The following is a 70,103-nucleotide window of genomic DNA, read 5'->3' on the forward strand; positions in this document are numbered from 1 at the left end:
TAATTTTGGTTAGATTTTGCTAACTGGGTATCGATCGACCGACGTGACACAGCCCGTGCTTATGTGGATAACTTTTAATAATATTTTAATATTTTTTTGAATTTTTGAATTTTTGAATTTTCTTTTATTCTCTTTTTCCTTTTCTTTTTATTTTTTATTCCTTTTTCCTTCTCCTCCTCCCTCCTCCCCCTTCCTCCGGTTGATCATTGGATCTCGATGACCAGCCAAAGGCGATGACCGGCAAGGTCGAGGTTGACCTCACTTGCCATTGGCAAGGCTCGAGCCATCACCGGAGATTGCAAGGTCGCGCTTGTAAGAGCTTGAGCCCTCACTAATGGCTATGTGAGGCTCTACCTTGCCAAATTTGGCGAGGTCGGGCCTCACCCATGGCTAGTGAGGGCGAGCCTCACCAACCCATCCTAAGGCCGCCCTCGTGGCTTGGGTAGACTCAAGCTAGCCTTACCAAAGGTTGGGTGAGGCTTAACCTCACCGATCATCGAACTTCAATGATCGGCCAGAGGCGATGGTCGGCCAGGTTGAGGTCGACCTTGCTAGATTTGGTGAGGTCGAGCCTCACCTATGGCTGATGAGGGTGAGCCTCGCTAGCCCATCGTGAGGCCGCCCTCGTGGCGTGGGCAGACTTGAGCTAACCTCGCTTGAGGTTGGGCAAGGCTTGACCTCACTAGATTTGGCAAGGTCGGGCCTCACCTCGCCCATGGCCGGCAAGGCTTGACCCTCGCCAAATCTAGCAAAGGCGAGCCTCACCACCTTGAGCTAGCCTCGTCGGATCTAGCAAGGTTGGGCCTTACCATGGCCGGTGAGGGTGAGCCTCGCCACCCATTCCGAGTAGCCCTCGCGACCTCTAGTGAGGGCTTGAGCCTTGCCGGTGGCTGGCAAGGTCAACCTTGACATCACCGAGCATCACCTTTGGATGGTCTTCGAGGTCCGATGATCGGCTGGAGGAAGGGGAGAAGAAGAAAAAAGAAAAGAAAATGAAAATGAAAAAATAAAATAAAATAAACTAATATAAAATAAAAATTGAATTTTTTTAAATATTATTAAAAATTATTCACGTCAGTGTCCATCATGCCACGTCAACCGACCGTCATCTAATTAGCAAAATCAGTCCAAAATTAGTCGATAAGAGCTGAATTGACATTAAGTGAAAATGTTTAGAATTAAAGTAGTACCAAGTGAAAATGTTTAAGACTAAATTGATAGTAATAAAAGGTCCATACAAATGCAAAATGTTCAGTATTTTTTTGACACTTTTTCCATTCGAAAGGAAGTTTAAGCTAGTTTGATTTTAAAATAAACATGGTGAACAGAGAATTAGGGACCATTTGCTTGTAAAAGTGCATTGTTTTCTAGAAATGTTCAATCTCTCTCTCTAACAAAATATTATGCTTCCTTTGTAGATATCCAAATCCGACTGCATCCACTTACGAAAACAGGTTCTTTCGTCCTTTTGAGTCGGCCCTTCAGCCCCCAACTCGCCACAAACCAGAGCAGATTGCTGTGAACAAAGCTGAGATTCTGCTAAAGGAATATGACAGGCCCCAAGCTTTCATAATTCCTGGAAATCATGGTCAGTTGTGGTTTCATCTTGAGCCTTGCTTAAATTATTTGTATGGCTCTTGGAGATCAACTTGTATCATTTTTTGGAATTGATATTATTCATCATCATTATTATTATTTGTGTGTCCATTTCCTTATGTGTTATATTGTTAGAAGTTTCTAAACCAGTGGTGCCGTGAAAATGTAATATTTACCTCATAAAATTATCTTTATGCGGTTTTACAGATTGGTTTGATGGACTTCATACTTTCATGAGGTACATATGCCATAAGCATTGGTTAGGTGGGTGGTTAATGCCTCAAAAAAAGAGTTATTTTGCTTTGCAACTCCCAAAAAATTGGTGGATATTTGGCCTTGATCTGGCACTCCATCACGATATTGATGTGTACCAATTTAAATTCTTCTCGGAGCTGGTAAAAAATAAGGTAATTCCTTTATTTTTCTTTGCAGTTTTTATCGTTCATTGATAGAGGTGCCAAAAATAACAAAACCGAATGAGGGAACTTCTCGAGTTGAGGGATCCTGCACAGGACACGTAGCCATTGTCCGTATCGCTTTTTAGGATATTCCTCAGGGTCGTATAGCATCTGTCTGCTTTTTCAGTCATCTTTCAAGAGATTTTCTAGCAGTGAATTATTTGCTATGGCCTGCAATCTGATTTGCTGTTGGGCTATTAACATGTTGGATATGATTTTTCTGCTAGTAATTTGTTGGGAAAGGATCACACTCTTTTATTAATAGATCTTATGATTTATCATCTATATCACAGTTAATTTGGACATATGAGAGGGGGAGGGGGGTAGGGTTTGAATCCCCACATTCAAAGGAGATTAAGGTGGGAACGATTTGTTTCAAGTATTAGTTTAACTTTCATACCTTATAAAAAGATATGGTAAAATTTTAAAAGTGAGTTGAAAATTAAAATATAATTAAAAAAAAAAAAAAAAAAAATTGGACATAGTGAAGAATGATGTGCGATTATGATAACCCCAACTATATCTTCAAATGAATATCTCCTTGTTTATTAATATCTTGTGCTACTGCTAGCGACTTATATTTTCCATAACAGATTATGGTGTTTCCTTCATGTTTCCGATATCTCTAAGTATGCCTCTTAATCATGTTGTATTATTCATTTGAACTCTTTCTTAGGGACTAAAGCTAGTTAAAAACTCATATAATATCGTAACATGGTATTTACAGCCATCTCTTAATAAATTGAGTATCCAATTCCACATTCAATGCAGGTTGGGGCCAAGGACTCTGTGATCATACTTACGCATGAACCTAACTGGCTTCTTGATTGGTATGACAATAATGTTTCTGGAAAGAACTTCTCTCATTTGATACGTGATGATTTGAACAAGAGATGTAAACTTCGAATTGCTGGGGACTTGCATCATTATATGCGTCATAGCGTAAGTGCGGGTGCGCCAGCGGGTGAGCCAGCTGATGTGGAAAATCTGCTGGTAAATGGTTGTGGTGGGGCATTTTTACATCCAACCCATGTATTTGGCAACTTCAAGGAGTATAGTGGGTCTACTTACGATACCAAGGCCTCTTATCCGTCTTTTAAAAATTCTAAACAGGTATATGACTAGACAGTATCTAGCTCCTTTGATCAATTAGTTTTGAGCTGCAGTGCAAAATCTTACTTTTGTTTGGTTACTTTGCAGATTGCTTTGCGGAATATCTTTTTTTCGGAAGAAAAACTGGCAATTTGATATTATTGGTGGTGTTATCTACTTCTTACTAGCTTTTTCTATGTTCCCACAAGTGAGTATTCCTTTAGCTGAATGTGATTTATGCATTCAGATTCTAGGTAGACTCTGGTATCATGTCACTTCACAATCAGCAATTAGCAAATATCTTATTTATTAATTTATTGCCTCAGAAGCAGGAAGGTTTCATTTTGCTCAACTCTTCCTTGTAAATCCCTTTCAAGCATTCATGGTTCCCAGGAGACTGTTCCAGTTCTTTACTTGTGCTTTTAGGTGGTAGCTCAAACAAATAGCATGGAGCCTACTTATCCTGTTGCTTACTGATTATGATGTCGACATGTTTGAGCAGTTGGCTTATTCTTGGCTTTCTTCGCAGTGTAAGCTCGATCACATGTTACGAGATGACTCCGTTTCTGGTCATCTGTGGAGCTTTTTTGTCACTGTATGGGCTGCTTTCAAGTACTTGCTGGAACAGTCTCATGTATCGCTAGCAGCAGCTTTGCTATTTCTTATTGCATTAGTCGCATTTGTACCGTCAAAAGTGTCGTGGAAGACACGAGCGATGATTGGTGTACTTCATGTTTCTGCACACTTGACTGCTGCGCTAATGCTTATGGTACTGATGGAACTGGGTGTAGAGACCTGCATCAAGCATAAACTTTTGGCGACTTCAGGTTAGTCTTCATGGTTTCTGTTGTGTGTGTATTTCTTTGGCAATCTTGTCATATCCTCTGCTTTCAGATATTGGTGAAGTGAGCATCTCCAGTGGAAAACTGATGTCCGGCTGATGAATGTACTTTCATTAAATTTCCTCTTGTAGCACATCGCACATTGCCTTTTTCTTGAGCTTGTGTTTAATGCCCGTGTGTATTCACACAAGTGTCTGAGATGCTGACCTAGGTTTATATCTTAGGTCATCACACATTATACCAGAGGTACCGAGCTGTAGAGAGTGAGCACTTTCCGGATCCAAAAGGCCTTCAAGCTCGTATGGAACAATGGACATATGGTCTTTATCCTGCTTGCATCAAATATCTCATGTCTGCCTTCGATATCCTGGAGGTTTGCACCGTTTGTTTTCTTTCAGGGTGCTGGTTTTCAAATATGGGTATCTCGTATCGCATATTGTGTCTACAATGTGACTTTTTTGGGATTGAATTGCTAGGTCATGGCTGTATCACGGAGAAACATTTGCCAGGAGGGAATGGAATCATTGTCGCGTGGCAGTGCTGCAATATATTACGCTTCGGTGTTTGTCTATTTCTGGGTCTTTTCCACCCCCGTTGTCTCTCTAGTTTTCGGAAGCTATTTATACATTTGCGTTAACTGGTTTCATTTACACTATGACGAGGCCTTCTCCTCACTTCGAATTGCTAACTACAAGGGGTTTACTCGATTCCACATAAACAAGAAAGGTGATCTTGAAGTCTATACGCTAGCAGTTGATGAGGTAACTGGTCAGAACTATCTGCTGCTTTAGTTACTTAGACAGTAGGGTCCCTAGTAGTATGAAATACCATTAGCTTGTACTTTACTCTGTCATTGATATTTTAACCAATTTGATTTCTTTATGAACATTTCTATAGAAAGCCTACGGTTCATCAAAATAAATATTGAGATTGAAGCAGCACAATTTGCCAGGCATCTTGCATTATTGCTATTGTTCATTCATTTGTTTATATATCGTACTGTGGTTATGTCAAGTACACCATTGTCTCAAGTCAAAACACCGGCGGAAAACTCTTGACGATTTTCTGTTGCTTAATGGCTTCCCTATCCGTATCTTCTCTATTTTCAAATTCGAAGTACTTATAGTTAATTAGGGACAAGTCAAAGCTTTTATCTTGTTTCTAGTTATTAGACATTTCTAAAGATTGTGCTTCATTGGAAGCATCCGTGAGAAAGAAAAGGTTCTAAGAGTTTGAACTAGTGTATTGTGTTGTGAAGTGGTCTCATGTTGTACTGGGTTCTTAGATATGAAATACTTTGCTCCTATGTGGATGCAGTGTTGTGACTTGTTTATAAGAGTTTTGATTTAAGTGCATTGTCTTGGGAACTGGTCAACACCCAGGTGTTATGAGACATGCATCGCTTGCTCAGTTAGACTCAGTGATAAGGTCTGTTAAACATATGTTGCTCCCTATTAAATGCTACAAACAAAAAAATTAAAATTAAAATTAAGCAGTTATGATACCCTGTATGCCTTGAAAAAGTGGAAGCAATTTGCGCAATTGCTGTAAAAACTTAGACCGGCTGCATTTGTTGGTAATATAATCCCTTTTGAGCATCATCTGTGAGAAAATTTTGAGTTCTACAGTTGATTATCTCCCTGTTACTAATTGCAACTAGGGCTGTAGAAATGATCAGCATGGCAAGTGGTCGTGAGACAAACTTGCGTTAAGAAGGATTTTTGACTGGTAAAGAAGACGTCGAAACATAAATGTAAGAATGATAACAGAGATTTGGATCCAGTAAAGTCACCGATACTCTGTATGCCCTAGACATGTAATGGATAACTTCCATAGTTCAAAAGCCGATTCAAAAGTATATTTTTTAACATCAAACGCATCGTTTCTTTCCAGATTGTATAACGCTTTCCTGCTTAATTGTGTAACAGTTACCGACGGTAGTGACTTAACCTTTGCATTCCAAAGCTTGGGCTTGTTATAAGCTTTTCTTATTCTTTCACCTGGTAATGCAGGTTCCAGAGGAATGGAAGCGGGATCCTAATTGGTGGAAGGAACAGAAACGGCCAGAGAGGAGAAGCCACCTTAGGAACTTTCCTAGTCAGTGGAGCTCCGCAGATCCCTCAAAGGACCCAGTAAAAACTGTAAGAATTGTAGACCGTTTTGTCATACACCGGAACGGTGCAAGTCATCAAGAAACTCCAGTCACCGAACCTGCTCAACCAGAACCAGAACCAGAGAAGCAAGAGGAAGTAGTGGCTAGGCCATCTAACCCTGAGGAAGTACAAGAAGGAGAAGCTCTCGCATCTGCGAGCAAGGCTCAAGCTCTCGAAGATCCAGTCATTGAAGAACCTGTTGAGCCCGAGATTCAAAAGGAACCAGGCGCCGTTCCCTCAGTTGAACCAGAGGAAACCCTGCGGTCTGAGAAGGAAAAGGAAGAAGAAACCCGAAAGAAGAAGGGCAAAGGAAAGGTAATCGAAGAAGAAACAGAGAGGTCTAATGCTCTGCCTCCTGAGCGAGAAACAGAACCAATCAGACAAAGTGACGATGAGAGGCCTTGCGGTGAAGGAAAGAAAGATGACCATGATGAGCACATCGATGCCGAGTTTGAGCAAACCAGTGGTTTGTCCCAGGTGCCTGAGACGAAGGCAAAAGCTGAGGGGGAGCCTAGTGAGAAGAAGGAAGCTGAAAAGGGTGAATCTACCAACGGCCAGGTTATGAGTGCGATCCAGGAGCTGAAGGACGAAATTATCAAGGTAGAGAAAATGATTCGATCCTTGTCCTGCTTCAACCTCGATAACTTTTATCTTGATTCTTGTAAACCTTGAAGTCGACGCTTCCTTCTCAGCAGCATAAGGAAAAAGAAGATGAAAAAGATTTGAATATTTTTAAAGTTTGATGAGCGCTTGTTTCTTCCTGTTATGAACTGTTTTCGTGTTTCTTTGAACTGACCGGATGAAGTGAATCAATACTTTTGAGTTCATTGTTTTCCACTCTTAATTATTTTTATTGCTTTTGATTATGCCAAAAAGGGAGAGAAAAATATGCAACTGTGTTGGAAAAGAGAGAGAAACATATACCTAGTAGGAACAGATAGGGGGAGAAGATATAAATCGATACAGATAACGCGAGATGTTAATCAATCACCAGGCGTAGGATATTTGATTCGCATAAGGCGCGGGTTGTGTAGAATCTTAACCATCATTTTGCAAGAGGCTCTAAACAGAAAATTTATCTGCCAAAAGTAGTAACTCTTACCATTTTCTGTAGTGCCTCTACATACCTACATATTATTCTAATTTGATCTGAATTCAAATTAGGTTCTAATAGCCAGTATTGAGGTCTTGATCCGTAGAAACCACCCTGGAGAAAAGTCAGCAATATTTCCTTTTTTGTGCAAGCATCCAGATGAGTCAATAGCTTGCTGAAGGAGAAGACTCTTAGTCTGACTCTAAACATGCAGTTTGTAGTAGAGACGTGCAAAAGAACTAAGAATCGCCTAGACCGCCCAGAATCAGAGCAAACTTAATTGGACTGATAGTTCCCATGGAGGCTGGTCCGATTCTCAATTCCAATTTTGGTGGAGGCGGTAAGTATCAGTCCGATTCTGGTTCTAGACATGGAATCGCCTACCCACCCACCCGAATTGAACCGATAAATATATACTTAAAAAAAGAAATTGTATCTCAATTATTTAGTTATTTTGTAGTTTTTGACTAAATATAAATGTGTATATATGTGTGTGTGCACGCGCGCGTGTGTTTTTGTAGTTATTAGATATTATTTACTAATTTTATCTCTTGGGTGTAATAAGATTAACCCCTACTTTTTTTTTCTTTTTTTTTTCATTTTAATAATCAATTTACTTACTTTCACAACCAAAACAAAATAAGCAAATGTAGGCCTCGTTTGTTTATCGAAAATAAATTACAGTAAAATGTTTTCCAAATTTTTCGGCATTTGTTTCATGGAAAATGAATTGTTTGGGAAAAAATTTTCCATAAAGGGAAAAAAGTTTTCTAAACTAAGGAAAAACATTTTCCACTTTTGAAAAGTATAACATTTTCCTCACTTGATCTTTCTTATCTCACATCCATACAAGCCATCACTTCCCTCCTCTCTCTCTCTCTCTCTATCTCTCTCTCTCTCTCTCTCTCTCTCACATTTGAATTATTTTTCTTTCCTTTGTTTTTTCACTTCTTCTTTATTATCTAGTCGCCAACGATGGCAATGGCTAACACTGACGACTGACAATAGGCAAGCCTTGAGCTCACCAGTGAGCACAAGGCTCGCCCATCTCTAGCAAGCTTGGCTCACTACTTTTCAAATCGAAGAGTGCAAGCATCAAGCTTGGGGCTCGTCAATCTGGCAAGGCTCAAAGCTAGCAAGCTCAAAGCTCGCCGATCTGGTAAGACCCAAGGCTAGAGAGCTTGAGGTTCACCAAATTGGTGAGCACGAACCTCACCACAAGCTTGAGCTCACCGGCCTTGGGCCTCACCACTCACTAGATCGGCAAGCATAATTGGTGAGCGGCAACCCTAAGTTCACCAATGGGCAAGGCTTGTGCTTACTTGTGAGCATGAATGGCAAGCAATGAGCTTGAGCTCGCCAATGGGCGAGCACCTGTGGCTGGTTGATGGTTGTCACTATGGTTAGCGATTGCCAAGAGGAAAATAAATAAAAGAAAAGGAAAAGAAAAAAAGAAAAAATTTAATAATCAATTTTTTAAAAAAAAAAAAAAAAAAAAATGATTTAAAAAATATAATAAATGAAAAAGAGTGCATGGAGGAAAAGATTTTCCTTATTGAATAGAAGAATTTTCAAGTTTCTTTTCCTTATTGAATAGAAGAAAATATTTTCCACTTCATTTTCAAGTTTCACTCAAACACTAGAAAATAATTACATTTTCTTGAAAAATATTTTCTAGAAGTGTCATATTTTTTTGCAAAATGAATGGACCCTAATTTTCCACATGTTTCCAGTATCGAGAAACTTTAGGAGAATTACATCATGACCTTTAAAGAAATTAAGTTTTTAACTAATGACTATTGTCTATTTGTTCCACCCTATAGTTTTCAATTCTCAATTAAAATCAATGACTCGCAATTCAACTTGAATACACTATGGTATTAATTGATGAATGTAATTTTATATGAATTTGGGACCGATTCCATGGACCAACTTGGAAACTAGACTAGAATATATTGATAACTTAGTTCGGACTGACAGCTCGATTTTCAAATAGATCTCTGAAACTAATGGGTAGGTCTTGATTCCAATTTTTTGGAACTAGTCGTTAATTGGCTATTTTTGGTTCTAAAGTAGGAACTACCCATCCGGACCATGCTCACTCCTAATTTGTAGGTCTACTAAGGAGTGTATTTCAATGGCTAGCAAATAGCTAGGGAGATTATTTTAAGGGTTCAAGAAGAGTTGATGAAGGTGGCAGATAGTTAGAACTTCCATTCCCTTTGTCTTGGAATACTCTTGTGATCTGAACTGTGAAATATTGTTTGTATTTTGATTCGGATTCTCTACAAGGATTAAGGGTATTGTAATCGACAGGCAGAGAGTTTATAGAAATGGAGGTGCTTGTGATTTATAAAGTTATCTACTAAGTTCCGAATAGAAATGATATCTTTTCAAATATGTGACTTCTTGCAATTACCAGTAAATTTCAATCTGATTCGTGATTGTGAGAGAGTGGAGTGGGTCAAAGGGATTGGCTGAATCACTATATATCTATTTGTAAATATCTGTATCTTTTCAACTCTTTCATTATTTGTTAGATAGAAATATATTATATGCCCAATTGTTTTCATTGTACATGAAAAAGTCTTCTACAAAAATTTTAAAGAGACCAATTCACCTCCTTGATCTTTGTGATAACCTCTTTAGGTCGGAGAAGGGCAATTCAAGTAATGGGCTTTCCCATTCCTTTGCATGCAAGTGATTTCGAGATTTATGAGGTGTAAAATGGAAAATTGGTGGAGGAACTCTTTAGTAATATGTGCACGGTCAACCTAACAAAAACGCGGAAGTCTATGTGATATAAGTACAAGATAAAGGGCCATGTTTTTTTTTTAATTCTATTTTTTATTGGAGGAAGCCTCCAATTAGTCTTTTGATTAATAGGTTATAAACATTATAATCATCTACATTTTTTTTTTCAGTTAATTATATCTGTATATGGGTGACGTTCGTAATTGTGACTCACCAATTAAAAAGATCCTCTCTATTTAGAGATGAAGGAAAACGCATCCTTTAACGATTATACGTCTCTTCATCAGGAGGCTTAATCCACGTTCATAATTGATCACTATTCATTTAGAAGTCAATTTTAGCACCTACCATGCCCCTTTCCCTTCCACCATCGTGAATCACGATCTCTGATTTTTATTAATATTTGGCCTTTTGATTCCGTTCATATCAGATTTGACTCATCTGTCATAATCCAGGCCCGCAATTTCCTCTATAAAGAGAACATTGTATACCAAAAGTGATATAATGGACAAAAGCCTGTCATGGTGAATTGTCGCAATTTACTGTAATAAATTAGCAGGATGAAGATTGCTAGCTCTCTCACAAACACAAACGAGCACATAATCGAAATTCATTAGCATAGACGAAAACCTATATTTTTTGGGCCAGACCAAAACAGCTATGCTGGTTCAAGATAAGCAACTTCGGATTTACAGCAGTGCTTAATAGAATACAAACCTAAATGGAGGAAAGGCCTCTTCCGCATTTTTTTTAAAGTACCTATTAAAGAATAATAAAGCTAGAATGAAAGCAAAAGTAGCTCACCTCTTGGACAAGTTCAGGTGCCTGAGTATTGTAAAAAAGAGGAAAAAGTATCAATTTTTTTTTTTTTAACTAGGCATTGGTACCAATTCAGTCTCAAACATATCAATTTGATCAATTTAATTTTAAAACTTTTTTATATTAATACGAATTCAATCATTCTAGTTAATTTTGGCCGGAGGCACTTGACAATCCGTTCAACTTCAAATAAGAAGGAACCAAACACTTTCGAAGCCATTTCATGAGTCTTAAAGTAGTCACATGGAACACAGTTTTATGGAATTCAAACCAAGGAAGACAGACATGGCGCAAACATTGTACCTTTCGACGTACACGTATTCGCCAAGAACCACACCACGAAGTTTATTTTAGCTCTGCAAGGTGAGCACATATATAAATCCACAAACACACAAGACACACAGAGATATCATTTCGCCCTAAGAACACCGCGAATCGCTCACGCGTTGTTGATGATATGAGCATCCGTGTCCTTAGTGAGCTTGATTTCGAGATCCTTGCAGGCAGTAGGGTCGGCGACGCCTTCGTGCAGCTTCTCGTACTCTAGAGTCCACTTCGCTAAACTTCCACGGCCGTCGCTTTTCGCAATCATCTTGACGATTGCCTTGAAGGTCTTGAACTCTTCCAGGAGATCCCCTCCTATTATGTTGAAGATGAGTACCTTGTTCGCATCATCCACCTCAATCCTCTCCTTGACTGTCAAGGTCTTCCCCTCTGCATGTTGAGGTTCGTCGAGTTATAAGCACATACTGATACAGCAATGTCCCGCTTTTTTAAGAATATATTCAGCTGGAAAGATTTTTCACGAACAGCTTCTCATAGTACTAGCACATATAAGACTTGAAATTGGACATCTACTGTATGGACATATTTCTCAGTAAAGAGAAATTACCAAATGAAACTAATACATCCACTAAATGGAGCATAGAGGGTAAATGATCCAAAACTAGACTAATCGCGCACATGTTTTGCGGTTGAAATCTCAGGCAGTGAAATCAGAATCTAGCATAGTATGCGCTAATGATAATGGCGATGCCAACACAAGGAAAAAAAACATAACAAGTCACTCGGTCGATGGTGAGGTGATGCATTACTCACCTACGGTATAAGTCCAGAGCTTGACAGCATCCTCCGAGTGCCATTCGCCTTCATGGAGCTGCACGCTCTGTACCGCATCGGAGCTCGCATTTGGCAGGTGGTACATGTGGTTCCTCCAGATGTTGTAGAACTCATCAGCCGACGACTGAATCTCTACTTCAAACTCTAGCTTCCCCTCCAAGCCCATCCCCTCTCCTGATGAAACGAATAAGTTCACTCGTAGAGAAACCAAAGCCCTAGTAGAAGCAAAAGCTACAATTCAAGAACTGAAGACCGAAGCTGTCTCGTTTCAGTTGCAAGAACAGAAGGCTAGTTCGCTTGGCCTTTATATGGAGATCAAGATGCCACTTTGGCATTCAATTGTCACTTTTTTTTTTTTAAAGAACATTTAAGTGTTATTTTTGTAACTTTTAGTACTGAAGTGTCTCTCCATGCCAAATTTTAGCAATCTAGATGTCTGGCACTCAAAAAGATCATATATCTTCATCTTGTAAATACTCGAATTTAGAATTATATATTCTATTCATGACTCATCATCATATTTTCGATATAGTTTAAGAACTCAATCATTCTAATTGTTGAAATGATAATTAATTTAGAGCTGTTTCCCTAACTAGCATATATTTCTTTTATTAGATATAATAAGCTAACCAAACACGCAACAACACCAAAAATATGTTAATGTCCAAATATTCAATTCAATGTTGACGTGATGGTGAATTACATAGTTATTAATTAACGGAAAACCCACCCTAAAAGTATTCTGATGTTTAGTACAAAAAGGAAACACGATCTAAATTGATTAATGAAATGATACAAGATATGAGCGATCTAATTTAGTTTTAGAAAGTGTAAAAGCTCTATAATATGAATGCATTAGAACTTCTCGTGTAAGTCTTCCAACCTAATTAAACACAAACAAGTATTTGAAATCTAAAATTCTTGGTTGTGAATGATTTGACACACAATGCAAAGTCAAGACAGAAATCCCCAGAGTAAATTGAGCCTCCGTTATTTTACAAAAAATGAATGATTTTTTTGTTAATTTTTTTAAGTAATATAAGTGATCATATTTTAGAAAGTGTTTTTCAAATCATTAATTTTCTACAAGTCAAATACACTCTAATTTTGAAAGCAAAGATGGATAAGATTAGGTTTTTGGGGACCGGGGGAGGGGTGGGTGATCCTTAAAAATGAAACAAATTTCAATTGAGTTATCTATATTAACAGTTTATATTTTAATATTAAGCACCCATTAAAGAAGGTTACATGAAAATTTTCTGATGTATCGTCCACCGGATGAGTAAAGTACATGAAGTTGCGTAGACAATCTTCCAATGGGATGGTAATTATGTATGAAAAATCACGCACCTCTGATTAGTCAGCTTAACGACAAATTATAGATAACAAAGAGCAAGGATTGCTTATGTTGATTTAATAGGAGAGCTGAAGGGAGGAAAAGAAAAAGAAAGCATCAAATGTTGCATCCACAGGACCTTACAATCAACTGACAAAGTTTTCCTGTTTTTGGGCCAGCCCATGAAGAGCCCACGTTTCCTTCATCCTCAAAAGTTGGGTCATGGGCAAAAATGAAGATGGAAAGGATTTAAAGACTCTTAATTACAGAAAATGAGGAAGTCTTATGGACTCCAAAGTGAAAACCTCATGCTTTTAAGCATCACACTTGTAATATGAGACTGGAACTTATTAAGTCCTATTGGGCTAATTTTTTGTTTCGAAAAAGTTATGTTGTTAAGCTCCAACATCAAATTGACAATATGCGTGAAAGATATGTAAATATTGAGAAATAATGCATGCACGTTGTGTGCGTGACAAAAGAAAAAGGTGGAGTTGAGAAAAAGGGCAATCTTAGAATGTGAATGACCATTAATAACCAATAGTAATTGATAGCTAATTATTGTCGTGACCTACCCTCGGGGAAGGGAATAGATTCAGGGGTTTTGCCTAAAGGATGGACTCATAAGACCCGTGATTAGGCATGGATTCTCCCAAGCCCATATCTTGCACGACATTGAGGTATTCTTAAGAATTTCGCAATAAAAAGTCGCCACTAGCCTATTGGAGTTGATTAGAAATCAAGTGAGACATGTGAATATACCTCACTTCCTATGCAACAAAAAAATCCATAATCGAAGACTTGATTATAGTAATTAATCAATTAGTGCCATTTTGGTACCTAATCTTGTTCATTTTTTAAAAAATGATTTTTATCAGACAGTTTGGATTAACTTTAGTCCAATCTGCTAAAATGTAAGGTAATCATGCAAATGCACAATCATTAAAACAACAATTAGCAACCAAGGAAAGTGTTTAAATAAATTGCATGGGAAAGCAAAAATTTAACATCAAAGAAAAGATAAAATACTAATCCTAACTTAGACTAAATGGAAGCCAAAATCAACATACCAAAATTGCACAATCAAAGGTATTCATCTTTAAGAACAATTAGAACCTCTTGAGCAAGATTCTAAATTGAAAGACTTCCATTTTTTAAGAGAAAATAAATCAAGAGATTAATTTTAACCTTTTTGAAGATTTTTTTTTTTCAATTTTTAGAATTTTTGGATTTTTTTGAAAAAATTGAATTTTTGAATTTTCCAAAACATTTTGGTTTTTTTTTTTTTTCTTTTTGAAAAAAATTTTGGTGTCTTTCTAATTACTACTGAAATGTTTAGACTTTTTTGAATTTTGAGATATTTTGAGAAATTTTTAATTTTCCTTAATTTTCTAATTTTTTTATTTTTTAATTAGAAAAACTCGAATTTTCAATATATTCTGAAAGTTTTTTTTTTTTGAATTTTTTTATGTTCTTTGAAATTTGTTGAATTTGGGAAATTTCTTTTGAATTTTTATTATTTTTCGATTTTTTTTTAAAAAAAAAAAAAAAATTAGAATTTATTTTTTTATTTTTCTTGAAATTTTTAATATTATAATATTCAAGGGAGCGGGTTCGGACCGGATAAACCGGATCCGACTCGCTAACCTGGCCCAAACCCGGATCCAACCCAGTCGGATAAATTTTTCTAAAATTTTTAGTTTTTTTTTTCAAATTTTCTATTTTTCCTCTTTTTGTCTTTTCCCTATTTTGTCGTTTCTTTTTCTGCTGCACTCCTCCTTCGCGCCTTCTTCACCGAGGGTTTCAATTCACTGTCCTTTCTTTCCTTTCTGTCTTTTCATTTCCTTTCATCACCTCTTTCTATATTTCTTTTTCTTTTCTTTTGCTTTAACTTTTTCTCTTTTCTCTTGGGCTTCTTCTTCCTCGCGCATTCTCCACAGGCCCGAAGCCATTTTTGTTTGCTATTTCTCCATTTTTTTTCACTTTTTCTGCTTTACTTTTTTTTCTTCTCTACGCCTATTTTCTTCCTTCTTCCTCGACGACTCCCCTCTCTTCACCGAACACTCACCTGCAGCTCTCCTGCCCGAACCCAACGCCACCGCTACGACGATGGACTCATCTCCTGAACAGCAGCTTCTCTTCCACGCCCGAGCCTCCACCAAGCCCCACCGCCTAGACCAGCCGAGAAGCATTACCGGCGCCCCCGACCTCCACGTCCGACCACACCTGGTGCTCGGCGAGTCACGGCCGACAACCTCGGCCGTCGCCGGAACCCCCTTGCCCTCGCTGGCCTCCTCACGGTGGAAGCTAGACTTTGCCCCGAACGGCCAAACCGAGACCCAATCTAAGGTTTCGACACACCCCTACCGTCCGAAAACCACGCCTCAGCGACGCTTGCCTCCGTCGGCTCGATCAAAGAAAGGGGCGACGACGGCCACAGACGAAACGACACGACGAGAACGAATATTCCCCACACAAACTTTCAGATCCAGTTCAGGCATTATATCAAACAATTGGGGCGCGCTACTATAACGAGGGATTTTTGGGTCAACCGAAGCTCGACCCGCACTGGGACTCTCGACACGCGACGAACAAGACATCGGAAACAAAACGCGGGGCGACGCCGGCCGGAGCTCGCGGGAGCCGGACGGCCGGGAGCTCCGGCCCGGCGCGCCCAAAACAGGGCAAGAGCAGGGGCGAGCTTACCTGTTCAGCGAACGGGCGTCGCCAAGAAGGTCGTCGGACGGATCTTTGCGCGACCGAGGCGTTGGCCGAGGCTCTCTCTCTCTCTCTCTCTCTCTCTCAGTCGCTCGGATCTGTCACTCTATGCTTCCCCCCGGTCTCTAGCTCCCTCCTTCTCCCTCTTCCTTTTCTTCTCTCCTCTCTCTGTCCTTTCGTGCGGCAAGGACGCCCCAGCTGGCTCTGCTGGCCTGCTCCACGACCACCAGCTCCAGTCGAGCGTACCCCCTGCCTCCTCTGCCTCTGTCCTTGCTGCTGTCTTCTTCCTTTTTGAGCTGCTGTCTTTTCTTCCTTTTTCTGCAGGTCCCGCGCGGAGCTCGTCCGGAGGGAGAAGGCAAGTTGGGATGGGCCGGGCCGAAGGGGAAAAGGGCCGGGCCCACGCGGGGAAGGGAAGGAGAGGCGGGCCGAGCCAAGTCGGATCCGGCCCGACCCGGCCTCTCTCGCCCCCCCTTTTTTTTTTTAATTATGTATTTTAAAAAATAAATTAGGTGTCAACAATTATAGGAGAGTGGGAGAAGAGAAGCACCTTCATGATTAAACGCTGGCTACGTCAGACACAACAATCACCACATTGAGCCCATGTAATAGCTATAAATTCTTCAATTGTAATAGATATTACATTACAATAATTTCTAGTGCAAACAATACCACATGTAATAGAACATGTGATGTGAATCTTACGTGTAGTTCAGTCTAAATTGAATCATATTAAGCCATGGCCACTCCAAAATAGATCGATTACATATGTAGGGAACATTTCGTCATTCGCCGAAATCGAGTTACAAACTCAAAATCCTGTCACGATATAGCAAACCGCAACAAGTAAATTCGATGCTCTTCCTCTGTTTTCTCGCACTTTGTTTCTAAATTTCCACGTGCAAGCTTGCGAAAGTCAATATGCCCGCAAGTTGTGTTTTTGTTTGGAGTTGCATGAACTCGGATTCTCGCGTGTCAACTCGAATTCGGGCCTATTTGGGGTCGGGGTGGACCAAACATCAGTCATCAATCGACGGGAAGCATTTGACGAGAACAAGGAATCGAAAACAATGGCTTTGTCGAAAGGGGAAAAAAAAGGATGGGCTTGCAGAAGCGCAGAGAGAATATGCTGAGGAGATGTGCCTTGCGGACATTCTAGGTGTCAAAATTGGTCATTTATGGGTCAAGCATTATTCCCTAAAGCACCCATAATGGGTTTTAAAAATAAAAAGAGTGAGATATATCTAACCCATTTAAGACCTATTTATCAATTTATTTATTTTCACTCAAAGCCAAAATCTCACAATCTCTCTCTTCTCTTTTTAACTTTACATTTCTCAGATTCCTCGAGTCGGTTTGACATTATTGCTCAAGACGCACTCACACGTAATTCTCCCCCTAACCATTTCCTGCAGGGTCCCTAGCCTCGTCAAGATTCTCGACGCCGACTCCGGCCGTGACCGCCGTGCCCCCTTTCCCTTTCACCATCGTGAATCACGATATCTGATTTTTATTAATATTTTGCCTCTTTAATTCTAGTCCTATCAGATTTGATTCATCTGTCGTAATCCACGCTTGCAATTTCCTCTTTAAAGAGAGAACATTGGATATCAAAAGTGATATAATGGACAAAAGCCAATCATAGGGAATTGTTATTTAGATGACATATGCATCGAGCATATTCACTATAGATAACTAGTTCTATTTGACAAGGGTCCACCACAATATAGGACCGTGTAATTTACCGTAACAAATTAGCAAAATGAACATAACTGGCTCTCTTATACACACACAAATGGGCGCAAAATCGAAATTTATTAGCATAGAAGAAAATCTGTATTTTTTTAGGCAGAGCAAGATAAGCAACCTTGGATTTACAACAGCAATTAATAGAATTAACCTATATGGAGAAAAGAGGCCTCTTCCATTTTTTATTTTTTTTGAAGTATCTATTAAAGAAGAATAAAGCTAGAATGAAAGCGAAAGTAGCTCGCCTATTGGACACGTTCAGGCGCCTGAGTATTGTAAACAAGCGTAGCGAAAAGTTAATCCGAGATTAACAATCCGAGTTGACTTCTCATATTATTCAAAGTTATATAGAACATATACTACGAATTTCATACGTTTTCACTATATCGTCTAGGGCACAATTAGAATTATAGGATTAGTGTCATCGTCATATTCTTTAATTCAATATGTACTAAAATGTCGATCTCAAAGCCTTGAAATGACATCCACATATTATGGATTACAACATTAAACCCCGAGGGGAAGCTAAAGTGGGTTCACACTTAATAGCCGAAGTTTACAAGTTACGCAAGTAAAACTTAATGGTTCAACATATAAATTGCTAATTTACAAATTATAAAAAATCGACAGTCACATTAAAGCATTGGTAAGTTACCAACAAATTACCTAAAAAAAAAGTCATTATTTATTTTTCTGTCTACAGAGTTTTTGACACTTATAAATAATTATTGAAATTTATTGAAATCGGGAAAAAAAAAATCAGCATTTCTAGGCTGCAAGGATTTGAAAATCCGTTCAACTTCAAAAAGGGACAAAACACTTTTGAAGCCACTTCACGAGTCTTACAGAAGTCACATGGAACACAGTTTCCTCGAACCCAAACATAGGAACACAGACATAGCACAGACATTGTACCTTTCGACGTACATGAATTCACCAAAAGCCACACCAAGAAGTTTATTTTAGCTCTGCAAGGCAAGCACGTGTATAAATCCACAAACACACAAGACGCAGAGATATCATTTTGCCCTAAGAACACCACGAATCACTCACGCATTGTTGATGAGATGAGCATCTGCGTCCTTAGTGAGCTTGACTTCGAGATCTATGTAGGCATTAGGGTTGGCGACGCCTTCGTGCAGCTTCTCGTACTCCAGAGTCCACTTCACTAAACTTCCACGGCCGTCGCTTTTCGCAATCGTCTTGACGATTGCCTTGAAGGTCTTGAACTCTTCCAGGAGATCCCCTCCTATTATGTTGAAGGTGAGTACCTTGTTTGCATCGTCCACCTCAACTCTCTCCTTGGCCGTCAATGCCTTCCCTTCTGCATAGTGAGGTTCGTCGAGTCACAACCATAAACCGATACAGCAATGTCCCACATTTTGTTAAATTTATTCAGCTGGAAAGATTTTCAGGAGAACACCTTCACAAAATTTTCTTTTCACAGACAGCTTCACATAGTTCTAACGCATATAAGACTTGAAATTGGACATCTACTGTAGAGACATGTTTCTCAGTAAAGGAAAATTACTACATGAAGCTAATACATCCACTAAATGGAGCAAATTGAGAGTAAATGATCCAAAACTAGATTCATTGCGCACATGTTTTGAGGTTGAAATCTCGGGCAGTGAAATCAGAATCTAGCATAGTATGCGCTAATGATAACGGTGATGCCGACCGAAGAAACCAAAGACATAACAAGTCACTCAGTCGATCGTGAGGCAATGCAGTACTCACCTAGGGTGTAGTTCCAGAGCTTGACGGCATCCTCCGAGTGCCATTCGCCTTCATGGAGCTGCACGCTCTGTATTGCATCGGAGCTCACATTCGGCAGGTGGTAAATCTGGTTCCTCCAGATGTGGTAGAACTCATCAGCCGACGACTGAATCTCTACTTCAAAGTCTAGCTTCCCCTCCAAGCCCATCCTCTCTCCTGGTGAAATGAATAAGCTCACTCACAAAGAAACCAAAACCCTAGTAGAAGCAAGCTGCAATTCAAGAACTGAAGACCGAGGCTGTCTCGTTTCAGTTGTAAGAGCGGAGGGCTAGTTCGCTTGGCCTTAATATGGAGATCAAGATGCCACCCTCCAGTATTTCAATATCACAACGTGCGTCCCCACATTTTTTTTATTAAAGGTTATCGTTTGCTAGACCGACATGTGGGAGGATTTTCTTATTGGGGAAGATGTCCTTTAAATTAGTTTTCTAAAAAAGAATGGCATTATCCATCCAGCTTCAATTATTGGGGAGGATTGTTATCAATCAATAAGTCGACCGTTTGGTTGATATGGGTTAGAAAATGGATTGTGTAGCTTATCTTGTGAACGCTCGAATTTAAAATTAGATATTCTATCCACATGATCCTCCATGACTCGTCATCATATCTTCGATATAGATTAAGAGCTCAGTCAATCACATTTTTTAAATAATTAGAGATAATACGCTAACCAAACACGCAACAACATCTAAAATATGCCGTTGTCCAAGTATTCAATTTCAAGGCTGACATGATGGATAATTACGTAGTTAATTAACGGATGTCTCGCGCTAAAAGTATTTTGACGTTAAGTACAAAAAGGAATCAGTGAGATCTAAATTGATTAATGGAATGATATACGATTAGAGCGATCTAATTTAGTTTTAGAAAGTGTAAAACTCTATAATATAAATGTATTAGAACCTCTCGTGTAAGTCTTCCAACCCAAATTAAAACACAAACAAATATTCGAAACCTAAATTTCTTGGGTGTGAATGATATGGCTCACAATACAAATTCGGGATAGAAAGTTCAAGAGTAAACTAACACTCCATTTATTTTGCAAAAATGAACGATTTTAAAAATATTCTCTAAAGATAACGACTTACATCACTACAAATAATTGGTCAATGAATAATATTTTCATCATAAATAATAATTTATTTCCAAACATTTTTGTAAACGATGAAAACATTTTTTATTTATTCATTTTTGTACACATTACAAGTGATCATATTTATGAAAATATCTTTCAAATCATTAATTTTTCGCAAATAAAACACACTCTAATTTTGAAAGCAAACATTAATGAGGCTTTGGGGGGGGGGATCCTTTCTTTCATCTTCACATTACTTATTTTGTGAATAGTACACAAATTTCAATTGAGCTATCAATATTAACAGATATTAACAGTTTAAATTTAGTTTTAAGTACTCAGTAAATAATGTCATATGAAAGTTTTCCTATGCATCGTCCACCATATCAGTAAAGTACATGAAGTTGTATGGACAATCTTCCAATGGGATGGCAAATTATGTATGAAAAATCATGCACCTCTGATTGGTCAGCTTAACGACAAATCATAGACAACAAAGAGTAATTATAGGATTGCTTGTGTTGATTTAATAGGAGAACTGAAGGGCGAAAAAGAACAAGAAAGCATAAAATTTTGCATCCGCGGGGCCTTATTATAATCAGCTGACAAAGCTTGCCTGTTTTTGGGCCAGCCCATGAAGAGCCCACGTTTCCTTCATCCTCCGTAAGCTGGGCCACGTGCAAGATTGAAGATGCAAAGAATTTAAAGACTTTGGACCTGAGCAAGTCCTTAAACTGCTCCACCCTGAATCGCCCAAGATCCTGCAGTTAGCCTAGCCCCCATTTATAGGGGTTTAACCGGGATTACGGGATAACGTCCCGTTGGGTATCCCCGCCAACTCCCTACAGGAAATGGACCACCTTCCGGATCCGTGAAGCGCTCTCCCAAGATAATGAATGAAAGGTCAGGCGGCCTTCACGTGAGTGGGCTGCCCCAAAAAGAACAAGAAAGTATAAAATTTTGCATCCGCGGGGCCTTATTATAATCAGCTGACAAAGCTTGCCTGTTTTTGGGCCAGCCCATGACGAGCCCACGTTTCCTTCATCCTCCGTAAGTTGGGCCACGTGCAAGATTGAAGATGCAAAGAATTTAAAGACTTAAACTGTAAAAAAGATGAGGAAGTTTTAAGGACTCCAGAGTGAAAACCTCATGCTTTTAAGCATTGCACTTGTATCTTGTGACTTGAACTTATTAAGTCCTGTTGGATTAATTTTTAATTTCGATAAACTTACATCGTTAAGCTCCAACGTGAAATTGACAATATATGTGAAAGATATGTAAGTACTAAAAATAATTCATGCATGTTGCATGTGTAATAGAGAAAAAAAGGCGAAGTCAAGAAAAATGACAATTTTAGAATATCAATGACCGTTAATAACCAATGATAATTGATAGGTGATTATATTATGGGAGAAGAGAAGCACATTTTCGATTACATATCTACCGCATCATACATGACAATTGTCCCACCGAGCCTATGTAATAGCCATTAATACTTCAATCGCAATAGAGATTAGATGACAGTAATCGCTAGTGTAAACAACATTGCAAGTAATAGAACAAGTGATGTGAATTTTACATGCAATTTAGTTGAAGTCGAATCATATTAAACCATGATCACTCCAAAAAGATCGAGATCTATAGTACTTTACATATGTAGGGAACATATTGCCGTTCGTCGAAATCAGTTCACAGACTCAAAATCGTGTCAAGACCCAGGAAATTGCAACAAGTAAATTCGGCACTTTGTTTCTAAATTTTCCACGTGCAAGCTTGCTAAAGTAATATGCACGCGAGTTGTGTGTTTCTTTGGAGTTGCATGTTCGGGGTCTCAGATGGACCAATCCCATCAATCGATGGGAACCACTTGACGAGAACAAGGAATCGAGAACAATGGCTCTGTCGAAAGGGGAAAGAAAAGGATGGGCTAGCGGAAGCGCGCCGAGAGAATATGCCGAGGAGATGTGCGCTCCGGACATCCTCAGATTCCTCGAGTCGGTTTGACCTTACTGCTCAAAGACGCACTCCCACGTAATCCCTCCCCCAACCATTTCTTGCAGACTCCGTCGCACATGCACGCTTTCCCTCTCTCTCTCTCTCTCTCTCTCTCTCCATTTCTTCCTCGTCAAGATTCTCGACGCCGGCTTCGGTCGCCGCCGCCGTTCGATTGGCCTGCCCAATCTCGCCCCCACCGTTTCGAGAATCTTGCGGCGGCCGGAGCTCTGAATTCGTGGCGGTTCGCGTCGGCCGCCGGCGGAAACCCTAGTGCTCTGCTCCGCGGCTGAGGGAAGCTTGCGATCGAAGTAAGCCCTTTCTCTCTCTTTCTCTCTCTATACCCCGCGTGCGTCGATCGTTTGCTCGCGTAGCTAGAATCGAGCGCGTGACGTGAAGTGGGTTGCGTGTTGCCGCGCTTGCTGATCGATTGGTGCTGGTGTTTCCGGTTGTTGTGCGGAAGGAGCTGGAATCGGCGGCGAGGGGCGAACTGAGGATCGCGAATATGGGGTCCGAGAGGCAGTCCATGGGTCTGCTGGGCACGCTGAGGATGAGGACTATCCTGACGCACACGTATCCCTACCCTCACGAGCATTCGAGGCACGCCGTGATCGCCGTGGTCGTCGGCTGCCTGTTCTTCATCTCGTCGGACAATATGCACACTCTCATCGAGAAGCTGGACAAAAACATCAAGTGGTGGTCCATGTATGCTTGCTTGCTGGGTTTCTTCTATTTCTTTTCTTCGCCGTTCATCGGGAAGACCATCAAGCCCAGTTATTCGAATTTTAGCCGATGGTGAGCACTCTGTTCCGTCCTGAGCCTAAAGGATTTTTTTTTTTTTTTCTTGGGGCTGTGGAATGGGGGTTGCTTTGTATTCTTCCGAGTGCGTTGGCGGTCGTTTTAACTGTCTCGGGGAATAACGCTTGCTTTCCATAGGTACATTGCGTGGATTTTAGTGGCGGCTCTGTATCATCTTCCCAGTTTTCAGTCAATGGGAGTGGATTTGAGGATGAATTTGTCTTTATTTTTGACTATTTACGTCTCCTCTATTATATTCCTCACTGTCTTCCATATACTATTCCTTGGTCTCTGGTACATTGGACTTGTATCTCGTGTGGCTGGAAGAAGGCCAGAGCTCTGGACCATAATACAGAATTGTGCGGTTAGTTCTGAGGATCTATTTCTTCTAAGATTATATAGCATTTGCCTATTCTTGTCTTTTTAATATAATGCATTTTTATGTTATGTATAGGTTCTAAGCATTGCCTGCTGTGTATTTTATAGTCACTGTGGCAACCGTGCTATTTTGAAGCAAAGGCCGTTTGAGCGAAAAAGTTCTGGCTGGTTCTCTCTTTGGAAGAAAGAAGAAAGGAACACATGGATCGCGAAATTCCTTCGGATTCATGAGTTTAAGGACCAGATTTGCTCATCTTGGTTTGCACCAGTTGGGTCTGCTAATGATTATCCACTCTTGTCGAAGTGGGTCATATATGGGGAGGTATAGAATGAAGGCTTCTTATATTGATCATATGTCATGTGCTGACTTATTTTTTATGACTTTTGACATCGATAATTCATCATACATCAACTTACTTGTTATTAATATCTCGTTTTAGTCTGTTGCAGGGCGCGGGCTCTTCTGACGAAATTTCTCCTTTATACTCGTTATGGGCAACCTTTGTAGGCCTTTACATTACCAATTATGTTATAGAGAGGTCAACAGGGTGAGTGGCATTTTGTTAGTTTTTTGAATAATTAATAGGACTTTGCCCCCTTGCTGTGGATACAGTGTTGTGATGGATAAATTGTTCATACCCTTGTTCTAGTGCAATAGTTTGCACTTTAGTTGTTTTGATTAGCCAATTAAAAGCCATACAGTAGGCTGAATGCGGCAGATGATTCTACTATGTAATAGAGTTCTTCTTTATGGTAATGCAGTTGAGAATTAGGCAGTGGAAAAGTAGAGTGGTCTTGTGCTAACAGATGCCCTTGTATCTTTTTAGCCCAACTTTTGCCTGTCACTATAATCTTCTTCACCATGTTGTGGTGATTTCAACTCAATCTGTTCGAATGTTATAACAAGCAGGTGGGCTCTCACTCACCCTTTATCAGTTGAAGAATTTGAAAAGTTGAAGAAAAAGCAAATGAAACCAAACTTCTTGGGGATGGTTCCCTGGTATTCTGGGTATGCTGTTTCCCTCTTCTTTTTCCTTTTCTTTCCCTTTTTCTTTTCTTTTTTTATTTTGGGGGGGGATCTTGCAGTATTTTTTACTTATACAGTTCTTGTTGTGTACTGCAGAACTTCAGCTGATCTTTTTAAGACAATGTTTGATCTCCTAGTGTCAGTAACAGTCTTTCTTGGCCGCTTTGATATGCGCATGATGCAGGTGAAGTTCCATTGTCTAAACTTTTTGTGATGAATTTATGTGTCTCTCTTGTAAATCTCCCTCTTAATTTCCATGTTACATCTCTCTCTATCTGTCTATCAATGTCTCCAAGAAGATAGTTGACCTGAGAAATAATTTTAGGGATTTTCCTTCACATTCTTTCCTCGTTGGATCCTAACAAAAGGAACATTATGAAACTTATGCATTAATAACACAGCATCAGATCATGCTACTGACAGCATCAAATTATGCTTAGGTGGTTGTATCATGTACTTATTTTTGTTGTCCAACTTAGGCACTTGTTTTTAAGCTCCCTCTGGAAAAAAAAAGAAGAAAAGATTTTTAAATTGTTTGAAGTTTAGATGAGTATTTTGTGCTGGCAATCGATCTATAGTTGCTATTTGCGAACTGTGATTGTCAATGTTTCTTTTCAATCATTTATTTGCAAATTCTGTCTTTTTATCAGATCTTGTTGTCAATATAGCACAAACAAAATCATTGTTTAAGTACAAAACCATGTGTATATAGTTAACACAGTGGCTGCATTGTTTCATCTTTCTAATTCATCAGGCAGCAATGAACAAGGTTGAAGATGGAGTTGAGCAGGATTTTTTCTATGATCACTTCAGTGAAAAAGATGATTTTTGGTTTGATTTCATGGCTGATACTGGTGATGGTGGGAATTCTTCTTACAGCATTGCACGGCTACTGGCTCAGCCTTCACTTAATGTGACAACCAGTGATTCTATGCTTTCCTTACCACGCGGGAACTTGCTTCTTATTGGGGGTGATCTTGCGTAAGTCAATCACATGTTTTTCTATTCTACAACATGACAATTTGCATCAGTTTAAGTAATTCTCTTGCTCTTGTTATATTCCATCTCTTGCATGAACCAGAGCAGGTAGAGTAGCACAATTTAATGATTGGCAGTTCTTGAATAGTATTAGACTGTCAGTCATAGAAATGGAATGTGTTATAAACCACTTTAAGTCTAATCTATTTAGTGGGTTAATGGTCATGGTAATTAGTTCTTGCCTATTGAATTTCAAATTTAAATTGGTTAGTTCGTTTTGTAAGTTTGACCCTGCGCTGAACTTTGCCTTGCTTCTACTCTCTCAATTGTTAAGCAGAATTTTCTCTTTCAGCTAGTGATGGACTGGACTGATGTTTCTTCAGTCTTAATTATATGAAACAGTACCAAACTTTTTTTGGTCGGTTAAACATTGCATTTGAGCCTATTCTGGTCTGTTTTATATGTTGTTCTGCTTGTTCTGCATCTACTTTTGTGGCGGAGCATTTCAATTGGCTTAACTTGCCTTTATTGTACCATTAGGCTTTTAGATATATGTTGTGTTCATTGAGTTTGAAACTCTCATTGGCCACTCCAGGTATGTGACTTGATTACCTTATGGTTGGTTTATTTTGACTAATGAAAAGTTGAAGCAAATTATTACTTTCCCGCCAAAATTTTAATTAGTTGTTAAATTTTAAGACATTATGAAAAATATACTATGTGTCAACATTTACTATGTTGTGAAAATTTCAAGTGGTTAAGATTAAAAAACAAGTCAAAGACTGTGCACACACATCATTTGAAAAAAAAAAACGCAAAAAGTAAAAATAAAGCCACTCTGGACACATGTTATTTCATCCCCATGAAGCAGCCAGCACATGCTCTATTTTTGGAGAGTAATTGCATCTTGAGTGAGGTAGTCAAGCTCACTTTGGTTACTGACATCGTCATAAAATGGGATTCTAAGATTAAATCATAACATTTTACGTACTTAAACAACTAGGTAGAAGTTCGAGTCTTATACTCCAAACTATCAATTTAAACGATAGGAGACATTAAATGGTTCCATGCTCTCAATGTCATACAAATATTCTGAAATCAATTATATTAAAAAAGTCGCTTAATATATAAGCATGGTTTACAGTTTTAGATAGTTTTAGTCTAATCTGCAGGCTAAAATGTATAGATTTATTAAACTTGAAGTTTTCGGATTTTCAGTAAGGTAACAAGTACTATGACGCTGGACCAATGGGATTAGCTCATTTATGAGTAACAATCATTGATGCCTATTTCTGCTGGAGTGTCACTTATCACTGTCAAAGTCTCTCCATGTTGATGTAGTGGATGGTTGGTGTAGTCATGTATGAAGTTGTTGAGCAAAGACATCGAGACAGAGAAAGAAGAAGACACTTTTTTGATTTTTTGTTCCCCCTGAAAATTATCATTTGCAGTAAACCAGTAGTGGATCTCTCTTCAATTTAAAAAGAAAAAAAAAAAAAAATCCCATCAAGCATTAGCAAAGTGTGTTGTCAACCACAATGATCTTGAGGGTTTTTGTCAATACTTAAAATGGACGGGTCTGCACTTTATGGGCTCCAAACCCAATTATGTTTTATATCATCTGCCAATATTGTAAGTTCAGGCTAGTCTACTTTTACTTGTTTTCTTTATTTCGGTTATGTTGAATATTACATTTTTTATTTGATCACATTTGTTGCTGAGTATGCAAGGAAGTGTCAGCTGGTTTGATTTTAAATTAAGCACGGCGAACAGAGAATTAGGCATCATTTGCTTGTATAAGTGCATCGATTTCTAGAAATGTTCATTCTTGCTTAAACAAAGTATTATGCTTCTTTTGCAGATATCCAAATCCATCTGCATTTACTTATGAAAAGAGGTTCTTTCGTCCTTTTGAGTGTGCTCTTCAGCCTCCACCTTGGTACAAACTAGAACAGATTGCTGTGAACAAGCCTGAAATTCCAACTGGGATTTCTGAGCTAAAGCAATATGATGGGCCCCAGGCTTTCCTAATTCCTGGAAATCACGGTCAGTTTTGGTTTCCATTGTGACCCTTGCTTAAGTTTTTTGTTTGGCTCTCTGACAACACCTTGTATCATTTTGAAACTTGAAACTAATATCATTGCATTGTGCTCTCCCATGTCCTTAGTTGTTTTTGTTATTAGAAGTTTCTAAAATCTGGTGCTTTGAAGATGTAATGGTTACCTCATTAAATTTTGTTTATGCGGTTTTACAGATTGGTTTGATGGACTTCATACTTTCATGAGGTACATATGTCATAAGAGTTGGCTAGGTGGGTGGTTGATGCCTCAGAAAAAGAGTTATTTTGCTTTGCAACTCCCCAAAAATTGGTGGGTATTTGGCCTTGATCTGGCACTCCATGGCGATATTGATGTGTACCAATTTAAATTCTTCTCAGAGCTGGTAAAGAAGAAGGTACTTCCTTAATTTTCTTTGCAATTTTTTGACAATCTTTGTTAGGAAAACAATCAGATAAGGGAAATGCTTGAGTTGAGGGATCCTGTATGGGACATGTAGCTGGTAGTTTGTATCACTCTTGAGGATATTCCTCTGGATTGTATAGCATCTTTCTGCCTTTTGAGTCGCCATTTTAGATATTTTCCAGCAGCTTATTTGCTATTGTCGTGCGGTCTGATATGTTGTTGAGTTGTTTACAGTTGGACATATATTTTTCTGTTAGTAACTTGCTGAGAGAGGATCATGGTCTTTTATTTCTATTTTCATCAGAAGTCTTTTGAAGAACTGCACATTTATCTATCCTTTGTTAAGTTATTAGCTTGTGATATACTCCTGTTGGGGCCAATAATTCCAGCCTCTGAATGACAACTTTAGTGCTATAATTCAAAATATTCCCCAAGAGAGCTTATCGATATTAATCTTTGCTAATGGCCTCGGTGTTGATGTTAGTCCTGCTTTAAATTTTTTTCAGATCTGATTTAGGTCCGAGTGAGAAGTCCTCTATCAATGCCCTCAGTGTCCTAGGATAAAGTCTGTTTGGCCCTGGCATTTTGCTCTTTTACTACCATGTATGTGGCTTAATTTGGAGTTTGAACATTTGCTCTTGTATGAATAGGAATCATTAACTAGTGATCTTATGATTTCTTATCTGTGTCACAGCTAATCTGTGCATAAGGAGAATGGTGTGCTTTGAAACATGATAATGCTAATTGTATCTTCAGCTGAATCTAATCTTATAGATTATCGGAATTTGTTTCATATCCTTTACTACTGCTAGCAACTTACATTTCCACAATTGATTATGGTGTTTTTCTTTTCATGTTTCTGGTACCTCTACATACACGTCTTAATCACTATAGCACAAAGTGGAACATTTTATAGGGACTAAAGCTAGTCAAAAACCTCTACATCATAACACGATATCTACAGCTGTCTCTTGTTACAGTGAGTTGAGTATCTAATTCCACATCTAATGCAGGTTGGGGATGAGGATTCAGTGATCATACTTACGCATGAACCTAACTGGCTTCTTGATTGGTATTGGAATGATGTTTCTGGGAAGAATTTCTCTCATTTGATATGTGATCATTTGAAGGGGAGATGTAAACTTCGAATTGCTGGGGACTTGCATCATTATATGCGTCACTCTTGTGTACCTTCAGATAAGCCAGTTTATGTGCAACATCTACTTGTGAATGGTTGTGGTGGGGCATTTTTACATCCAACCCATGTATTTGGGAACTTTAAGGAATATTGTGGAGCTACTTATGAGACCAAGGCTTCTTATCCATCTTTTGAAGATTCTAGCAGGGTATATGACAAGACGATTTCTAGCTTCTTTGATCAATTAGTTTTGAACTCTAGTGCAAAATCTTACTTTTATCTGGTTGCTTTGCAGATTGCTTTGGGGAATATCTTGAAATTTCGGAAGAAAAACTGGCAATTTGATATTATCGGTGGTATCATCTACTTTGTTCTGGTTTTTTCTATGTTACCCCAAGTGAGTATGCCTTTTAGCTGAACGTGATTTTTGCATTCAGATTCTTGGTAGACGGGTATCATGTCACGTAGCACTTCGCAGTTAGCATATCATTTATTTATTAATCCAATCCGTTAGAAGCAGGGTGTTTTCATTTTACTCAACTCTTCATTGTGAATTCCTTTTTAAGCAGTCAAGGTTCCAAGGAGATAATATAAGTTCCAAAGATAACTCAAACAAATAGCATGGAGCCTACTTATCCTGCTCCTTATTTATTATTATGTTAATATGTTTGAGTAGTTGGCTAATCCTTGGGCTTCCTTTGCAGTGTGAGCTCAATCACATGTTACAAGGTGATTCCGTTTCTGGCCATTTGAAGAGCTTTTTTGTCACCGTGTGGGTTGCTTTCAAGTACTTGCTGGAACATTCTTATGTATCTCTAGCAGGTGCTTTGCTACTGCTAATTGTATCTGTCACATTTGTACCATCGAAAGTTTCGCGGAAGAAACGAGTGATGATTGGTGTACTTCATGTTTCTGCACACTTGACTGCCGCACTAATTCTTATGCTACTTATGGAATTGGGCATAGAGACCTGCATCAGGCATAAACTTTTGGCGACTTCAGGTCTGTCTTTATACATTCTGATGTGTGTGTATTTTTTTTTTCACTCAAGATGTTGACTTTGCATGAATCAGTGGATGTTTTAATTGATCCTCTGCTTTGACATAATGGAGAAGTGAGCGCGTCTCCAGTGGAAAACTGATGTTCAATTGATGATATAATTTCGTTAATTGTCCTCTTGTAGCACATCTACGCTGCGTCTACTCTTAAACTAAGACACTGCAATTTTCTTGTGCTTGTGTGCCATGTCCTCGTGTTGGATAAGTAAGCATTCACATAAGTGTCTTGAGGTGCTGACCTAGATTTTTGTCTTAGGTTATCACACATTGTACCAGTGGTACCGAACTGTAGAGAGCGAGCACTTTCCAGATCCAACAGGCCTTCGATCTCGTATAGAACAATGGACATTGGGTCTATATCCTGCTTGCATCAAATATCTCATGTCTGCCTTTGATGTCCCAGAGGTTTATGTCCTTTAAATTTATTCATAGTGCTGTTTTTAGATATGGGTATCTCATATGACATTTTTTCTACAATGTGACTATCTTTGGATTGACTTGCTAGGTCATGGCCGTATCAAGGACAAACATTTGCCGGAGGGGAATGGAATCATTGTCACGTGGCGGTGCTGCGATATATTATGCTTCTGTGTTTCTCTATTTCTGGGTCTTTTCCACTCCCGTTGTCTCTCTAGTTTTTGGAAGCTACTTATACATTTGCATTAACTGGCTTCATTTACACTTTGACGAGGCCTTCTCCTCACTTCGAATTGCTAATTACAAGGGATTTACACGATTCCACATAAACAGTGGAGGTGATCTTGAAGTCTATACCCTAGTAGTTGATAAGGTAACCAGTCAGAACTATCTGATGCTTTACTTACATGGACAGTGTGCTCCCTAGTATTATGAAATACCATTTGCTTATTCTTTACTCCGTCATTGATATTTTAAGCAATATGATTTCCTTGTGAACATTTTTTCAGAAAGCCTATTCTTCATCAGAGTATATTTTAAAATTGAAGCAGCACTATTTGCAGGATGTCTTGAATATTCACTATTGTTTGTTTATTTGTTTATATATTGCACTATTGTTAAACTACATACACCATTGTCTAGAATCAAACACTGGCAGAAAATTTTGATGCGTTTCTGTGTTAATGGCTTCCCTACCAGTATCTCTGTTATTAATTTGAAGCATTTTAGTATATCAAGGACAAGGTGCTTCATGGAAGGGAAAAATCAGCATTATAGAAAAGATCTAAGAGTTTGACTTAGCGCATTGTGTTGTGGAGTGGTCTTATGTTGTACTGGGTTCTTAGATATGAAATATTTGCTTCTATGTGGATTCAGCATTGTGGCTTGTTAAATATATCTGGAAGAGTTTTGACTTAAGTGCATTGTCTTGGGAACTGGTCAATACGTAGGTGTCGTGAGATATACATCACTTGTTTAGTCAGATTCAGTGATAAGGTCCCTTAAATATATGTCGCTCCCTTTTGAATGCTAAAAAAAATTAAGAGCAGATATGATTACCTGTATGCCTCATAAAAGTGGGATATAATTTGGGTTTCTGCGGTGAAACCTTAGACTGGCAGCATGTGTTAGTAATAATGACTCCTGAGCATTATCTGTAAGAACATTTGTGTTCTACAATTCATTATTTCCCTGTTGCTACTAGGCTTTTGAAATTAGTGGGATGGTAGGTGGTTGTAAGACAAACTTGCATTAAGAACGATAAAAGACTACTGAAATGCAGAGTTGATTGTGGATTTTTGATTGGTAAAGAAAATATAATAATATAATAGTAGAATGATACCAGATATATGTATCCAAAGGTCATCGAAACTCTGTATGACCTTGACTTGTAATGGAGAATTTCCATATTTCAAAAGTCTATCTGAACACAGTTTTACCCAATTCAAAGTGTCTTTTCTTTGGTCCAAACATTAAATGCATCATTTCTTTCCAGATTTTATGATGCTTTCCTGCTTAACAGTGTAACTGTTACCAACAATGGTGATTCACCTTGTAATGCAGGTTCCAAAGGAATGGAAGCTGGATCCTGATTGGGATGAAGAACCAAAACAGCCAGAGCAGTTAAGCCACCTTAGGAGGTTTCCTAGTAAGTGGAGTTCCGCAGCTCCCTTACAAGACCCAGTAAAAACAGTAAGAATTGTTGACCACTTTGTAATAAATCGGATGGTGAAGACTCAATCAGAAGCCAGTAATGGGTTGGTGAATTGCTTATGATCATCACTCGGTTGGGTATAAAATTCCAATACCTTGTCATTCACGAGGCAAAAGCAAGGGATTTGGTCTTATGCAGGAAATGTGTGGGATCTGTATGTCTCATAGCATGTGGATTTTGCCAGTAGTGTTTGAGTTGTTTCAACTCTGGCATCTGCTCTCCACATTTTCAGTTGTCCTGGCATGAGAGAGGACATGATCGAGGCTGGCCTAGCATGAGATGAGATCAAGAGAGTGAATCTTGAATTGATTACATGATTCCTTGATCGAATTAAAATCAGTGATGGATGTTTGCCGCTTTGCTTCTGACACTGGATGAGATTATGAGGTACTCATTTAGGTGACACTTGAAACAGCAAAGGTGACTTCAACCTTTTAGGTACTCATTTAGTTCTTTACTAGAAGTAGATTCTGGTAAAATTGTACATAAGAATGTTTACACTTGTAATTCCTTTGGTAGAGATGGGCTAGTTGAAGGTTCACCCCTGCTGTTAGCTCACTACTGCAATCTGTAAAGAAAATATCAAACCATAATTCTGTAATTGGTCTTTATATGGGATGGTGCTGCGATGTAATATTTGATCAAGGAATGATATCAATGTACCATTGGATTCTGCTTAAATGACGAGTAGCTTCTTTTGCTGGTCTTGCTTTCAAGTAGTTCAATTTGTTTTCCTGCAGAAAAAGGCAGAGAAAGCTATTCAATGCTTTAAATTTAGCTGTTAAGATTGGAATAAGACATGATCACATTTAAATGATGCTTTGATTGCTGGAAGGATAAAGAGAGACATTGAAGAAGGAAAGAGTGAAAAAATTGAGGAGGACAACTAATATAGAGGTAAAATAGAGCTTAGAGTGAATCATACTGGCATAAATTATTGATTGGTGGGCTTTCAAATGGTCTTTTCTTTTTTGAATTGAAGCTCAGAAATACTTTGGTGAATTAGACTTCCATGTAAATATCCAGTACTCCAATTTTTGCAGCTGGAAATTGTATGTGAGAATCTGAAGGTAATTGATTAGAAGTTTCCATGATTGGCCGTTAGCTCCTCCTTGCAATTTGTAGCTCTGGAACTCTTCAAGGAATTTGATTACAAGATAAGGCATGCGGCAATGTTTTAACATGTAAGAGCTGGTGATTCTTACCAGCTTTAGTTCTACACAATAGTAAACCCACAGCATCGCATGCTGAATCACTGATACACGTCTCAGAAATCGGAAGCAGTAGCTTCTCTTTATCTCACCAGTCGGTAAAGTGCGTCCCTCAGGACATACTCTTTGAGCTCTTTTTATCCACCTTGTTTGGCTCAAGCGTTTGTCGAGATCTTTGGAGGCATCGATGACAAACTGGAGATAATTGTGCGGCTCACCATTGGTCTCCCTGAACTTCTCATAGATCAATGAAATCTTCACCGTTCCAGACTCCCCTCGGGGAAAACCTGGTAGACGATATTGTAGACCTTGTACTTTTCAAGGGCGTATCCACCTACAGCAGCCAGCGTCATCGTCTTCTTTTCCTGATCTATTTCCACCTTCTCCTTGAATACCTCCTGTACCCCATCTACAAATTGGTCCCACTTAAATGTGTTTCATTCATTATAAAACACAAGCACTTCAAATAGTCCAAGAGCTTTTTATTATATTGTGCGTTGATCGACGACAAAATAAACATATCTACAGGCATATATTTACAAGCCTGATGTACCTATCATCGGGTACAATTTGGACAGACCTCGGATTAATCAACGTTACTAGGTTCGTTCGTAAGTACCGATGGTGTAGTTCCAGAGTGACGGAACCCGGATTGACCCAGTCGCCCTATGAATTTTAGCTCATTGGACTTTGTCCAGTGAGGCATCAGGAAGATGGAGGAGTTCGGAGCCCAAACGTTTGTTGTACTTGTCCTCTGGCTAGTTGATCTCGAACTCTTCCTCTAGCTTCCCCTCAAGACCCATTTCCTTTCTCTACAAACGCGAGTGATAGGGCACAAGCTTCTTTAAGGGTATTATACAACTTAGTTTCAATTAGGATCACCGACCCAAAATGTTCATCAGTGGTACCAATGATCTTTGAGTTAACAAAGACCAGGAGCATCTCCATGATACAACTTGTGGATGAAGGACCAAAAGTTGAGGAACTTTGTAGTTGAGTTGAGAGCGAAGCCACAACCTTTGGAAGGATTGAAGGTGGAGTTGGGGTGACCTAAGTCAACTCAAAGTAATATGATGATCCATATGCTTTTTCAGGAAGTGGAAAACTTGCCGGACAACATGGAAATAGCTAAAGTGAAGGAGTTGCTTATGGAACAAGTTGGGATTAAAGAGTCATCTAGTCGACAAGTCAAGAAGGGAAAGATCAAGTTGCATTGGAGATAGAAAAATCACCGACTTTCGAGAAAAGTGACAATACGAAGGAAGGATGCCTTTGGGCAAGTGAAAAACTCTGAGTTGAGAGCACCATTGAGCTTGTTGCTTGATCGTGTGGGAGAGAATGTTACAGTCTCAAGATTTTCAAGCGTTTGATGTATTAAGAAATGATCCAAGGAAGCAGGATAAGCCTTGAATTAATAAAAGCCTAGGGTTTCTTGCAAATGTATGTTTGCATTCAATATTTCTTGTATTTAATGAGGTGGATGGTGGTCTTGTATTTCATAAAATAGATGGTAGTTGGAGCAGTAGTAATTAGAAGGCCTTATATGTATATATAGGGGTTCTCTCCTCATTAATATCGTTCAACATTTAAGTAATAGAAGTATATTCTTTCCTAGAGCTTTTCTCTATGGATCGAGCTAGTTAATAGGCAAGAGATTGACCCTCGACAAAGAGGAACAAATAAAAGAAAGCATAAGTTGCCGCACTGTGTCAATCCCAAGTATTGACCCATCACATCAGGACCCAATAGAAGCTGTAAAAATTATCGATCATAAACTGGACAGGGGAAACTCATCAGATGCCTGTAACGGGTCAGTAGATTGCTAATGGTCATCGTTTGAGTTTAAAATTCCAATACCTCATCATTCACAAGACAGTGACAAGGGATTCGGTCTTTGGAATGGTCTGAAATCTGTGTCTGCTCGCTAATCTATACCGAGTACATTTGGGCAACGTGATTTGAGGTGTTTCCACGCTGGCATGTAAATGTCTAGCACTCTTTTAAGTTTTGCAACTGGATTTGTATTTGAGTCACTAAAAGCTTTGATTAAAGTTTCCAGTAATTATTGTTAGCTCCTTGCAATGTGTAGCTCCGGAACTCTTCAAGAAATTTAATTACAAGATAAGGCGCACGTTTCTGTTTAAACAACATAAAAAGATGGTGCTTACAAGCTTTTATTCTGCACAATAGTAGACCCACCGCATCACACACTCACTGTTGCATACATCTCAAAAGTCAGAATCAGTGGCTTCTCTTTATTTCGCCACTCGGTACCACACAAGGGACTTACGACATCCTCTTTCAGCTCTTTCTATCAACCTCAACCTGGTTTTGGGGTCAAGTGTTTGTCGAGGTCTTTGACGAGATCGACGAGAAACCGGAGATAATTGTGTGGCTTGCCATCGGTCTCGTTGAACTTCTCATAGATCAACGAAATCTTCACTGTCCCCGACTCGCCCTTGGGGAAAACCTGATATACGATCTTATAGGCCTTATACTGCTCAGGATGTGTCCGCCCACAGCTACCATCGTCATCGTCTTGTTTTCCTCATCTATTTCCACCTTCTCCTTGAATACCTCCTGTACCCCGTCTGCAAATTGATTCCGCTTAGATGTGTTTCATTCATGGTAAAACACAAATGCTTCAATAATCTAAGACCTTTTTTATGATATTGTGCGTTAGGCACGATTTGGGCATTACCCTCTAAAGATTAATTGACAACATATTAGGTTCATAAGTACCGATGGTGTAGTTCCATAGTTTGACGGAACCGGGAGTGACCCAGTCGCCCTCGTGAATTTCATCTCCTTGGACTTTGTCCGGCGAGGCATCAGGAAGATGGTGTTGTTCGTAGCTCAAACGTTTGTAGAATCTGTGCGCTGGTGAGTTGATATCGAACTCTTCCTCCACCTTCCCCTCGAGACCCATTATCTTCCGCAGTATGTATTAGAACACGAGCCTCTTTCAGGATATTATACTACTTAGAGTTTCAAGAATAAAGATTGGGCGTCTTGGCTCTGATCTAGATCTCCTATTTATTGGTTTTTTGATGGGAGATCAATGATTTTTTCGATGTGTGTGCTTGTTTTGGGTATGCGTCAAGATCATGCACAAACTCTTAAACATGTAGAAGCTCGGGTGACCACCAATTGGTGACCTGAGCGCAGGTATTAACCCAACGTTTGTAAATGGAGCTTAATCAGATTTATATATGTATTATTAAACTATATAGTTATTTAAAAGAACTTTTTTTCTACAGGAGCATTTCTTTTCATTTTCACATTGATTATATAGCCCACTATAAGATAACTACATTTTCCATCATAACATACCCCGAAAATGAGACTTTGGTCGAGTATATATTGAGTCGGTTCTTGCTAGGTCTTGAATGTGGGTATGGTCCTAATGGACAGGGAATCAAACAAAATCCACCCTATATTGCCACACCAGGAAGCTCTAAATTTGTTTATGAATTGTCATATCCCGAAATGGGATACGTCATAATGCATGATATGATCTCCTTACGAAGGATTATGGTCTCTAAACACATGATACAAACGCATATATTTTGAATTTAATCCTTGAGAGAAAGAGTCATAATGCATTTAACTTTAATGGCCAAAATGTGGGTTTTTTTTCCTTATCTTCATGTTCCGCCTTTGTTTCTTTTTTCTGGAAAATTACTAAAACTGTCCTAAACTTATTGCAATTTTTCCAATTCAGTTATATTTTTTTTTTCTTTCCAATTCAATCCTAAACTTTTTATAATTGTGACAATTCAGTCTATACGGTCAAATTTGGTTAGCTGGTGTTGATGTGGATGTTGGCCAACGCCGACCATACAGCCAATATTGACGTGGGAATTTTTTAATAATATTTTATTTTTTCGAATCTATTATTATTATGTTTTTTTTTTTTCCCATTCTTCTTCTTCTAGCTAGTCGCCGAGCCGACCAGAGGTTACAACCAATGAGGTCAACCTTGCCGGCCACTAGCGAGAGCAAGCCTCGTTGTTGCGATGTTGGGCGAGCTCGCCCTCGCTTGGTGATGGCAAGGCCGAGCTTGCCCGCAACAACAGTTTTTCGCCTTGCCATGGCTTGCTCACCTTGGCTAGATCCGAGCAAGGGCAAGGCCTCGCCAAAAGCTAGTGAGGTCAACCTTGCCAGTTGTAACCTATGGCCGATCCGATGACCGACCAAAGGAAGAAGAAGAAAAAAAAAGAAGAGAAAATAATAATTTTTTAAAATATTATTAAAAAATTGCCACATTAGTATTGACTGGCATCCATGTTAGCGCTGTCTAGCCAAATTTGGTTAGATGGACTAAATTAACATAATTGCAAAGGTTTATGACTAAATTAGCCAAAAAAAATAAAAGGTTAAGACTTAATTGAAAAAATCACACTAGATTTAGGACTCTTCCCATTTTCTCTCTTGCTCACGAACAACTGCTCCTCTTCCTCCTCCTTGTCCCCGGTCAATGTTTATCGTTGTTACTCATACTTATGGGCAAGAAAAAACGAATTAATCTGCGACTCAAGCCAAACCTTTTTTGCAATTTGGTTTGGTTTCGTTGGGTATAAAAAGTTTTTATACCCAACGACACCGTAAAAACGTATTGTACTACCTTCTAATATTTTAATTGTATGTAAGAATTACATATTAAGTCACTTCCTTTCATATGTGCAGTAGTTTGGATTTTCTTTTTGGGAAGAATTACCAATTCAATTAGGAAATCTACTACGATCATGCTTCCATTACGGGCTTAAACTTGAATCATATTTTCAACAAGGGCAGTGAATAGCGAATTCTGATAGCAAAACCCTTTGGCTACGTTTGGTCGTCCGGATAATAATCATGATAGGATAGGATAAAGTAGGATATTAAATCATTTGGATAATAAATGCGGACATATTTAATCTTATCAAGTGTTTGGTGCACTTAAGGATAAGATGAAAAAATAAATATTATATTCATTTAAATTATAAAATTAAAAAATAGAAAATTCAATTAATTAAAGGCCATGGAAAAACCCTAGATCTAGGAATTGTGGCCACCTCCGCAGTGGCCACTATTGAAAACGGCAAGTGATATCTTCTCTTTTTGTTAAGTTCTTTCTTTCTTTAAAAAAAAAAAAAAAAAAAAAATCTTATCCAATCCAAGCTTATCCCACCCCTCCCCCGGATTTTTTATCCAGCGTTTTATCCGGATATATCCAGGTTTGTCTAATCCGGTGGACATTCCCAAACATCAGATAGGATAACAAATTATCCTATCCGGACTCAAATCCGAACTACCAAACGCAGCCTTTGGGAATTGCTACCTGTACGGAGTGGTTATAAGTAAATTAGAAAGATGAGAAATACTACGTCTACCCAGATTGATTTATGAAATTAGTCAATTAGAAGTGATGTGGCAGATTATTATATTGTGTTGCATATGCTCTTCTTGTTTGAATGCACGCTTGCAACCTGCTTTAATCACCTAATAAAATAATTTTGGAGATTATTCAAATAAACCTACCATCACTCTAGTAAGATCCCAACTGGGAGATAAATGTATGAGAGCCATGTAGTTGCTCAAAATTTCCGTTGGACGAACATCGTCTTCTATCCTTATCTTCATTCTATATTTATGGATCATGAACTTTGGTTATAGATTCCTAAGAGTGGGTTTCTGAATCCTACTACAAAAAGATAAGTACTGCAGTTGAATTTGAAGTTTCAAATATAATTTTTGAGTAAAACAAAAGTGATTAAACATATTTGGTTTGATTTTGAAAATCATTTCCGTTATGACATTTGCATAACACAAAATACATCCTACAATAAATGGTAGCATTAACATTTCACTTCGTAAGAATTCTTGTAAGGACTTATTTGTGAGATTCTTGGACATAACCATGCCTTTGGAAATATGAAAGTGCTTTTAGGTGATTCAATCGAGTTGATATCAATATTGTACCGCTTGTCTCATAATGAATCTTGCTTCTCTCTTAGACTTACTTCCTATCATCTGAACTACCCAAATAATGTGTTTAATTTACTCATTTGGTTTTGATCGGATTCCTGACTTCTTAGTGGAGAATCTAAGACCCTTAAATTTCTACAACATAAAGATAAGTACTTTTTGAGTTCATATTGCATGATCGACAAATCATGTGGACTGAACCTATCCAAAAGTAAGATGAGCCTGGTCAAATAGCAGCTTCACTGGAACTTCTATGGCAATTTAGAGAAACTCATGCTATCTTAACATTTATTAAGCGGTCGAAATGTTGATATAGCAACAATATATATATATTACTTATAACATAATTGTCACATATTTGGAAGCTCAGTTTGCAATATTTTACTTATAAAATAATCAGAGTATGTGGATGATCCCTTTTTAACTCAATCAGCCTGGCCGGCAAGGTGCTCGTCGATGTCCTTAGCGAGGCTGATCACGAACTCCATGTAGTCCTTCAGGTCATCATGGCTCTGATGGTGCTTCTCAAAGTCAAGGGTGATCTTCGCCACCACAGCCTCGCCCTTCAGGACAATGTGGAGGGTGACCTTGTAGCTCTTGTACTTCTCCAGCAGGTGCCCACCAACGGCAACAAATGTCGCCGACTTCTTCGCCTCATCAACCTCGATCTTCTCCTTGAATACCTCCTCCTTCCCATCTACACACATATTTACCCGACAAAAGGAAAAACAAAGTGAAAGGTGTTCCAAAATAATTAAGAGTGCTCTCTCTTGATGACTGCAAAGTATTACTTACTGATGGTGTAAGTCCAGAGCTTGACCGATCCTGGAGTTTCCCAATCACCTTCATGCACTTCGATGGCGTGAACCTTGTCGGAGGAAGCGTTCGGGGCATGGTGGAGTTCGCTGCTGATACGTTTGAAGTACTTGTCAGCTGGTGACTTAAGCTCCAACTCAGTCTCCAGTGTCCCCGCTAGAGTCATCTTCTCTGTTCGTTCACTCAATAACCCTAACTAGCTTTACCTCTTACTCAAGATCTTTCTTGAGTATTGTTAGAAATTAAATCAAATTCATCGGTGCCGATACTTTAATACCAAGACTATTGAATTGCCAATACTTGGACACCAAAATCCCAGAATTTATACCGAAAACTGTTTGGTACCCGCATTGAAAAATAGTCATAATTGTTGCGTTACTTTTAATGAGTCCATTGGTACTTCTAGGTGTAGTGATTGTTTATAGAAATATTATAAGATATGATGAGATGTAATGAGATGGTGAGCTATGATAAGATATGATAGGATTTGATGAGATATAATGAGATATGGTGAGATATGGTGATTGTTGTAAGTTTCTAAAGAAAAGAAATGGGGAAGCTAGAGGAAGATTTCGAAATCAACTCGCCAGCGGAAAAGTTCTACAAACGTTGGAGCTACGAAGTCCACCATCTTCCTGAAGCCTCCCCGGACAAAGTCCAAGGAGCTGAAATTCACGAGGGTGACTGGGTCACTCCCGGTTCCGTCAAACTTTGGAACTACACCGTCGGTACTTATGAACCTAATAAGTTGTCAATTAATCTCTAGAGGGTATATGCCCAAATTGTGCCCCGCGATAGGTACTTCGGGCTTTAAATATTACCTGAGGCACAATATCATAAAATGCTCTTAAATTATTGAAGCGTTTGTTTTTTACCACGAATGAAACACATCTAAGTGGAACCAATTTGCAGATGGGGTACAGGAGGTATTCAAGGAGAAGGTGGAAATAGATGAGGAAAACAAGACGATGACGATGGTGGCTGTGGGCAGATTCATCTTTGAGCAGTATTAAGGCCTACAAGATCGTGAATCAGGTTTTCCCCAAAGACGAAGCAGGGACAGTGAAGATTACGTTGATCTATGAGAAGTTCAAGGAGACCGATGGCGAGCCACACGATTATCTCCGGTTTCTCGTCGATCTTGCCAAAGATCTTGACAAACACTTGATCCCGAAACAAGGTTGAGGTTGATAGGAAGAGCTGAAGAGGATGCCGCAAGTCCCATGTGTTGTCCCGTGTGGCGAAATAAAGAGAAGCTGCTGCTTCTTACTTCTGAGATGTGTATATCAGTGATTAAGTGGGCGACGCTGTGGTTTTATTATTTTGCAGCATAAAAGCTTGTAAGAATCACCAGCTTTTCATGTTGTTTAAACAGAAACTTGCGCTTTATCTTGTAATTAAATTTCTTGAAGTGTTCCGGTTACCAGCCGCAAGCCTAGAAGCTGGCCTCTCCTTGCCTAGGTTCTCGGATTCAGCCTTTCGACAAGTGGTTCGACCCTAGAACCGAACATTCATGCTCTCATGAGAGTAGAATAGAACCGTTCTTTGAATTTTTTCTAGGTTTTCTTCTTAAAAAAATAAAGAAGAAAAAATTCATTTTATAGAATATTTGCCAATTGCTTCTGCAGTTCTGATTATCTGATACTCAAATGAAAATTTGATAGAAACAGAGGCGAGCAGTAGCGATATCTGAATGTTGACAGGGCATAACTTTTGATATGGATGAAGTTATGAACACTATAAATACTTATTAGAAAGCTTATTCAATGTGTCGCGGTGCCATCGGTTTCGGTTTTGAGTCTATTTTCCGACTCAAAATTCACTGCTTTGTCATGGATGAGCCACCTTTTAATAATTTTTTGTCAGTCGCTTTAGTTTGTTTGGAAAAGTTTCTATTGCTTTGTTTAGTTTAGACTCAGATTTAATAGTTATAGTTTATAATTCAATTCAATTTTCAATATAAAAATAAAGGGGTAGGGCCCTATTTGTTCAGTTCCTGATTTTGTGTTACTAACGGCTTGCATGTTTGTGTTTCCTTTTTTTTTTTTTGTTCATGAACAGATTTTATGTTTTTATGTTTTGGGAACAAAATTAGAACAGAAATAAGAAAAAAAAAAGTTGTTTTTTTTTTTTTTCCAGAAACACTTTTTGAAAAATTGAAAGAACAAAAAAACAAGAAGCACTTTTCTTCTTCTTTTCTTCATCTTTTTTCTTTGGCCGGCAACCTTGCTGGAGGGTCGCCGGCCCCCGACAAGGCTGAGTGTTGCCGGTGCGGGGTGAGGCTCGGCAAGCTCGGGCTCACCCAAATTCGGTGAGGCCGAGCCTCGCCGGTGGCCGGGCGAGCCCGGCTCGATGGATCCGGGTGAGCCCGAGCTCGCCTAGCCAAGGCGAGGCCGAGCCTCGCCATGGTTGGGCGAGGCCGCCGGCCCTCATCGGCCGGTCACCAGCCATGGTCGAGGCCGGCGGCCCGATCAAAAGAAGAAAAAGAAAAAAAAAAAAGAAAATAAAAATATTAAAAAATTAAAAGAAACATAAAAAGAATACAAATTTACTAAATGTGTTTCTATTCATTTTTCATTCTTGGAACAAGTTTACCAAACATATCTTTCTGGTAAAAAATTGTTCCCCGGAACAATTTTTGAATGAAAACACAAACAAATGCACCCTAATTTTCTAGAACTAATTCCAGTTCTATAGTTAGTTATAGGTTCCAGTCCTAAAATCAACCTAGTGGAATCATGCTTTCCTAAACAAAATGGATGCAAACTAACCAATACACGTAGATGAAGAAAATGTTGCTCTAATGGGGAATGAAGAAATGAAAATAAAGTGTGAGACTTCACCTAAGTGTCATATCTTGTGAAAGACTGCGGTCAATTACTGCGATAGTTATAGCTGTCATCGGCACATTTGGTTAACATTAGGGTGTGTTTGTCTGAGTGAAGGGAATTTCTGCAAATTAGTTTTCTAGACATTCACAAGTTTGGTTTGCTGAAAATGATTAGTTAATAGAAAATCATGCATGGTCCAAGGAAATATGCTTTATTAAAATTAAGAAAATGAATTTCCTAACCTAAAAAGGAAAACATATTCTTAAAAAATGATTTCTTGACAAAAATTTTCCTTTATCGTGAAATTTTCTTCAAAAGAAACACGGCCCTAACTTCATATAATGAATATTTACCCAAGTTTTGCAAATTCCATTACGGATCTTTATTGGGTAACTGTACATCATCTATATTGGCTGTGAACGAACATTTTTTCGTTATCATTGTCCCGTGAATGATACATGCCCAGAAACGTGTTTAGATGGTTAATTATACTCTTAATTATATTATGACGGAACATAAGGAACATTTACATTTTCCAGCGGTTAATATAAAATGAAAGTTGAAGGAAACCTTATACTTTAGGACTTTAGGGGGGCGACTGATCACTACTTTGGTGTGCATCCCCGGGATGCATGGGGTCTTCATCATCTTTAGATGCTCCATGGAAAGTTGTCCCGTGGGGACGTCGCTAGTGAACTGTCCTCAATAATTGCGTCAGTGATTCATAATGTTGGCACGATATTCATGGGTACGTTGGACAAAATATGTCCATAAAATCGGATATCACATCGACTTTGCTCACTTTGTCGTTTTCTCCCGCGATAGAGATCTCACACGTTTGGATAGCTATATCTACTTCTGTCCCCCACTTTGTTGATTTAGTCAAAAAGACCTTATATTTCTATATATATTGGATTTGGAGATAAAAGAAAAACTGAAGAAAAAAAAGAAAAGACTAGCGCCTTTATGTTGTGGAAAACGTTGATGCTGAGGATTGAGATTTCGGGCAATTACGAGGGCGATGCTGTGATGGCTGGAGCCCTCTTCTTGGGCCACTGTTGGGAGAGAATATCAGATTACCTCTCTTTATAGACGATATAGAGGACCCAACCGAGCTCGGGCGTGAGAGATTTGTGGAAGCATGTATTCGCGATTACCTTTGGCGGGTTTCTCTATTTCGAGATATTTGATGCCAGTTGTATATTAGACCAAGCCTGGCCACACGATGACTTGTCCATCATCGAAGAAGATCCGCTCTAAATCTTCGAAGCACATTGTTTTATGTCGTTCCTAGTGTGATCGGAGATGGTTTGATACTTCGACTAATATCAGATGATGAAAATTTAAGCCGATTTGCGTGGGAATGTCAAGCTATGTGCATTGTTTGGCTACTTTTAGTGGTTTAAACTTTAAGGAAAGACAGCTTGTCTAAGATGGTATTATAGCACTGGTCAATGATTCAAATCCCGCTACTCATCCTTTCTCATTTTTATCTTGCCTATGACGCGCGTGTAAGGACCGCCTTACACTCGAGATGAAGTGTTGAATGATATGATTATATGTATTGTTTAGATATTTTCTAACATTTTAAACTTATGGGGGAAAAAAAGCAGCTTGTCTGGCAGGGATTGTATGACTTTAATAATCCTAATCAAGTGGTTAAAAACATCACTAAGGTATATGAAGAGATAAAGAGCGCTCAGCGTGAAGAAATCAATCTCCACATGTCAATTTATTTTTCCTCATCACTAACAAAACATATTTTGGCACACGTGCTTATAAGTTGTAGTCTCTAACACAATTGAGCCAAGTACCATAGTTCTTGGAATGTGACCTATACGGGAAGTACAACATTTCGGTATGTTTGCAATGAAATCTGAACATGTATTAAATTGAGTTTGGTTAGATCCAGAGGAATCCACGTAGTACCATTCTATCACTCAGAAACCCTAGCTACCTTTAGCTCTCACTCAATATTTTTGGTTTCGTTGGATGTCTCGTTTATATCGTCAAATCAGATTGGGCAAGCGAGGAAAGCTTACGAACTCACACGGTGAATTTGAAGTGGATGTTTAAATTACGGCCTCCGTTCAGCATATTTTCTACAAGATTTCACTTTTCAAAGTTTTCTACTTTCACAATACTGACTACAATTTTCAAGAATAATTAGTACGCCGGACACTATAATGTGTTTTAAATTTTTAGTTTGTAATTAACAAGAAGCACAAGGACGCTCATTAACGCCTGCAAAACTACAAAGTGGTACAAAGTCCATGTAGTTACCTACATGCAAGTTTATAGATTCTCTGTCATGTTTGCACGCTTTATCAATTATTAAAATCGAAACACACGCTAATTTCATAGCACTTATAAAATTCATATATGGAACTTTTTTAGTAAAAATGGCGTGTAATAAATAGAATGATTGTGTTAGGTTTAGTACCCTAACGACGCGAAAAAAGGTGATCACTATCCTACAAATATCCTAATTGAAACGTCCAAAATGCATTGCATTATCTTTTCTCAAAACTTTGCGCATAACTTTTCAAGGGATTTGCTTGCCTAGAAGACAGGGCGACACTACTTCAGTATCATACAACATTCGGTTTAATAGGCAACACATGCCATTGGTGCCGTCATAGTACCTTCAATTTGCCTTTATATGATTTTTAAATCACCTGAACAATAAAGCTTCAGACCACCAAAAAGAAAAACAGAACAACAAAACCAAGGAAAATAGAGAAGGCGCCAAATTGGAGCCCAGGACAAGTAGCACTAGCACAACCAACCACCATACGCCACATCTTACCTCTTGGTTACATGTTGTGCCTTTTTATTTTTTTATTTTTGATGACGTAGACTCCTGCATCGGCCGCACTATGAGGGTCCAGCCAGGCACCAACGGAGAACTAACCCAGTCCCATAGACTAGCCTCCAAGTCAAGGATATTGTAAAGTGGAGGGTTGAGGGACTCGAGCTTGAGATTGATCACCCACAAGCCCATGCCCTTATCACTCCACCGACCTCTTGATTTTTCTTCTTTTTATATGTTCCTCTCTAACTCTCAACTTATTCTCAGACTTTTATTTTACCTCTTTGCAGAACATGGAAATTGAAATCCATGTCTAAAACTAAACGTCTCTACCCTCAACCCCCTAGAAGGTGGGGAGTTCGAGCCCCCCCACCTCCCCACTGGGGCAACTCTTAGTGGTTCACCAACTCCTTGATTACATCTTGGGCCATTGTTTATGTTTAAAAAAAAAAAATGACACCAGGACCGTTAATTCTAACCAATCAAATAATTGAATATTGTTTTATTATAATCCTATCTTCTTCTCTTTTCCATTAGAGGCACTAAAAAGATATGTGTTACATGGCACAACCGGCAATTAACATGGATACTTGTCACGGGTCGATCAATTTCAGTTGATCAAACACCATGCGGCCTTAGGATCGGTGATCCCAAGTCAGCCTTACGCACACACACACTTGAACACAAGAGTCGGATGAGCAAAGAGAGTGTATTTGCTTGTGAATGAACTTATTACAAAGTGGGAGAGGGATCCCTATTTATACAAGAGTGGGTCGTATCTCAACCATTGATCATCCCTCCAATCTAATGGTGTATTACAAATCCGTATCATCATTACAAGACTACTCGATGGCTGTACACAGTAGGCCCTTGGGAAGACCATGGGTCGCGCACGTTAGGCCTTGGGCGGACCATGGGTGAGTGTCAAAAGCAAGATCAAGTTTGCAGGTCCGTCTGACACGCGATCAGCCAAACGGTCACAGGCTGCTCGTGGGCTGGCTGAACATCGTTCACGGGTCACTCATGGATTTTGCATGGGCCTTTCGCTTATTCTACTCATGGGTTGATCGTGGGTCGACCGTGGGCTGTTCTCGGGTAGCCCTTTGTGCGTGACCCGACCGATCACGAACGGTCTTGGATCATGCTTCGTCCGTGGGCCGTGTCCGATCTAACGGTGTATTACAAATCCGTATCATCATTACAAGGCTACTCTTAGGCTACTCGATGGCTATACACGGTAGGCCCTTGGGAAGACCATGGGTCGCGCATGTCAGGCCTTGGGCAGACCATCGGTGAGTGTCAGAAGCAAGATCAGGGTTGCAGGTTCGTCTGACACCCGATTGGCCGAATGGTCACGGGCTGCTCGTGCGCTGTCCGAACATTGTTCACAGCTCGCTCATGGATTGCGCATGGGCTGTCACGCCCCGAATCTTGAGCGCGCCAACATCCCACCATGGTCATGCAAATGCGACATTCCCAAGTAGTGTCGCCGACCCCATCCATTTATCATTGCGCAAGCGAAACGTATTATAAAACCCATGACAATGAAATACGGGATAGAAAAGCAAGAAGTTAAACCACAACCAATCACTTATAAACCAATGGACTTACAAACAAAGGCCTATAGCCAAAAGTCTACAAAAGACCGGCTCTTAAAAATGAATTGTCCTACGACCTACAAGTCGGACACGTTCTCCAATCCTCGTGACTTCATCTCTGCAACTCCTCAAGGTCAACCAAAGCTATCTAGCCGCTTCGTCCACCAGGGACCTGAAATTTTAATCCCACAACTAGGATGAGATATTATCTCAGCAAGTTCAACTCTCCTAAACCCTTATTAGAAAGTAAATACGCCCTAAAGTGGCATAGCCACAACATCAAGAAGACTTACCTCGCATTAGTCTTCATCTGCAGGTTAGCACTGTTTATATAATTCAACCACGTGCAATTATGATAACCAAACAACCGTGGCACAATCACATTATCAGAACAATTCAACCACTTGGATCGTCTCAGCGATCAATCGACTCGGCCGATTACATGTCATTCTAGTAAATCAATCGTTGCTTCCAATCACAACCCTATAGGAAGGTTTAACAACCAGTGGCAATCACGGCCCCACTCGGCACGACCTTTAATTAGGTAGTAGATCTCGGCCCGATGGGCACGACCTCTAATAGGTGGTCAATTACGGCCCTATTGGGCATGACCTCTAATAGGTGGTTAAGCACGGCCCTATCAGGCATGACCTCTAATAGGTGGTCAATCACAGCCCCACTGGGCACAACCTTTAATAGGTGGTCAAATATGGTCGTTCTTCCATCAAATTTTGACACTTGGGATTTTATAAAAAGAATCCCTATTTATCGCAATCACACTCCATTTGCCATAATCAATCATCAAATTCAAATTATAAATATACAAAGCGATCGATCGGCATGAAATTCTAAGCAATCGGGGTCAAAAATAATAGTTTTTTTTAAATAATATTATTTTTAATAATATAATATATTATTAAAAATTCAAGAATTTCGAAACATTTAAGTAAATAAAAAATAAAACCCTATTATGTCCCATCAAGGTTTATTATTAAATAAATTCTCTTAGCCTTTAATTAAACATGCTTTAAATTAAACAAACATCTTAATCTAAATCACAATTAAATAAACTAAACTAACCACCTAAGCTTACTTAACTTAGACTAAGTACACTTAGGGCATCATTAACCGTCTAATCAAGATTTAGTGAGCTAAACTCACCGGATTAGCGAGCCGAGCGGACCAAAACGACAGGGATGCCGAGGGGAACAACTTTCTTCAAAGCGGGCCAAGTGTCCGGGGTCAGGAAGCTGGCCAAAACGGCCCAAAATTGGGCTGAGATACCCACTAAAACCAGCTCCTGTTTGAGGCCGACGGAGGATGCACGGCGGCGGTTCGGGCGCGAAACCGGCAGGGATGGACGACGGCAGCTTCGGTGGTGGTTGGCGACGACGAATGGCGGCGATGGAGGCTCCAAGGGACGGTGACAAGCAGCGGACGAAGGTTGGAAACTCGGGCTACAGATGACCGAATGGCGGGCTAGCCGGTGAGGCGAGCGCGAGCGATGCGTGCGGTCGAACGGCGGCATCGGTCGCGCTCGCCTCGCTGGCGAGCTGCGACGGCGAGGAGCTCCGGCTCGCAACGTGTGATGGCCATGGCTGCTCTAGCTTCTTCTCTGCATTTTTCTGGTCTTCGCACCATGGAGATGGAGGAGAGAGGCGACGAGAGAGAGGGAGGGAGGAGAGAGAAGGAAGGGGGGCCATTTCTTTTCTTTTTATCTTTCTTTAATCCAACAAAAATGGCCCACCATGACTTAAGATGACATCACATTCCACTTACCCAATCCTCCACAACCTCTTCCAATGGGTTTAATTTTATTTTCCACCAAGGCATAAAATCTTGTACAACAAATTCTTCAATTCCACTTTATTCTCTTCCAATTGAATCAAATTGAAGTCCATAAAATTAATCAAATGTCACCACATTTCAATTCACATCTTCACTTGTCCATAAAACCAACTTAAGTCCTAAAAGCGTGACCAAAGACGAGCCTACTAATTTCTCGAGCCAAACTAGCCATTCTCTGATTTAATTGCTGAAAAATTTTGATTACATGAAAATCTTCTAAAGATGAGTTAATATTCCTAAAATGATTTGTGACACACCCTAACTTCCAATTTCTGAATTCGATCTCAATTTCACGGTTAATTTCACTTTAGCACAATATTAGCGCGTCCTAATCTACCGGGTAGCTTTTAGAAATTTTCATGCATTTGACCTGTGGTCGATCAAGCCACAATGTACATCTTTGACACATTGGTGACTCTCGGTTGTCGGGGTAATCTCAAGGTTTCAAATACGGACATAAGATACCCAATCGACAGAAAAGTCGGTCCAGTGTCGATCGATAAAAATTGTGTGATCTGGTGGAATCACCCACACTTAATCACATGCCTCTGTCGAGTCGACCTATCTCCGATCTCTAATCGATTTTTAATTATGCCGTAATGACCCTTGCAGATTAGCTAGGTCAAAAGGTCGCTTCCTGGTCAAATTCTCGAGTCTGATGCATTAAAATCTCTTAACGGCTTCACCTGATAGATTAGTTTTCATATGAGTGGCCGACTCAAGGAAAAGAACTATATGCGTGCCAACGAGATGCCCGTCTCAATTTATTGAAAATAGAATTGGAAAATCGGGATGTCACATGGGCCTTTCGCTTGTTCTGCTCATGGGTTGATCGTGGGTCAACCGTGGGCTATTCTCGGGTAGTCCTTTGTGTGTGACACGGCCGATCATGAACGGTCTTGGATCATGCTCCATCTGTGAGCCGTGTCATTCTCCCCCACCTATTCTAGCAACGCCCTCGTCACGTCTGTGGCATGGAAGTCTTCGACGTGCTTCTTGAACTGCCACAAGCCCTTAGAGGGTTCCCAACTCGCTTCACTCTTGGGAAGGCCCTTCCCTCGGACGAGGTATTCCTTCCTTGTGCATGATATTTCTTCCATATGATCTAGTTGACCATGATGTACTCAACATCCCGATAATAGGAGGTTTTCGCCCCAAGGGGCACTCATTGTGAAGTGCCCCGATCCGAATCGTCCTCATCCGAGTGGAACGGCTTCAACATGCTCACGTGGAACACGGGGTGTAGCTTGACCTTGGACGGCAAGTCCAGCTTGTATGCCACCTTCCCAATCCGCTATATCACTTGGAAAGGACCTTCATAGCAATGGCATGTGGAGTTTCAAGTCGGGGACTTGTGCTAGCCAAATTGCACCTCATCCTTTGATACAAGCCTATGTAAGAAAAATATGGTTAAGCCGATGTTCCCATCTTTCTAGTAGGGTTCCTCCATTATAAACAAGCGGGAAAAGCTTCTATAGTGGACAGCACAAGGCTTTCCTTATGGCCCATAGATTAGAGTGGGGACAGTTTTAAAAACCAGGGAGAGTTACCATTCACTATTTTTCCACGATTGTCGGCAGACATAAAATAAAGTAAAAAGTGGGGACATTCGACAAACGAACGGGCATTGAGGTGTCAAACGTCATCAAACCGGTTAAAACTTCTTTAATAGTCTGAGCTAACCTTGAGGCCGTTGAGCCTCGCAAGGGCTGGGAAATGCAATCGTCGAGATGGGACTTCCAGTATCTTCTCTTTGGATGCGGGTTTTGGTATAAAAAAAGGCGAAACAATGGCAGGGTCGGCCATTGAGCGGACCGCGAAGCGAGAAGTCGAGCGCAGAGGGAGAAAAAGAGGCAGACTCCTTGACGGTTCTAGAGAAGATTCGGGAAGATTTGCATACCTCTTATTAAAAAGGCCTTCTGCTACCATGTCTTACACCGTGAAGATTTGCTTTTGCGTCGTTTTCCGGTGGCTATGACTAGCAGCAGCTCTTCGGCCCAATCAATGTCGGAGTAATTGTTTGGACTGTGACCGTGACAGAAAATTCAGGGTTTATGCTATTTTTCTGAGCAATTGTTTGGACTGTGACCGTGACAGAAAATTGGCTTGAACTATGAAACTCTACGTTCGATCAAATCAATAGTTAAATCGAATATTCGATGCACAAGTCCTGGCAACACAGCACGTATATATGTATCTTGAAATCACTTATTCATTATCTCAGAAGTGGAACTCTGCTTGCAACATTTTATTTAGAAGTTAATTAAAGAAGCTGGATGACCACTTGGCACTTTATAACTCAATCAGCCTGGCTGGCAAGGTGCTCATCGATGTCCTTAGCGACGCTGATCACGAACTGCAGATAGTCCTTCGGGTCGTCATGGCTCTCGTGGTGCTTCTCAAAGTCGAGGGTGATCTTCGCCACTGAGGCCTCGCCCCTTGGGACAATGTGGAGGGTGACCTTGTAGCTCTTGTATTTCTCCATCACGTGGCCATCCACGGCGACCAGTGTCACCGACTTCTTCGCCTCATCAACCTCTATCTTGTCCTTGAATACCTCCTTCTTCCCATCTGCTCACATTTTTACGCGACAAAAGGATAAACAATGTGAAAAGTGTTCCAATTTAATTAAAAGCGCTCTCTTGAAGACTGCAAAGTATTACTTACTGAGGGTGTAAGTCCAGAGCTTGACCGATCCAGGAGTTTCCCGGTCACCTTCATGCACTTCTATGGCGTGAACCTTGTCGGGGGAAGCGTTCGGGGCATGGTGGAGTTCGCTGCTGATACGTTTGAAGTACTTATCAGCTGGTGACTTGAGCTCCAGCTCGGTCTCCAGTGTCCCCGCTAGGGTCATCTTCTCTGTTCTTTCGCTCAAAAACCCTAACTAGCGTTAGCTCTCACTCCAGATCTTACTCCAGAGCTGGATAGGATTCAAAGCCTTGAAGGGTTTGGTTTCGTTGGATCTCCCATTTATATTGTCCAGTCAAATTGAGGAATGCAGGCAGTACTCGGTCCCTTGTGTCACGTGGCGAATTTTAAGGATATATTATTTTCTCGATATTATATTGTAAACGATCCTGTTAATGAGTGGTTTACGGCCTTCAAAAGGTTTTTATTTTCAAAAGGCTGATTGTACATTTTTCAAGATTGAGCAGATGTTTAAAAGTGTAATTTTTTTTATTGGATTATAATTAACAAATATAATAGAGACCCTAAATGAATTCATGTATGTAGCTAACTACATACAATTCTATGAATCTTTTGTTATACCGACATGCATCGATCAATCATTAGAATTGAAGCATGTGTCGTTTCAAAAGATCTACAAAAGTTTTATGTTGAATTTTTCCTCACACACATTGCATATATAATATAAATGAAAATTTGAATAGACTTGATTGTATTCAAGTGTCATGACTAGTTTTTTCACGTCATTCTATAAAAGATTATTTATATCTCTAATCATACCATTGATTGGCAGAACACAAATCATGGATATTATCCACACACAAAATTAAACAAAATTTAATAGTTGGTGACGTTTATGCTTGCAATCCACGATCCCCACTTTGATTCGCTTAGCTGGTCCCTCGTTGATACTGTGTTTGGGCAGAAAAGATTGAGACAGACGAATGTTATAGAGAGCACAAGGATTTCTGAGTGGTGGTGCTTCTCCATCATCAATAGCGACCAAATTCCGTGGACGTAAAACGCATAGAGGGTATTCCCTCTTTAGGAAGAAAAAGGTACAAAGTGTGTCTGAACTAGAGATTCGACGCTTGTGGGACTCGAACTATAGAACATCCGAACCGACTCGTTTCAAAGCATGTTTCAAAAGGTATTTCATTTAACTCCCTTTTATGTTTAGATTTTTGATTAAAACGCACGAACAACGCTTTAGGAGAATCATGTATAAAATATATCTTTATTTCCGCTGTGTTCTTTTCGTTAATTTTTCTTATACATGATTTATAAACCCCAACACAGAGTACATAAAGGAGCTCAGGGGTTTTGAGGGGTACGAGTACCAGCATGAAAAAATAAAGAACAGTCCTATTAGTCCGTTAAACGTATATCCTTTGAACAGGTGGGCCGGTCCTCAAGGGGGACTCTCGGGTCTTTGGTGAGGAACTCTCAAACCTCCAAGCATCCACAGGGTACCTAAATTTTTTTTCCCCTCCATATACGTCAGTGTTATCTCCAGCATCGTTCTCAACCCCTTTCTTAGTACGTGTCAAATGATTGGCATAAGTCAGTGTTGCTCTTTATGTAAATTTTAAAGTATTATAACATCAACGGCAGTCCCTTTTAAGATAACCTAATATCATGCAGTTGCAAGTTAAAATCATTTGGGGGATTTAATGTGGGCACGGTTGCTTCAACCGACTCGTTGTTGAACTATTCAAAAGAAGCGAAAAATTATGAGCCTCATGTGAAACTCATAAATGGGCTCCACGACATGGAAATAGAATGAGCATCATATTGTAAAAGAATGTGACGTTTAATATATAAATATTCTAACACTCTCACTCATTCATAGGTTAGATTTTGGTCTAAACTTAAGGTATGAAAAACGTAAGTGGGAACATAAATAGGGCCTACAATAAATTAAACTCAAAATCTCATACTCTGATATTATATGAAATTTTGTGAGATCTCTTGTTATGATATCATATGAGATTTCATGGAATTACTGACTATTATTTAAAAAATTTAAGTTATTAAATGAAGGCATTACTTAATGTTTAACTATTCTAACAATAACATTCTTTCTTAGGGAAAAGAAAAAATCACGCTAATTGGTTCGATTTCGATCAAACTTAATCAAAACAAAAGCTGAAACTTTAATATATATTTGATGGTTGGCCCAAAGAATATTTAAACCCTTTGTATATATAAGAATTCTTGTTTTTTTTTTGTCGAAATGTATATAAGAGTTCAAAATGGGTTCTTATATTATGGAACAAATAAGCTTTTCATTTAGAGGGTAAACTTAAATTTGACATGACACGACTGTTGACTAGAACACGATTTGCCAATGAGTATTACCTCAGGATAGATTTATCACAATGAATTGAGAGAGAGAGAGAGAGAGAGAGAGTAAATCGAACAAATAAACAAAGTATGTGGATTGAATTTCGGAAAAACAAAGATGAGTCATGAACTTAACAGAAAAACTCAAAAAACTGACTTATAAAAGTTCCAAGAATGGTAGTCAACCAAAAAAAAGAAGAAAAATCAGGAATGTCATCGAACAATCAGCGAAAGTTGACGAACCTCCTGTCATTGCCCAAGGAAAGAAAAAGGAACATCATTCATCTCCCGTGGAAGGATAGTTATAAGGCAAACTCGAAGTTCCTTCGGTCGAATTGCTATTTGGATTTCGCAAATTTATGTATAGCTCAACAAGAAGAGAACTATCGATCTCTCAAATCTTGTGCGGGACCAAATGAACAGTGGAATTAAACTAGACCGCCAGATGTTGCCAAAAAAAACGAAGGCTAATTTTCTCTTGTGATTTTTTTTTTTTTACCGAAATGGAATTACATTGTAATGCATGATGTGATCTCCTAAGGAAGGATTATGATCCTCTAAACTCAAGATTAGAAAGTATATTTTATTGAATTTAATTCGAGAGAGAGAATGCATTCAACTTTAATTTATCCTTCTTCTTCACGACCGACTTCCCCTCTTCCCCCCTGTGCATAGTCCGTCATCGCTCCTCGCACTTAGGGATAAGCAAAAAAACGGTTCAAATCGGAAACTGAACCGAATCAAATTTTCTTTTGATTTGGCTTGGTTTTTTTTTTTTTTTAAACGAACCATACCACAAAAACTGTATAGTACTACCTCCTACTATTTTACCATATTTACTATTACATGAGGAGTAACATTTCATTTTTAATGTGAAGCAGTTTAGATGTGAGCTTATGAATTGGTTTGAATAAGAAGTTTGGTTTCTATAAGAATTTAATACTCTCTCTTAACTCCTTTTAGTGAATTAAGATCATAGTATTACTGAAAAAAGATGAAGACAGAACTGTGAAAGATAGAACAAACGATTTGGTTTGATTCCAAAATTTGAACCAACCAATTCGCAAAAAATAGTCTGATTCAGTTTGGCTCCAAATTACTATTGGTTTGGTTTGGTTGGTTTTCTTTCAGTTTTGTTCAAACCGCATACTCTCTCAACAAACTAAAGTCTTCCGCCAGTAGGGTAAAGGAAAGATAGCGGAAGAAAGTGCATATATCTGGTACATACATATTTAATTTAATTTTTCTTCTCCACCACACGAACAGTCATTCCCGAGTTTTTTTATTCCTTTTTCAATTCAAGACATGCCACATCAAACTTCTTTTCCCGAAACTACTTTGAAAATGATAAAACTCATGTGACGTTAAAATATTCGATATTAAGTCAAAATAACATTATAAGAATTTTTAAATAAGAAGTCGCCATTAGCCTAGGGATTAGCTAAAAATTACGTACGCAACCAGAAATTGTGAGTTTGAAGAGTTGGTTACATTAGATTTCTCTAATGCATTTTCAGTATTGTTCTTCTCATAAAAAAAATATTTAGCAGATAGCTCAAATTCATTTTAATTTATCCACTAACATGAGGAGTTGATCATGCCGGTGTGTAGTCATTAAAATAATAATCTTTAACCAAAGCAACAAATAAATTGTGAGAATAGAAAGAAATTTAAATACCTTGACGCAAGCAAAGCATAGTAATCAATTCCCAAGTTTCTGCAAAGTATTTATCAAAAGAACACGCATACGTAACACGAACATTAATTCTAATTGTTTATGCAATTCTAATTAACTTTGGGGGGGATTTTCTCATTTTTGCAATGTCAATCTAAGTCTAAATGCAAAACATGACATGCATTCTAATTAGATGAATCTAAACATGCAATCTCTAAATGATATGCAACCAATGACATGGCACGGATGATATGGCATGTATGGATGACATAGCATATGACATGACAAGGTGACATGGTATAATGACATGGCTTAACGATGATCGAGCTAAAAATATATATATGACATAGTAAATAATAATATAATTAAATTTATATGACATCCACATGATATTTTGGTATTTATGTTTAAATTCGTAATTAGTTTTGCGCTAATTTAAGCGTGCAATTTGAACTAAGAAAAGAAATCTTATGTTCTAAGATGATGTTTATTTTTTGGTATTTTTAGAACATGCCGTCCGAATTAAAGATAGTCTTACCTAATCCACATGCGCAATCCACAGAAATTTCAAATTAAAAGACTGTGACAATCTAAAAATAAAATATCGTCTCACGAATTAAATTAACGATTATCACAATCTTTAAGTACAGTAATTATCTAATGTCAAGTCAAAGTAATGAAAAAGAAAAAGATGTGAAACCTTTACGGATCAAATTAGTAATTAAATTGGCCATTACAACAATGTCTAATTGGATAATGCCTAAAATCTCATATATCGCAATTAATTAATGAAATCAATCTGGAATAAGCAATTCAATATTCATTAAGTCGGATAAAGATTGTTACCTAATTTGAACAACGATATTAGGATCAAGATTAATGGAAGAGGAATCTTGTCAAGCAATTGTTTGTTTTTCATTTTCCAGGACTTTTTGAATGTAATCCTCTCGTTCACACAAAATTACATGAACATTTAGCTATTAGACCACGCCTATGCCCGATAGTTTGGCTGTTGTGAACTTTTTTTTAGCGAAATTCGTATCTATTATGTATAATTTTTCAAGAAGAATGCCATGGAAAAGATGTAGTTTCTCGAAAATTGTAAAAACCATGATATATCAATTTTTTCTATTGCATGGTGGTCGACGGTGACGCAGCTGAGACACACCGCTGGGGTGGTTCTTGGCTAGAAAGTACATCAAGGACTCTCGGGTGACCTGCAAAAAGAAAGCACCACACCTCTCTTTGTCCTCCGTGTTGAGCATCCTTCGTCTTTTCTTCTCTGTGAATGCTTTATATTGAATAGAATATGGTTTTTTTTTTTTTTTGGTAAAGGTACGAATTATAATGATTTTGCCAAAAGAATACAAGGAAGGATAACCGGCACCAGACAGGACAATCACTCAGGAAGACAGTCGTCAAAGAGAGTGTAAGGGTGCCATGGGATCCCAAGGAAAGAAAGAACTACCAAAAGAACAAGACAAGAAAGAAAAGACTAACAAACAAACACTAGAAAGAACCTCCATTAATCAAAGATAGATGGATGTAGATCCCAGCTCCGTAGTAGCCTTCTATTCTTGTGGTTGTCCGGAACACGTTTAAAGGTCAACGCCTTATCTTTAATAGCCTTTTGAAGGTGCATCTTCATCGCCGGGATAAAGAGGGCCGATTGCGAAATAACATATTATTGCGCTCTCCAAATAATATAACAAAGGGCGCCAAAGCTGAAGCGAGCCATAGATTCGAAGAAGCTATCATCTGCAAACATCCTGGTTGCCCATGCAAGATTATCCATCCAAGGCTTGTTTCGCCAATATAGGTTGAATTTGGCCACCCAAAAGGAAACGAGATTACTTGAAACTCGACAGGCAAAAAATAAGTGGTTCACAAAATCTGGTCTACATAAACAGAAGGGGCAATTAGCATTTGCAATTCTAGCGTAGGAGATAAGTAAGACCTGAGTAGGCAGCCGGTTGCGAGTAATGAGCCACAGAAGTGTCTGATACCGCGGAGGAAGAGAAGGACTCCAAATAAAGGAGTACCAAGGGACCGAGTTACCCTTTGGGCGAATCAACTCCCAAGCCGAGGCTGTAGAGAAACGTCCTGTCGGGTGGCCAAGCCATTGAATCCGATCATCTTCTTGATTTATCACCGGGAGGGGGTCATCCCAATTGGCCATGATATTTATAACGAACCAACCCATAGGGGTGGTGAAGCCATCCGCCACCGAGGCTAGGCGAGAGATACCAGTCCGATAAATTTGCTGGTTCGAAAAGATCTTGTACAACAGTCCCTTTTGATGCCAAAGATCAAACCAAAATGAAACCGACTGCCCATTACCAATGATCCATTTAAAATATTGTTGGAAGTGACCACGGAGGTCCAATAACTTTCTCCAAGCCCATGAACATTGAGTAGGACGCTGGACAACCCAAATAAATTTGTTGGTTCGAATAGAATATGGTTAATATCCTTCAAAATCATAAACTGGTACATTTATGATAAATTTACTCCAAATTAATTTTTTGACTACCAAAAACTTTAAATTGGTACACTTTTGACAAATTTATCCCAAATCGGTACACTTGTGACAAATTTATATCAGTTTGAGGTTTTTTTATTGTCAACTAAGGTAAATTTATCATAAGTGTAACAGTTTGGGGTTTTTCATGTTAAAAAAAAAAAGTTTATGATAAATTTGCTACACGTGTACCAATTTGGGGTTTTTCAGGGTATTAACCCAATAGAATAAAGCCCAGAGGCTCCTTATTTCTTTTTCTTTTCTTTTTTTTTTCTCTTCACCGACTCCGCTTTGATCTCCATGCACAGCTTGGACTTTTTCAGCTAGTGCATGTGCATGACATGTGACTTAGTTCTAAATTTTATCAATGCGGAGATCCTAAATGTAATGCACATGATTAATGATTAGGATGATATTAGTTTGCATGATTTATTGGACATGCAATAATTTGGGTCATAAGAGAGGGATTCCTAAGATTTTCTCACGAAATTACAATGATGTTTGAGTAAGAATTCTTGTAGTGGCTTATTTGTGAGATATTGGGTATAATGCCTTCAGAAACATAGAAGAATGTTTTTAAGCAATTCAATTAAGTAATTTTAGGGCATGCATGACAAAATTTATGTTTCTTTATTTATTTGTTTTTCTATTCTTAGGAACATGTTTGGAACATAATTCCGTTTAGTAGCGTAATTTCATTTTTCTATTTCTGTAATAGATTTCTATTCTGCAAATAGATTTTGAGCATAAATCAAAAACTAAAATATTTAACTTTTATATTTCCGGAACAAAAGTGATAAATGAAAAGTCTTCTAATCTTTCACTCTCGTCACTGTCTATTGCCCACTCGTCACTCGCCAGATGCCCACCACCCCCACTAAAAATAGAAATTTGATTCTGTTATCAAACGGAATTTTATTCCAGAAACAAAAATTTTGAATCTTTATCAAAGGCGTTTCTTTGCTTGTAAACCTGTCCAGCAAAGAGAAATTGAGACATCAATTTCTTGCTATTCTAGAAATTTTGTTATGCGTGCCCTTAATTTCTATATTGTATCGCTTGTTTCACAATGAATTCTTGCTCTTCTCGTCAACTTAGATCCCATCATCTAAACCATGTAGATTTTGTTTTAATGTACTTCTTACTTAGTTTTGATCGGTTCCCTAACATCTTTTAATGGAGAAACTAAGACCCGGAAGTTTTACAACATTAGGATTGGTACCTTTGAGCTGATATTACATAATCGACAAATCATGTGGACTGAACCCATTTGAAGGTTGGGAGAGGCTGGTCAAATAACAGCTTCATTTTGTTCTATGGTTATATAGAAGAACTCATGCTATCTTAACATTAGTTAAACTGTCGAAATGCTTATAGTTATTGTTTTCTGAATCTAATATATCATCGGCAAACCTTTAATCAAAGTAATCAATAATCACAAACAAAAGAGAAAGTAAATTCGAGATGGAGAGGGGCACGAAAATATATCAGAGAGTTCAGCACTAAGTTGTAGTGCCGATCACTCCCTATTTACTTAAGCTTATTTATTTGGATAATCGAAACACAAGCAGACGTCATAGTTCCTTCTCCTCTTCTTTCGCAGGGCTTAAGCCTTGACGAGGTGAGCATCAATGTCTTTAGTCATGTTAACCGTGACATCGAGATAGTTGACCGGGTGGGGCATGCTCTCGTTCAGCTTCTCGTACTCGATGATCACCTTGACGACGTCGGGTCCTCCATCCTTATGGACGGCCTGCAAGATGGCCTTGTAGCTCTTGTAAAAGTTGAACAGCTCGCCTTCGATGCCGACGTGGGTTACGATTTTGTTCTGGTCGTCGAATTGTATCTTCTCCTTGAATGTCTCTTTTTTCCCTTCTGCGCATGTTCCACAACCCCACATGAAAATTGGAACGAACGAGCGAGTAAAGAATGATTCTTCATCTTTTCCTTTCATATATGTGTTCCTGAGGTTATATACATCCAACTCTTCACATCGAAATGCATTAATCATAGGACCAATCAAAGAGAATTTGAATATCTTCCTGCGTCTCCTCTCATGTTCCACGATCACTTTAGTTGGTGGCGGACTAAGTATATGAAATGTAGATAATAGCAAGTGGTAGCTCCATACACAGCGCAGAACAGAATCAGATCTATAATCATGCGTTTCGATGAGGTAGAATGGAATGACTGTAGTGAGAATGAAACGAAGCATGTGCTTGTCAAATGTGCGTGATTAATCTGGGCCAAACTAAAACGGAATTTCTCCAACACGAAACAGGGTGCTTACCCACTGAGAAAGTCCACTTCCTAATGGAGCCCTCAGAGTGCCATTCGCCTTCATGAATCTCCCCAGCGTGCACATCAGTGCAAGCATTAGGAAGGTGGTGCGGGGTGCTCCTGAAAAAGCCGTAGAACTGATCGGCCGATGATTTGAGATCCACCTCCACCTCCAGCTTGCCCCTCACTGCCATTGTCTTCTCTTCTGAGAGAATAAGTAACCAACAAAATAAAACGACGATATGTAACTTTTCAAACTTGGAGTGTACCTGGTGGATGGCAATAGCTAGTTCGTGCCCTCTTTATATAGAAAAAAGAAAGGACCTCATCCTTAGCCCCAAGATGTTATTATTTCCTCAGAGACATCTTTGCATTATTGATTGTATCAATTACGATGGCCCCGCTCCATTGAATTGATAATAAAATGAATCGTGAATCACGTGGTTTGGATTTGCTTCATTGCGAATCCACTCATTATCCTGATGGTGGAGATGGACAGCAAAGCAAGTAGCTCATGCTGCGTAATTTTATTTCTGTATGTACTAATCACTACGTAAGTTCGTAAGATTTGATATTAGCTAAGCACAAATTTTTTGTCTGATGCCATAAGGAAAACTGGTTATTCGCCTCTTCATTCCCATTAGTAATATCGGTATGTGTTTTGACTGGCATCCTGTTGAGGACAGCCTCTGCCTCATCACATTATACGGGCGAGACCCAATTTGTTGTATTTTTAGCTCATCGCTTACGATGTGGTAAGGCAGTGGTTGTCCTCATCACTGTCGGTGGTTGAGGTGGTGGTGTCGTCGTCAAAGCTTTGGAAGAGAGAGAGAGAGATGTTGGGATTTCGTGAAAAGAGGTGCCTATCTTTCTAACATGGATATTATTTGAGGTTTTTGTCATGTTTCTCGGGGTTCATACCATGACGTCCCCACAGCATGTCACGGATAACACAGTTATCCAACTTCTTTCATATTTTTTAAGCATACGGAAGTGTTTTAGATCAATAGTAAATGCATGCGGCATTATAAACCAGGCTAAAAAAGTTGGTGAAAAAAGGTGCCTTTCTAACATGGATATTACTTAAAGTTTTTGTCATGGTACTTGGGGTCCATATTGTGACGTCCCATCACGGTGCGGCTAACATAGTTATCCAGCTTTTTTCACCATTTTTAAGCATGCAGAAGTGCTTAAGGTCAATAGTAATAATCCAGAACATAGAAAATTCAAAGAGCGTACGTGGAATTATAAACCAGGCTAATGTACTTCATTTCTTTATGTATTTACGTTAGGTGACATGGTCGGTATACTAGAGATTTAAAAAATGCTCATCAAGAACTACATCAAACATCGCCCATGGTACCATCCCAACCCAAAGATATCCTGTACATGTCTAATCACCTATCCTCCAATCCTAGTATGCCCAAAAGCCGTTGCATGGATCCAAAAATATTGCTTCACCTCCCTACCCGTGCTTCGTTGATTGTACTGCTACCATTGTCGTTCCCATCATCACCTGGGTGTGGGATCAGCCCAATGAGCTATTAGCCTACTCGTGCGAAGATCGCGAGGAAGCCCATAAGTATAGGGCTTGCCAGGACCCCTATGTCTATGGACAGAATGGCGATGCATCGGATGGAGGTAATAATCCAAAAATCCGGATTTCCGAAGTCGAAAAAGTGCCAAGTGAGGTCTACAGGTACCCCCATAACCAATGGAAGTAGAAGTAAGGAGGATCGGTATAATTTCTATTGATTTGAAAAGGTAAGATCAATAACCAGTGAGCCTGAATCCAGCAAGTAGAAGATCCATTAGTCCATTCTATATAAATCAATCACCATACTGACAAGGAAAACATCAATATAAAGTATAGTAAATAATCAACTTACTTGGAAACCTCTTCAAAATAACATAATATATCAATAAAAGCAATAGCTTTTCCCAACAGGTAATCAATCACTCAACTCAAAAATACTAAGGCAATAGTCAATATTAATCCATGTTGCCATCATCTTCTAGGGAACCTCATTGCCCCACGGGCATTTCGCACCCATCTGGCATCGCCAAGACATACGGGGGAATCAAGTTACACCCCTTAGGCATCTAAAGGAATCCAGTTACCCTTCCAGGCATTCCTATTACAACTCAAGGCATTGTCATTCTAAGGACCGACGGTATTACCAATCACACATTCATGCCATGATGCAGCAATTCCATAATTCAATTTAAAAAGAATATTGACATAACTATTACCAAGGAACTCAAGCATAAATCTAATAAATCCTCAGTCATTTTTATCCCCTAGATTAATATATATTCACTCATGCCTACATTAGATGAACTATGAGAAGAATTCCCTATCCAAGTTCTTAAACTAACTTTATAAGGCCGCCCTATGCGCCTCTAGAAACTATAGTAATTGTCTAGGTAAAAGAATTTCAAAAATTACAAAACTTTAACATAAGATAGACAAGATTTAGAGAAAATGTTCTAAATAATTTTTAGTAAACCAGGCCAAAACAATAGGTAATTCCCAGAACGTGATGGAGCAGAAAGATAAATATTTCATAGATTAAATGAGATTGAAAAATCATGGAAATTTTATATGTCATGGTATAGGATGTACTCTACAACTTTCATGGGGACGTGAGTTAGAATTCTTGACCGAAAATTCTGTGGAAAATGGAAAGTAAAACTAGGTCAATTCAATAACCCTAAAAATAGATTTCAAACTCAATAGTTTTTCAAATATTATATTTGTCGTACAAAGTTTGAAAAATCTGGAATTTATAGTATGTCATAGAACAGCCAATAAGAGATGACTTTCGTGAAGAATGTCCAATGAAATTTGCATGACACAAGTCAGTAAGAAATTAACAAAATTGAAGGTCAAACCAAACCGAACTTAACCTCGATAACCTTTTCCCATTTCGGCTTAGCTTCGGTACCTTTAGTCCAGGTATGTACGCAAATTTAACAACCTTCCCATAACACATATACAAACCCATTGAGTAAAGTTTTAAACTTTCTAACTATATAACTTTGTCTGAAACCCACAACTAGGTGCTAACATCTCTTAAATCACTAAATTCAAAGGATTTCTAAGTAAAAGCTCCTCAGCACACGACAAACGATTGAGGATAGAACAGGGGATATCATGTCACACCCCAAAATCATCAAGAATGAGGATGACAAACCACCAAAAATCCAATTCTCAAAATTCCCTCATCAACATCACTATTGTACTACTTATTGCTCGCTAAAGAACCTAAAAAATATTAGAAAATAGATGGATGAGCAACTACAGTCCAATGGGTAGTGCATGTTTAGTAAGTGGATCGAGCACCCACTATGCATATTTACAAAACCAAACCACAATTCTTTTAACCCAAATCTATAATATAATAAATATACAATAAGAAAATAAGTTACATATGCTTCAACATTGCTATTTATAGCAAAAATAATCATTTTAAATAATATCAAAACAAACATCAATGGCCTAATCCATTGATCAATATTATTAATTCACATGCCAATGGTCTATTACATTGATTAATCTCATGTCATACATCAATGGTCTAATGAAATTACACGTTGATGGCCCATTCTAATGACTAATCTCAAATCGTACATCGATCGTTCATTCCATTAACTAAATGCAAATCATATGTCAATAGTTTACTCTATGGACCAAACTCATATTACATGTCAATGGTCCACTGCATTGACCAATTTATTGCTCAATATCAAATCATGGTCACGACATACTGCCTAGTGACAATGCAACTACGATTCCCCCTTAGCCAAGTCTCTCCTTATTATTAGCCGGTGGCTTAGCCCAAAAAGATATCCTAAACTGGTATGGGCATACCCACAAGCCCCACGCTAGACTCACAATGATCTTGAGCATAATTACTAAATCATAACATCCTCCAGAATCCACAAAGCCAAATGCAAAATTCATTTCATATATCACAAAAAACTTTTGCAGCTCAACTCAACTCAACTCATTTGTTAATACATTTCGTAAAAAATTTCTTAAATCATTTCAAGACTTGTCTCATAAATTGGTTTTACAAACCAAATCAAATCAAATACATATCATAAAGCATTTCACAAATCGATATCTCTTAACTTGGTTCCTCAAACATAACATATTTTTCCACAAATCAGTTCTTGCACCATTCACAAATACCAAAACATAGCCAATGTCTGATCTAAATTTTATGCGACAAACATATTTATTCATATCTCGCCCAACCAGCGGTGCCCTTGGCTCAACCGAGTAAGGGCTGGCAACCCTCATCGGATCTGAGGGAGGGCCGCGACCCTCGCCTTAGATATGGGTAGGGGCTTGCAGGCCCTCACCGCTAGTTTGCCAAAGCCCGGCAATGTTGGCCAACCCTCCCTCCATTGTGGCCGACGATGATGATGGCGAGGGCTTACACAAGCCTAGCCATTATGCCATCCTCCATTTAATAATAATAATAATAATAATAATAATAATAATAATAATAATAATAATAATAATAATAATAATAATAATATAGTTTTAAATTTAATTTAATTAATATATATTAAATTTCAAATCAATGCAAAATGACGTCATTTTGAATCCTCTTTGCTGACTCAACTCTTCGGCGAGCCATGTATGCGAATTATATAAATAAAAAATTATCATGTGGAATTTCGACCAAGGTCACGGACTTGGCATTTAAGTATTGCAATTTTTTTATTTAAAAAAAAAATTGGCACTTAAGTATACTTTTCATAAATTTTTATATTTAAGTGTCCTCCGTGTTAAATTTTGGCACTTGCACTATTTTTTACTCACCTAAACTATCATTTCTATATAAATACGCAACTCAACGACTCAAAATCGTATTTCGCCACACAAATCTCCAATAATTCCGAATTTCAAGGTTTAAGTCCAAAACTAATTCAATTGGAGGAACATGCAAGTGCTTACTGAGCATTGCATTACGTAGTTAAAGTGATTGGCGAGACTTCCTTAATGAGAACGCACAAAATCCTGTTTATCTTTTGCTTCGTCTTCTTTCTTTCTCCTTCTCCCTTCTTCCTTTCTTCCCCGTGCTCCTCCTTTTTCTTCTCTCTTCTTTGACTTTTCAACCTTTATTTTCTTTCTCTCTCTCTCTTCTTCTTTTTCTTCCTCTCTCCTAAAGGCTCTCGGTCTCTCCTCCTCCTTTCTCTTCTTTTCTTCTTCCTTTGACCGCTCAACTCTTTCTCCTTCTTTTTTTCTCTTATTTTTGACTTGGTCAAAACCCATATTTAACGTATCCACTTGCCTCGGGTCCTAAGATATCGCAGTTGCGGCTCGGCGGGGTGACGGCATGACTGACGGTGGCGACCCGCACAGCTGCAATGGAGAGGGAGGCTGCTGGTGGTCGTGAGTTGAGGCGGTGCGCAGAACAGGAACTTGAGGAAGAGGGCGTGACCGTGAGCTGAGGAGGAGGAGGACCGTGCAATGGGCGAAGCTGAAATGAGAGGAATTGCTGCCTTGCTTTTTCTCTTCTTTCTGCGTTACTTCTTCGCGCCGCTTGCTGTTACTGACTTGTTGCGGCTTGGGAAGCGGTGGGGGGAGGAGAAGACACGGTGGCTGCTCTGTCCAGCGCATCTCACATGAGCTGGGATAGACACCGCTCACTGTTGACTCGATGGACGTGCGACACCGAGAAGGAGTTGGCTGTCTGGGTTGTTCGTCAAGCGATCCTCGTAGCTGCAGAAGGCGTTGTCAACTGGAGAGCAGCATGACGTCACACGATGAAAGCGGAAGTCGGAGTTGTTGGCAACGAGGTAGGGGTAGTGGCTCGGTGATGCGGATGCATCATTGAGTGAGGTGGAAATGGTATCGCTCAGTGACGACGCAGTGATATGTGAATGGCGCAGTCCAACGACAAACTCGTTAATGTGGCGTAGGCCATTAAGCATTTGGGGCTTGTTATATTGTCAAACGAAAAATCTGGATGTCACGCGTACAAAGTTAGGTAGGCCTTGCCTACAAAAATGCAGAGTCGATTGATATTACAAGTATTGGGTACTTCATTTCTTTCTGCTGCTAAAGTACTTCCATTCACACGCAAATTATTTCCATTGGGGACTGCGATTGATCACTACCTCATCTGGAGATCACAGTCAGAGAAGTTATGACGTGCATAGAGAACATAATATATCATCTCGTTGCATGCACATCCAGATGTATGGGTATCTTTCTACCAATCAAACGGCCAACTGTGCAAGCTGGCGGTGTACATTTGACTAGAAGGACCGGCCTGAATGTATGTTTAATTGGATGAAAACGAAACGCCGGTCAGCAGCTTGGAACCACAGACACTTGTTTCGTTGTCGGTCGGTTGCGGCAAGAGCACCGACATCTAACCAAGATACAATTATCCACAGCCTGTAGCTGGTTTGGCTGACCTGCTGTTGAATCTGTCCCAAAGCGTAGGGACCATCTTGACATTGTCTCTCATTTTCTAAAATTATAAATCAATTTTACAAAGATTTGACGATATGTTTGTATTTATCAGACAAATACTTTTCATTAATTAACTTTTTTAAGCAATACAAAATAGTAAAACCTTGAGGAAAAGGTCTGGCATAGCAGTTTTCCATGAAAAAGAATAACACTTACTTTACTTAAGTGTTATAAATTTTTCTTTTTTTCACTTACGACTTCTAAAAAATATTCATTTGAGTGCCATAACTTTTTAGAAAATGTTTACCCCAAGTATCACAAATCCAACATGGCATTATACTAGTGGTGAATGCCTCTAAAAAATTATGGTGCTCAAGTGATTAATAGAAAATTATGGCACTTAACTGAACGGATTTTAAGAGTCATGACACTCAAGTAAACATTTTTTTAGAAGTCATGGCATGGCATTCAATAAGACATCTAGTTGACCCCCTTTTTTTTTTTTTTTTTTTTTTTTTGTGGAACTATATCTTGGACAAGTCACTCCTAAGGAAAAAGAACTTCAATAAGACAATGGCAAATACCTCCCCAGTGCAACTCAACGTCCCGTTCATTTGACGCTCAGACCTAGTTTCTTTCAATATGAGAGGGGAGAATTCTCAAACATCCCAAAGAGATCACAAATTTTTACTTGGGAGATAACAACACCCATCAATTTTCTATCGATGCAAATTGAAGAAGACGCTCAACATCATACATTTGCAATGCTATTTTTCAATTCGGGCAAAAAAAAAACTCGGTTTGAGAAATCTAACTTTTTCAATTTAGGGGTAGACTAGTCCTTGATTCAAAATACTAACAAACAATGTCGTTTCGCTCGCACGGATGAAAGTTTTTGGCGCTAGTGTTTTTGTCCATTAAGTAAAAGTTTGTGTAATTTTTTGGGTTGTTCAGAAAACGGAGCTATTGTCGTCCCGTGATTTTTTATTTTTGTTTTTGTGTGTATGGCTGACACCAAATTCTATGACAAGCCCACCTTATTTTAACGGCGGAAACGATGGAGGGACTAATCTATTCGTTTTTCATGAGTTGAGGGGTAAACTTTTTTAAATTTAGTGTTTGAATAAAAAAAAATTTCTTTGCTTAAAAGATCAAACAAAAATAAATGATGGGTGAAAAAGGGATTCAAGAGAGACCAATGTAAAGGCGAGATAGATCTCTTCTTGTCCTTAACTTCTTTTTTGTCCTTTTCATTTGGTTTTTGTTCACTCACAAGGTAATCATCTCTTGAGCCCGCATTCGAGACAAACCTACCATTTTGACGTTTAATATGTACAAGCTGGTTTTGAGAACTGCAAACGAAAAACTTGTATGATTAAACATGTTCCATTTTCTTCTCCTAATCATCGTATTTATAATTGCAATGTCTTCTTTCTTCCACACGCTACCTTAAAACATCAACTCCTTCCTAGTGGACTTAATTTGTGGTTTCATTATTGTTGACACCTAAATTTTACTAGTTTACTTAAAACCTAATCGCATACAAAATTAGAATTGGTCGTAAAAAAATTAAATTAAAAAATTAAAATTAAGAAAAAAACCGTCGGGTTGGGCCGGAGCTGGCCTTGGCCCGGCCCGGCCCCCTCCCTTTCCCTTTGCCCTTGCGCTGGGCCCGGCCCAGCCTCCTTTCTCCTTCAGCTCGGCTCGCGCCTGTTCTTCCTCCCTCCAGCTGGTCTTCGCTCGAGGAACTGCAAAAAGACAGAACAGAGCGAGCAGCGAAAGCGGGAGCAGCAGAGGATCGGGTGGCAGACGGCCAGCGTGATCCGCGGGTCGGGAGTGGCCCGGTCGGCAGCTGGCATGGCTGGTCTTCGCACGAGAACTTGCAAAAGAAAAACGTGAAAGGGGAGGAACAGAAACACAAGGGGAGCACGGAGAGACAGAGAGAAACGGAAAAAGGAAAAACCGAAAGAGAGAACCGAGAGGGAGTAGGCCGGAGAAGGAGCCGAAGAGCCCCCGGAACGTCCAACTGCCACCGGTGAGCCGTCAACCGCCGCTGTAGTCCTCGGAACCCAGCAGCACAGAGAGAGTCGAGAGCGAGCTAGGGAGAGAGTGAGATCGGAAAGTCCCTGGCCGTTGCTAGAGGCCCGACCGTCAGTCGCCGTCCGTCGCTACGTGTCTCATCCGAACCAGGTAGGCCTTCCCGAGCTACATCTGCTCATTTTTAGGCGTCGGGCCGGAGCTCGTGTCCGACTAGTTCGCGTGAGCTCCGGTTTCGTCGGTCCTTGGGTTGTGGCCGAAGCTGTTTTTTCTTCCTTCGTATCTGTTCTAAATGCGACCAACTAGCCTTTGAGTTGATCTTGAACGTTGCTCTCGCACGTCGTGTTGATGTTTGCCTCGAATGAGTCTGTTGGCCGGTGCATCCCAAGTGTTTGATAAAATGCTCGCAAGAGAACAGAAAGAATATTTCATGTTTTGACACGGGATCGGTTCATTCTTGCTCCTATATCCGCAGAATTATATTTGCTT

General features: G+C 39.2%; 8 protein-coding genes, 1 non-coding gene and 1 pseudogene across 10 annotated transcripts; 4 read left to right on the plus strand and 6 right to left on the minus strand.

Moving 5' to 3' along the window:
- The first annotated feature begins 523 nt into the window (after positions 1-523).
- On the plus strand, positions 524-4,087 carry LOC104433215. The gene is made up of 6 exons (XM_039307149.1): positions 524-612; positions 1,419-1,588; positions 1,804-2,003; positions 2,826-3,167; positions 3,649-3,973; positions 4,041-4,087. The coding sequence occupies exons 1-6, from the start codon at positions 524-526 to the stop codon at positions 4,085-4,087; spliced, it is 1,173 nt and encodes a 390-aa protein (XP_039163083.1).
- Positions 4,088-4,227: 140 nt separating this feature from the next.
- LOC104429834 lies at positions 4,228-6,929 on the plus strand. Its single transcript, XR_005548716.1, has 3 exons — positions 4,228-4,361; positions 4,465-4,749; positions 6,001-6,929. It is a non-coding gene; the product is annotated as an uncharacterized LOC104429834 (transcript).
- Positions 6,930-10,991: 4,062 nt separating this feature from the next.
- On the minus strand, positions 10,992-16,266 carry LOC104433214 (MLP-like protein 28). Of its 2 annotated transcripts, none has more exons than XM_010045896.3 (3): positions 15,969-16,266; positions 11,906-12,141; positions 10,992-11,521 (listed from the first exon to the last, which is right to left on the minus strand). In XM_010045896.3, the coding sequence occupies exons 2-3, from the start codon at positions 12,090-12,092 to the stop codon at positions 11,247-11,249; spliced, it is 462 nt and encodes a 153-aa protein (XP_010044198.1). In that variant the 5' UTR covers positions 12,093-12,141; positions 15,969-16,266; the 3' UTR covers positions 10,992-11,246. The 2 variants fall into 2 exon arrangements, with proteins under 2 accessions (XP_010044198.1, XP_010044197.1); XM_010045895.3 differs by having other exon boundaries at positions 11,906-12,100; positions 15,969-16,264.
- A 2,229-nt stretch (positions 16,267-18,495) lies between these two features.
- On the minus strand, positions 18,496-19,799 carry LOC104435511 (MLP-like protein 31). The gene is made up of 2 exons (XM_039306190.1): positions 19,467-19,799; positions 18,496-19,050 (listed from the first exon to the last, which is right to left on the minus strand). The coding sequence occupies exons 1-2, from the start codon at positions 19,651-19,653 to the stop codon at positions 18,776-18,778; spliced, it is 462 nt and encodes a 153-aa protein (XP_039162124.1). The 5' UTR covers positions 19,654-19,799; the 3' UTR covers positions 18,496-18,775.
- A 2,669-nt stretch (positions 19,800-22,468) lies between these two features.
- On the plus strand, positions 22,469-33,249 carry LOC104433212. Its single transcript, XM_039306622.1, is given in 16 exon segments — positions 22,469-22,883; positions 23,036-23,367; positions 23,509-23,734; positions 23,825-24,103; positions 24,199-24,296; positions 24,659-24,757; positions 24,872-24,959; positions 25,530-25,756; positions 27,615-27,799; positions 28,008-28,207; positions 29,229-29,561; positions 29,649-29,750; positions 30,058-30,355; positions 30,668-30,816; positions 30,917-31,201; positions 32,392-33,249. Coding segments are annotated over 15 exon segments (3,072 nt in total). The 5' UTR covers positions 22,469-22,883; positions 23,036-23,077; the 3' UTR covers positions 32,605-33,249.
- Positions 33,250-34,010: 761 nt separating this feature from the next.
- LOC104435510 lies at positions 34,011-36,682 on the minus strand (annotated as a pseudogene).
- A 3,466-nt stretch (positions 36,683-40,148) lies between these two features.
- LOC104435509 (MLP-like protein 328) lies at positions 40,149-40,705 on the minus strand. The gene is made up of 2 exons (XM_039307150.1): positions 40,519-40,705; positions 40,149-40,420 (listed from the first exon to the last, which is right to left on the minus strand). Exons 1-2 carry the CDS (start codon positions 40,703-40,705, stop codon positions 40,149-40,151), a joined length of 459 nt encoding a protein of 152 aa, XP_039163084.1.
- A 384-nt stretch (positions 40,706-41,089) lies between these two features.
- LOC104435508 (MLP-like protein 28) lies at positions 41,090-41,724 on the plus strand. The gene is made up of 2 exons (XM_018864505.1): positions 41,090-41,267; positions 41,531-41,724. Exons 1-2 carry the CDS (start codon positions 41,090-41,092, stop codon positions 41,722-41,724), a joined length of 372 nt encoding a protein of 123 aa, XP_018720050.1.
- A 10,092-nt stretch (positions 41,725-51,816) lies between these two features.
- LOC104433210 (MLP-like protein 43) lies at positions 51,817-52,581 on the minus strand. The gene is made up of 2 exons (XM_010045892.3): positions 52,296-52,581; positions 51,817-52,199 (listed from the first exon to the last, which is right to left on the minus strand). Exons 1-2 carry the CDS (start codon positions 52,480-52,482, stop codon positions 51,928-51,930), a joined length of 459 nt encoding a protein of 152 aa, XP_010044194.2. The 5' UTR covers positions 52,483-52,581; the 3' UTR covers positions 51,817-51,927.
- Positions 52,582-60,262: 7,681 nt separating this feature from the next.
- LOC104433209 (MLP-like protein 28) lies at positions 60,263-61,433 on the minus strand. Its single transcript, XM_010045891.3, has 2 exons — positions 61,149-61,433; positions 60,263-60,733 (listed from the first exon to the last, which is right to left on the minus strand). Exons 1-2 carry the CDS (start codon positions 61,330-61,332, stop codon positions 60,465-60,467), a joined length of 453 nt encoding a protein of 150 aa, XP_010044193.2. The 5' UTR covers positions 61,333-61,433; the 3' UTR covers positions 60,263-60,464.
- Between the last annotated feature and the right edge of the window lie 8,670 nt (positions 61,434-70,103).

The sequence above is a fragment of the Eucalyptus grandis genome, chromosome 2, assembly GCF_016545825.1.
Source record: "Eucalyptus grandis isolate ANBG69807.140 chromosome 2, ASM1654582v1, whole genome shotgun sequence".
NCBI lineage: Eukaryota > Viridiplantae > Streptophyta > Magnoliopsida > Myrtales > Myrtaceae > Eucalyptus > Eucalyptus grandis.

Coding starts and splice junctions, on each gene's coding strand:
- LOC104433215 (XM_039307149.1), top strand. CDS start 524: ATGGTCGGCCAGGTTGAGGTCGACCTTGCTAGATTTGGTGAGGTCGAG. Junction 2,004..2,825: donor CGGAGCTGGTAAAAAATAAG/GTAATTCCTTTA, acceptor CATTCAATGCAG/GTTGGGGCCAAGGACTCTGT. Junction 3,974..4,040: donor TAAACTTTTGGCGACTTCAG/GTTAGTCTTCAT, acceptor CTCTGCTTTCAG/ATATTGGTGAAGTGAGCATC.
- LOC104433214 (XM_010045896.3), bottom strand. CDS start 12,092: ATGGGCTTGGAGGGGAAGCTAGAGTTTGAAGTAGAGATTCAGTCGTCG. Junction 11,522..11,905: donor GCTCTGGACTTATACCGTAG/GTGAGTAATGCA, acceptor CTCAACATGCAG/AGGGGAAGACCTTGACAGTC.
- LOC104435511 (XM_039306190.1), bottom strand. CDS start 19,653: ATGGGCTTGGAGGGGAAGCTAGACTTTGAAGTAGAGATTCAGTCGTCG. Junction 19,051..19,466: donor GCTCTGGAACTACACCCTAG/GTGAGTACTGCA, acceptor CTCACTATGCAG/AAGGGAAGGCATTGACGGCC.
- LOC104435509 (XM_039307150.1), bottom strand. CDS start 40,705: ATGACTCTAGCGGGGACACTGGAGACTGAGTTGGAGCTTAAGTCACCA. Junction 40,421..40,518: donor GCTCTGGACTTACACCATCA/GTAAGTAATACT, acceptor ATATGTGTGTAG/ATGGGAAGGAGGAGGTATTC.
- LOC104435508 (XM_018864505.1), top strand. CDS start 41,090: ATGGGGAAGCTAGAGGAAGATTTCGAAATCAACTCGCCAGCGGAAAAG. Junction 41,268..41,530: donor ACTTTGGAACTACACCGTCG/GTACTTATGAAC, acceptor GGCTGTGGGCAG/ATTCATCTTTGAGCAGTATT.
- LOC104433210 (XM_010045892.3), bottom strand. CDS start 52,482: ATGACCCTAGCGGGGACACTGGAGACCGAGCTGGAGCTCAAGTCACCA. Junction 52,200..52,295: donor GCTCTGGACTTACACCCTCA/GTAAGTAATACT, acceptor AAATGTGAGCAG/ATGGGAAGAAGGAGGTATTC.
- LOC104433209 (XM_010045891.3), bottom strand. CDS start 61,332: ATGGCAGTGAGGGGCAAGCTGGAGGTGGAGGTGGATCTCAAATCATCG. Junction 60,734..61,148: donor GAAGTGGACTTTCTCAGTGG/GTAAGCACCCTG, acceptor GAACATGCGCAG/AAGGGAAAAAAGAGACATTC.